The sequence below is a fragment of the Carcharodon carcharias genome, chromosome 20 (assembly GCF_017639515.1).
Source record: "Carcharodon carcharias isolate sCarCar2 chromosome 20, sCarCar2.pri, whole genome shotgun sequence".
NCBI lineage: Eukaryota > Metazoa > Chordata > Chondrichthyes > Lamniformes > Lamnidae > Carcharodon > Carcharodon carcharias.
The window spans coordinates 94,064,832-94,136,920 of NC_054486.1; positions in this window are offsets into that span (position 1 = coordinate 94,064,832).

Below are 72,089 nucleotides of genomic sequence, written 5' to 3' on the forward strand. Positions count from 1 at the left end.
TAATTTTCTTCTAAAGGACAATCAAAGTTCTTATATTCAAGAGATTGTTCACTACATGCTATATATGTGATGAATTAAGCTTCAAACAATGCCATGTTTCAAAGTGACTCAACTCAATGCATTCTAAACGCACACAGTTTGCCTTTCTTCTGTTCATTTTTATCTTGAAAACTTAAAAGCAATTGTATTAATATACAGAAAGTTCTGGAAGGATAGTAGCATTAATTAAGTTTAAAGGGAGCTTCTATTAAAAAGGGCTGAATTTAAAATATATTATCAAATTATTTTACTTAAGCATGCTGAGGGTCAAATTGTTATTTAGTGGTAGCACAGAATGGGGGAGAGTGAATAGCTGTCCATTTTATATCCCACCCTACTTTCTTTACAGTTGCTTTTAAGATGAAAATTCGCAGTAGAACAATTTCATCCCACTAATGCTTACTTAAAAAAAATGAAAATGCAAGTATGAAAAGATTAAAAATGTAGGTACTTCTTGGACATCATCATGAAAAGTGACAATTGAGAGATGCACAACAAATGTAATGTATTGATATTATAAACAAGATTTATTTGTTTAACCAAGTGTTGTTTGTGAGGGGAGAAGTTTTATTTACTCATTTCAGTTGTCATATTCATCTAGTTCATGACTCATATTAATATTTTGGAGGTAATTTTTAGTTTTGGGAAGATTAAATTTGCAAGGGTAAGGTGATTAAAACGCTGGCCTTTAGAAATTGCCAGAACACCTCAAATAATGGCAGTTCAAAGGGTTCCATGTGTGCTTACGAGGTCAGAGTTAGGAGAGTGGAAGCCATAAAAATGGCAGGTGGTCTTCATTTAGCTGGTGAAATGCAGACAGTAAGTCTGAGGAGAAGTGTCCTGACTTCATTAGAAATTTAAATTATTCATGCAGACCTCAGGGTCAAAAAGTTTGATTTTGAAGCTAAAAGTTAATTAATCTGAAAATCTGGCAGACATCTCAACTAACCTCTGTTGCCATAGAGATGAGTAATTCAGAGTGGAGTCTCAGTTGGAATTCTGGGAAGATGCCTGTGGGTTTTCTTTTTCCCCAGAAGTTATTTGGGTTTGGAGTTAAAAGCACCCAAGTGGGTGCAAGCCCTGAGTTCAGCAGGCAGAGAAAGAAAGACTGTGCTGTCAAGGACAAAATTTGTGTGTTTTATTGTTGTCCTTGATCAAAGTGTTTTAAAGTGTGCGGCTGGTGTGTTTTCTTACCCTCAGAGTGGTTTGTCCCAATTTAAATGATTCCAGCAGCAGGCTTTTGTGAATTTAAAAATAAAGAAGATTACTGATGATCATACGCTTGGCCTGGTGCTTTAAACATGACACTTCACACACACTATCACACACATAAAAATTAGATACAGATGAAAGAAAGAGCAATATGATTATAATCTGGAATTATTTTAGTCTCTTCCCTGGCAGGTCAGTAGTCTCTTAGATGAATTGATGCTTTAGCTGCAGTGAAGGTCTTCTAAAAGCAGAGGATTCTCAGTAGATTGCAAGGTTTCTTATAGTTGCTTTTTCTGGAGGTTGGCTCTCAGGTGAACTTGAAGTTGGAATAGGGGAGTGTCCTTTTCCTTTCAAGATATAGCTGTATATTGCCTTGCCTGTGTCATTGTCTTGTGATGGCTTAGATGGTGTTTCTGATGAATCTGTACCAGAAGAGCTTCTGCTGTTATTTTTAAAAGCAGGTAGCAAACTTGGCTGCCTTGCCCATATGACCTGTTTCAAGTCTAAAAGCCCTTTTCCAAATTAAGTGGTGTGTTAGATGGGTAAACATCCTGTGTTTTAGCTTTTCACATCCTGAGAGTTTCAGACAGCCAAGGTCTTTGTGCTTGGCATGAGGAGCCATCACAATACACTGAAAGATCAATGTGATCCATTCATGTGTCTAACACCCACAGAGTTTCAATGTCTCCATTGTCCATTGGGAGCCAGAAAGACATGTTGGCTGGTATGTTATTACATTTTCTGTTGATGGTACATCCTTAATAAAAGGATGCGTGAATTTCACAGATGGCTGTGGTTTTAATTTAGTATTTGCCTGAGTTTCAGGACTGTCTGAAGCTGAATACTGCTAAGTCACATGAAATGCTGCAGCCATCTTAAACTTCTGTCGGTGTCCACTTTTTAAAATATAACTTTAAAATTTGTAATATCTTCATGCCTGTACTAAGAATGACAGTGCTAAGAGCTGAAAAGCAGCAGTAGACCAGAAGCAAAAGTATTTCTGAGGTGCAGGCACTAAGCAAGAATGAAGTGAAGTGCACTCTTAAGCTGAGAAGTCCACAGTCATGAGGTTTTGAAGAAATTTTGGAAGATCACTTTGCCTGTAAAATTTTAAACCTCAGAATGTAGCTGGAACACTGAAGAGTAATCCAAGTGAATTCCTGAGAGCCGTGGCATTTTGGTTTGGTCCCAGGAAGTGGAGGAACATTCAAGAGCCTGATAAGTAGCCAAAAGTATTCTGGGGGGAATTCATAAGGGAAACGGGAGGTCCAGTTTAGAATTTTAGACTAAGCTATATGTGATTGTGTTTTATTATGCTTTTCGATGTAAAGTATAAATATTCACCTAAGGTGGTGTTTATTTAATAGTGTTTGCTTTATTTGATTCTTGTATAGTAAAATTAATTTCCTCTAAACCATGGAATCTTGTGGCGCAATTTCTTTCAGTTAATCACTGGGTGTTTGAATTTTAAACGTTAATGGTCCCTATCACGATTTTAACAGCTGGTAGGGAAAACACTATTTATGTATTTTTTCAGGAACCAATTGTGAAATACCTACTTTGCTATCACAAATCTTTTCACCAGAGTTGTGTATCCCTGTCCTACAATCACACCTCAGTAACATGTCCAACCCCACCCCAAACAGAACCATGGGAGAGCCACTGATATAAACAAATGTCTTGCACCCATTGTATGTCAAACACCCAACTTCAGGTGTGACTTGTCAAAGTGCCATGCTGTTAAGTTACAAGCACTTGCAGTTCTTCATTCCCCAATATCCTCTAATTAATGCGAGATCAATGAATGGTAGAATCATAGAATGATTACTGCACAGGAGGAGGCCATTTGGCCTGCCATGTGTGTGCTGGCTCTCTGCAAGAGCAACACATCTAGTTCCAATCCCCCACCTTTTCCCCATAGCCCTCGATTATTTTGAAGAAACATCAAACAGAAATAAACAAACTTCTACAATATTGCCTGACTTCACCCCTGTCTCATCTCCTGCTGAAACCCTCATTCATGCTTTTGTTACCTCTATCTTGCCCACTCCAACATATTCCTGGCTGGTCTCCACATTCTACCTTCTAGAAAATTCAGGAAATCGAAAACTCTGCTGCCCATGTCTTAACTCCCACCATGTCCTGTTCACCTCTCACCCCCCGTGCTCGCTGACTCACATTGGTTCCCAATCAAGCAAAGTCTTGATTTTAAAATTCTCTTTTTTTTTCCAAATGCATCTGCAGCTACATCCTATCTCTGTAGTCTCCTCCCACAACCCTCCGAGATATCTGCAGTCCTCTAATTTTGGCCTCTTGAGTATCTCCAATTGTAATTGTTCCATCTTTGGTGGCTGCACCTTCATTTGCCTAAGCCCTGTGCTCTGGGATACTCTCTCTATACCTCGCTGCCTCTCTACCTCACTTTCCTCCTTTAAAACACTCCTTAAAACTGAATCATTTGGCCAAGCTTTTGGGTGCCTGGCCTAATATTTCCTTTTGAGGCTCAGTGTCATATTTTGATTTATAATATTACCGTGAAGCACTGTGGGACATTTTATTACATTAAAAGTGCTATGTAAGTATATGTGCCTATTGACAACAAGTAGACCACGCAGCCTTAAAGGTGTGGGACAGTGCAAATACGTAAGCATCAGAATAATGCATTAGGATGATATACTAGAGTTTGGAATGAAGTAAGGCAAAACTGACTTGTCATGAGCAATACCAAGGCAGATTCATCAGTTGCTAGAAATTTAACTTGAGATACAAACTGCAAATAAGGAGTTAATATTTGTTCAGTTAAAGGTAATATTTAGAAAGGTTTATGCTATATACAGCCAGCTGGGCCTGAATGGATGGGTATAGACAACTGTTAACTGTGGTTTTCAGTGTTCTAACTAATTGAATAAGCATGTTTTTAAGAGATGCACATTTTATTGAAATCTGCTACATCTGTAACATTTGTTGATTTTTTTTTGCTTGTGTTGCCACCCATTACTCCCTTCAACTGATATGGTGAAAAAAGTATATTTGTCTGAGAAATTGTTGATCTGCAGTATGAGGCTCTTTATCTTTCACAGAATCATACACCTCATTTCCTACTTACTAAGCTGGATTCAAAATCTACAGTGCCAAAACCTTGCTGCAGGCTGCTTTCAATGGACCTTTAGATAATGCTCACAATTTTTAGTATTTTATCAAGTGCACAATAGTGATGATTCAAAGTAAAGTTTTGTACTGGGATGTGCTGCCTAATTGTGATCGTAACCAATTTCATAAGTACAGCTGGACTAATATTCTGATCATTCATTTCAAAATTCAAGTTACGATATATATATATTTTTAAAAAGCTCAATCGCATGGCAAGTGGTTGAAGTGAGCATTACAGTCTTTTGGCATTGCATTAGTCATGCTTGCATTTCACCAAGGATAGTGCTGTGAAAGCAGTGGCCTGGAACTTGCTTTTAATAGCACATAACAGTAGACTTTAATATCCCTAGAATGGAATGGATTGTACTGGAGAAAATTAAAGAGGTCTTTTATGTGCATAGGGATATCTGTATTATCAATCTGCATCCTACATCATAACACATTTCTCTATTGAAGAATTCATCGAAGTGTTGGTATAATGCATGTTTAATTTTGCAGAAGGTAGTGGATAGTTTTCTAAGTCATGGTCAGTTTGATATATGGTTTGATGTGAACATTGAAAGGAAATGTTGGTTGAGTTAATGTAATGTCAACGATCCTTGAACAATTTGAAAGCAAACGTTGATTTAGTTTTCTTAATGTCAACCATTGACTAGTCAAAACATTGGTCACACGATCGTGTTTTAAGCACCTGACAATCAGCCACACCCTAGTCTGAATGTTACAATTGACAGTATTAGTGGTTAAACACTCAGTGCATACATGTAAGAATCCTCCACCCACTATTATAACAAGGCATTTCTATTAAGTGGGTTGGGGATTAATACAGCAAACTAAAGCCACAGCATCAGGTTAAATCTTTGTCCACTAATATCTCCAAGAACAATGTTGAGGCTCATGTGCCAGTGAACAGATAAATATTTAAAGCATAGCTACCATGTTGAATTAAGGAATAAAGTACAATTGCAGTGTGACAAGATTTAAGAAGCAGAGCAAAATATATCTTTAAGGGAAGAATACGATATTGTAGATGATCTTTATCAAGCAATGCAATTGCGACGGTATTTATTGAAAAGCTTTCTTTATTAGGCTAATAAATTACTTTGATTAGTAAAGCCATTCCCCTTAATGCATCGTCCAGGATAGTGGGCACAATAGGGGCCTGACTGGCAGCCCATTCTAAACATTGCTTAACTTGTGGTCACCCACTGTCAAGAAATGTTATACAGAAAGCCTCAAAGCTAAACAGAACACAGAACAGAAGAATGGGAATGGTTAGAAAGTTGTGGTGAATATAAAGAACCAATGCCATTAAAAGCCTGGGATTGAGTATCGAGTCAGACTGTAGAGACAGAGGCTCTTTCATGTTGCTTTTACGAGCTTGGGGAAACTTGAATTGTGGATGGGATCGAGGTTTGCTCTCCGCTAAAATGGATGAATTGTTTGTTATGGACCAATGAATCCTCATAATAAATTGATTAAATAATCGCTAGATTGAAGTCTTGAACTAACATAGCAAGTGAGGTGGGGAAGGATCAGAATAACTAAAACATACTTACAGATTGGAGTCATTTCATTTCATTTCTGAGATTTGACCTTGTAACCTGTGTAGCTGAGCTTGACATTTTGATATAAAGTTTTTTTTTCTTCTTTCTATCCCTCTCTGAGCAGCTAATTATTTGAGCAAAAATGAAAAGTATCTATTTAAGCAATTAATTGATCGTTCTAATGCTACAAAAAGGTATAGAAATGCAAGGGGTGATAAAAAAAAGTTTGGTCCTTTGTGCACAGCAGAAGTCTCAGGGTCTTTGTGGATGGGAAACAATAGTGGAAGATGGCAGGGAATCAGAAGAAAAGACAAATCAAACAGGGACAATTATTCAAATAGGACTGATTGATTAACTGACTATAAATGTTTGGTCCTTTTTTTGTTGTGTAGCTGTACAGTGATGACTTGCTGAGATGAACCTTTGTAATATTCTGACCTTGAGTTCTCACAGCGAAACATTTGTGAGGGAAAAGGAATAATAAAATCTGCACAAACAGAGCTAACAATGAAAGGCAGCTGGATTGAATGTCAATGCACCAACCCTCAGAGGTGAGTGTAGGACCATGTAGATTAACCCCTTGGGACTGACTCTCAGACAATTCAAAGCACCTTTGTAAGGACGATATATATAATTTGGAGTAATACCAACAATAACAATTTTTTTCATTCATTTTTACAGGATGTAGGCTTCACTAGCTAGGCTAGCATTTATTGTCCATCCATAATTATCCTTGAGAAGGTGGTGGTGAGCTACATTCTTGAACCACTGCAGTCCCTGTTGTGTAGGTACACCCACAGTGCTGTTAGGAAGGGAGTTTCAGGATTTAGACCCAGCGACAGTGAAGGAATGGATATATATTTCCAAGTTGGGATGGTGAGTGGCTTGGAGGGAAATGTCCAGGTGGTGATGTTCCCATGTATCTGCTACCCTTGTCCTTCTAGATGACAGTGGTTGTGGGTTTGGAAGGTGCTGTCGAAGGAACCTTGGTAAGTTTCTGCAGTGCATCTTGTAGGTGGTACACATTGCTGCCACTGTGCATCGATGATGGAGGAAATGAATGTTTGTGGATGTGGTGCCAATCAAGTGGGCTGCTTTGTCCTGGATGGTGTCAAGCTTCTTGTGTGTTGTGGGAGCTGCATTCATCCAGGTAAGTGGATCACACTCCTGACTTGTGCCTTGTAGATGGCGGATAGGCTTTGGGAAGTCCGGAGATGAGTTTCTCGCCACAGGATTCCTAGCCTTTGAATTGCTCTTGTAGCCACAGTATTTATATGACTAGTCCAGTTCAGTTTCTGGTCATTGGTGACCACCAGGATGTTGATAGTGGGCGATACAGCGATGATAATGCCATTGAATGTCAAGGGGTAACGGTTAGATACTCTCTTGTTGGAAATGGTCATTGCCTGGCACTTGTGTGGCATGAATGTTACTTGCCATCTTGCTGTATTTGGACATGGACTACTTCAGTGCCTGAGGAATTGCGTATGGTGCTGAACATTGTTCAATCATCAGCGAATATCCCCACTTCTGACCTTCTGATCGAGGGAAGGTCATTGATGAAGCAGCTGAAGATGGCTCGGCCTAGGACACTACCCTGAGGAACTCCTGCAGTGATGTCCTGGAACTGAAATGATTGACCTCCAACAACCACAACCATCTTTGTGTTAGGTATGGCTCCAACCAGTGGAAAATTCTCCCCCTGATTCCCATTGACTCCAGTTTTGCTAGAGCTCCTGATGCCACACTCAGTCAAATGCTGCCTGGCACTCTCACCTCAGCTCGGGAGTTCAGCTCTTGTTTCCATATTTGAACGAAGGCTGCAATGAGGTCAGGAGCTGAGTGGCCCTGGCAGAACCCAAACTGAGCGTCAGTGAGCAGGTTATTGTTAAGCAAGTGCCACTTGATAGCACTGTCGATGACCCCTTCAACAGCAGAGTAACGTCTTGTCATTTCAAGTAATGGTAAGTGCTTAATTCAAAGGAAACTTTTTTTTTTAGAAGTACAGATAATGTAATCACTGTAAGTCATGAGTGATTCTACAAAATTATAATATAATCAGCAATTGCCACATAATAGGTGGTATTTAATGGAGGCAACAGGGGCTGGAGAGCCGGTGAGAGCCGCATGTCTCCTCTTTTAGGGAAGGTACACCATATTAAGGGTCACTCAGGTACTTAACAAACAGTGGTGGGCCTTCCCCAGAATCAAGGGCCCCAAGGGTGGAAGACCCACCCGCCGAGAGCTGCTGGGCAGTCAGGAGCCAGGGGATGCGATGGCTGCTGCCGGCCCTACGCCCACCCGAGGCCTCAGGTCATCACTAAATCCCAGGCTGCAGGTGAGTGATGATGGTGACAGGGGAAGGAGGGCCAGCAGCAAGGCAGGAGTAGCTCTCAACAGCGACCCCACCCACCCACCCACCCACTTCCTGACGCTGTGTCCCTCGTTCAGGCACTGAGTGCCTTTGAACGAGGGATCCCACCCTGGGAGCACACAAAAAACCTACACGCATGCTCCCTGTATGGCGAGGCCCCCTGCCCACCGCTGGGTTAACACCAGTGGCAGTGGGATGAGGCCCTTCAGTGGGTATTGATTGTCAACTTAAGGGACTCAATTGGCAACGGGGCAGGAAGGCCATTCATGGGTCTTCCAGAGAAGGACTTAGTTGGGGTGGAGGCAGAAATGCAGTGGGATCCTCACCTGCCACCATCCCACTTAATTAAATGACCCCTGCCACCAAACCCACAATGGGGGAGGGCAATAAATTGCACCCAATCGCTTATTATTGGTGATGGTAAAGATTATATACTGTATTCAAGTGGCTTAGGTAATCAGGTGGACTCTCACAAGGAAAGGTAATTACCATGGGGAAAGGACTGCTTCTGTCAATGTGTTTAGCACCACTGAAAAGGCATTAAAACAATTTATGAATGTAGCAACTATTGCCAACTTACCAGCAGGACCAACACTGCATGAAGGTCTCATGTTCCCCTTCAACACCAATTATTCCAAGGTTATGGCTCGAGCTGTGGTATGTGAAGCCCCCTAACCTGGCAGACTGCCTTGGTTACTGGGGGTATACGCTGAGATATCTAGAATGGCAGCATTCTGCACCAGGAAGTTACCCAATCCTTCTGCATGTGGATGCTGGTGTCATTCTGCTCCTTCTAGTCGGATAATCATGCCTAATCTCAAAGCCCTGAAATGTGATGAATTGCAGGAGGTAAAATGAGGGGGAAAATTAAAAACTTCTTTCACCTGGGGAAGCTGGATGGTGCAGTGCTTTAGACACTGGCCTCTGATTGATGGGAATTGGATTAAGTTCTCACCCGGGTGAATGGAATGAATATGAATATATTTTGTTGGCCAGCCAAAGTGATCTTGAACAACCTGAGCTACATTACTACAGTACATTAAATGCGTTTATGAGAAACTCTGGTCTTATTAGAGTGAGTCATAGCACACTGCACCATTCTATAACTGAAACAACTGTTTTCGGTTCCTTTACATGCACAGTTGAGATGCAGTTGCTACCATACAAAAACCAAGGGAGAGTTGACATCTTACATATCGGAGGAGCATTTAATATCCATGGGGAATGTGAAAATTCACTTCAATGATCAATAAGATTACAATTGATTGCAAACCCCAGACAGTAGTCAGTCATTCAGCTTTGCCTGATAGTACACATTAATTGCCTCCCCTCTCCTCTGCCCATGGTCCGGTTTCTGCAAATCACATGTGGACTTGACATTTTTTTACAGTTTGCAGTTGTAACAATTTTTCTTTCTGGAGCAAGAAAGGCTGGAAATGACTGTTGGTGGTAATGACAAATGAACACTTAAGTGTTTCATTCTATTGAAGAGTCTTACGGACTTGAAACATCAGCTGTGTTCCTCTCCGCAGATGCTGCCAGACCTGCTGAGTTTTCCCAGGTATTTTTATTTTTGTTTTGGATTTCCAGCATCCGCAGTTTTTTGCTTTTATCTAAGTGTTTCGTTCACTGCTTTAACAGAGACTATTATTTTAACTTGAAATGCTTTTAACCCAACACTCTCAAATTTCATTCTCAAAATATTCTGGGATAGAAATTTGTTCTTGTGGCACCATATCGAGCACCACTACAAAGGCCGACTGCCATTCCTTAGGGGTGAGATGCGCTGCTGGCCATTGCCAGCTTTCTGTGCAGCATAGGTGGCATCACCACAGGAGATGGGCACGCACAGGTCTATCATCCTGAAATCACACAGAGCAACTGGTCTATGTGGTGCCAGGATTTGGGCAATGCATGCATAGGCAGCCTCTTTGTTGTTCACTCATGAGCATCAAGCATACAGCTGCAAGGTAGGCCCTGAATTAGCATTATATAAAGAGCCAGGCACCCAATTTGCAGTGGAGGTAATTTTTTGGAATTTTTTCTACTGCAAAATATCTGGATGCACTCTTGAGTGTTTTTGGAGGTGGTGTGGTGAGTTCTTGGATTCGGCAGCGAGTGTTGCAGCACTCCCACAGGAAGGGCAGAGGATTTACTTACCTGTCCACACAGAAGCGGCAACAGCTATGGAGGTTGCAGTAGCAGTGCCTCTGGGTCTGTGGCACAATAGTGAAGATGGAGCAGAGGCTGTAGAGAGGGTAAACTCTGCACTTTGCCCTCTGCCAAGTTGGAGCTGGACTCCTCCTTGCTGCCCAGTGACAGGGGGCTGTCTGGCAGGCCCCCTGTTCAGACATCCAGCATATTGGTGTACATGTCCATTCACGATGCTGCCCTGTCAAAATCCTCATCTGTATTCTCTGTGGCAGAACTTGTTCTCAACCTCGCCCTCTGGTGAGCAGGAAACCATTTGTACCCTTGATATGACTGCAAGTCTCCCACGCTTGAATAACTCATCATGTGCAGATCCCAACTATGTACTGGCCTCCCAGGTAAGTGGAGTATCAGTGTCTGAGCTGATGGCTGCAAGTATCAGATCAAGTGAAGGGGCCTCTTCCTCAGTGCTGTGTTGTTGCTCCTTGTCCTCCTCCTCCTCCTCAGGTTGCTGTGGATGGGCAGACGGCAGTTTCTGGGGGAAAGCAGAAACTGAGAAGGGGAAGGTTGTGTGAAGGAAGGGGCGAGGGTGGGGTGGGAAGCAAGAGATCCATGATCATGCCATCAGCATCTTTCTCACCCTGCTAGATAACAGGATGAGGGAGACCTGAGAAGGGGCATTAGGCAGGAACCTACCATCATCCTCAATGTTCTCAGCATTGCCGGATGCCACAGACTCCATTGCTGCCTGCTCCATGATACTGAGCACCAATTCTTCCACAGGATGCAGGACATGCAGGTGTTATCATTCCCCCTGTTTCTGTCCTGCAGTCTTCTATTGTGTGATGCCTTGTCCTGGGAGAGAGAAAGAAAACAGTAGTGTATAATACTGTTTTTGGGTGCTGTGCCTGCCAAAGGTGAATAGCTGGAGGTATGTGGAGTACCAGGGAGTGGTGATGCGTTAGTATTGGGTAGGGTGAGTGACAGTCTGGTGGGTAGGAGATGACATGAGAAGATGCATACACCGACATTGAACTCCCATGAGGTCATTAGACATTTTGAGGCAGTGCTTCCAGATCCCCGGGTCCAGGCTCTGAGAGTTGACTTCCCTGGTCACCATCTCCAATTCCCTTCTGAAGGTGGTTCTTGCAGGCCTCCTGTTCTGCACCCCTGCCCCGCAGCACCCCCCCCCCCCCACCGCCCACCACCCCCCCCCGCCCCTCCCCCACCCACCCCCACCGTGGCACCATGGTGTCTCTCCTCTGGCCCACCTCCACCACAGATGCTTCCAGCGTCACATTCATCTCTCTTGGTGCCCTGCTGTTCAGTTTACGATATTTTAATTGCAACAGTAATGTTCAGTGCAGCTTTCCTTTAAGAAGGACTGCCTGTCTTTAAGAAGAGTAGGCTGGCTGCATCACATGGTCTCCAAACAATGCTGGAGGCCCCACCCATTGAGTGCAGAGGCCCCAGGCAGTGTGGAGGAATAGGGCCTGCTCAGCCATTCGCCACAACCATCCAGGTGAGGTGGGTTCATCAAATTATGCATGTTCCCCGCCTCGATTTTCATGGGCAAGTCATGAATCATGACCTCAGAACTCAAAAACTGGGGCTATCCCATTTCTAGCCCTCCTAACCCTGCCAGGTGAAATTGGGCTGGGTTTATGGTCGATAATAATGATGAGACTTTAATAATTAGGTAAGTTGGGCAGCAACTTCTGGCATGTACATATGTACAGTTAAAAGGTAGAAATCTGAAAGTTACATGCATACAAACATACGAACAAGGGGCAGGAGTAGGCCATTTGGCCCATCGAGCCTGCTCTACCATTTAATAAGATCATGGTTGATCTGATAGTAGCCTCAAATCTGCATTCCACTGACCCCAACAACCTACCACCCCCTTGCTTACCAAGAATCTATCCACCTCTGCCTTAAAAAGTCCAACGCCTTTTCAGCAAGAGAGTTCCAATGACTCACGACCCTCTTGGGAGAAAAAAAATTGCCTCATCTCCATTTGAAATGGGCGACCCCCTTATTTTTAAACAGTGACCCCTAGTTCTAGATTCTTCCACAAGTGGAAACATCCTCCCCCCCATCCACCCTGTCAAGTCCCCTTAGGATCTTACACGTTTCAATCAAGTTGCCTCTTATTCTTCTAAACTGCAGCAGATACAAGCCGAGTCTGTCCAATCCACCCATTCCAGGTATTAGCCTGGTAAACCTTCTCTGAATTCCTTACAATGCATTTACATCCTTGCTTAAATAAGGTGACCAATGCTGTACACAGTACTACAGATGTGGTCTTACTAGTGCTTTGTATAACTGAAGCATAACCTCCCTATTTTTGTATTCAATTCCCCTTGCAATAAATGATAACATACTTTTGCCTTTCCTAATTACCTGCTGTACCTGCATACTAGTCTTTTGTGATTCATGGCCGAAGACACCCAGATCCCTCTGCATTTCAGAGCTGTGCAATCTCTCATTATTTAGATAATATGCTTCTCTTTTATTCTTTTACACTTAACTATCCAAGTTGCGACAAGAGATACTGCGTTCCTCCACAGGCTGTCCTGTTACTGGCCTCATATATAGAACCGGCACTGAAATGAATGCCATAGTGGCACTAGCCCACTAGTTCCTCTAACAGATCGGTGAAAAAGTGGTGCATTCAGGAGTCAGTAAATTCTTAATGTTGTGATGAGTGATAATCGCTGCCAAACAATATCTCTGGCCCTGAAAATGTAATTCCATTAAAAGTCTGGAGTGTCATTCTCTCAGAAGTAAATTAGTGTTGAAGCTTTTTCAAGAAAATGTTTTTTACTTTTTCTGTCTGTCGCTTTTATCCCACTGTCGCTTAACCCCATCAGTCTTTCCCAAACTTTATTCCACTTTCTGTACAGGATTTAATTCTAACTTATACTTTCAGCTTTGTACTCCCTGGTTTAGACTCTGCAGTGAATGTCATTTCTTTAAACAGGATCCCTGCCTGAAGCCAGTCTGGTTGATAGTCAGCAGGGAGCAAGCTGCAGGAGCAGCTAAGCAGCAAGGTGGGATGTGGGTGATCGCTGGGCTCAGTGGGAGGAGCGTCTCCAATCCCTAACTGGTGTCCAAACCCTTACCCACTTGGGGATGGGGGTTGGTCTTTGAATGAGGGACTATGATGCTGGGAAAGCAGATAAGCTTGGAGGGGTAGGTGGGAGGATGCACTGTAATGCTATCCTTGCTCCCCTTGACTGCTGAGTTTCCCTTGACGTGAGAAACCAGGGTTCAACCAGTAAAAGCATCTTAAAAAGAAACACTCAGCCTCATTATAATACTTAACTGTCCAATCTGAGTCCTGAAAAGGCTGCCTGACCCCTGTCCCACCGCCATTAAACTTGGAAGTGGGCGGGAGGTGACTTGATGTCATGCTTGAGATTTTAAAATTTTTCTACATCTCCCCGAACCACAACCCTCCCAAATTTTTGGGCTCTAAAATTGCCCACTGCGCATCTCAGTGAGGATTCCTCAATCTGATTGGTTGAAGGACCTCGTTGTTTTTTTGCCCTGCTCAAGACACCACACATACCCTGTAGAGGGCACTATGCTGGATCAGGCACCAGATTAGAGAAAGTCTCCACTCAAAAGCCTGGCAGTTGTTTGCGAGGTGAACGGCAAGTGTTATCCCTTCACCACTGACCTTAAAATCCAGGCCTTTACTTACAGTTTGAAGGTCGAAATAAAGTGTCACTTCAGCACTCACAATCACCTTCAGTGATGTCTAAATCCACAATGGCTGCAAGTTGCAAGAAGGTTGGGTAAACCTACAGCATACATGATATCCTCATGTCCCACTGACCTTTGAGAACAGCCCCTCGTTGTTGCAAGATTTATTGAGGTAAATTAGACTTTGTTGTGCCCATTTTATGGGAACTTAATGGGAGCAATATGGGCCAATTTGGGAATCAACATCCTTAACCTAAATGAAACCTTAAAATTGTCCTGCCTAGTCTCAGTTTGGGCCATTTTTCAGGCATTTTTGGTGGCTGACTAAAAGAGGCTATGTAAATGAGATCCAAAGACATGTTTCAGGTGATTCTTTGTTTGAAAATAAAAAGGCATGTTTCACTGTTTAAAAATAAGGGGTCATCCATTTAAGACAGAGATGAGGAGAAATGTTTTCTCTCAGAGAGTGATGAGCCTTTGGAACCCTCTTGATGAAAAAACGGCAGAAGCAGAGTCTTTGAATATTCCTAAGGCAGAGCTAAATAGAATCTTGATAAGCAAGGGGGTAAAAGGTTATCGGAGTAGGTGGGAATGTGGAGTTGAGGTTACAATCAGATCAGCCATGGTCTTATTGAATGGTGGAGCAGGCTCGAGGGCTGAGTGGCCTACTCCTGCTCCTAATTTGCATGTCCGTACGTGGGTGCTGAAATTGTAGAGGGGCAGAAGCCAGGCCTGACCTGCTCTGAATCCTTCCGCAGCCACCACAAAAAAAATGTTTTTTAAAAAAACCTTAGATCCTGGGAAGGCTCGAGTTCTCCGTGGACGCTTGCTCCACCCCTTCGGGTCAATGCTAGCGGGGCAAGCAACTCAGTGTTCATCTTTTTTTAAAAATGGGAGAGCTGTCCATTGTGGCAAAGCAAGGCCAAAATAATTTTCAGGCAAGCCTCAATGCCCATTTCCACACCTATCGCCGGCTTAAAGAAATTCCCACCTCATATCAATGCTCCTTGTGTCAACTGTTATTTTTTGGAGGCTGTGCCAGTTTTAGCAAATCTTGGTGATATTTTGCTACTTTCTAAATTGACATTCATGCTGTAGGGGGCACCCTAATAGGGTTCAGATGAAACAGCCAGCCAAGCTCTTCATCCAAGGGTGTTTTTGCATTCCAGTACCTTTCTGAGTCACACTTCTATTTGATGAGTCCTCACTGTTTGTAATAACCTGCCCTCCACGAAGGCATTTGAATTTTGCTCTGAAACTCGGGAGTCCCATGACCCAGCTTTTGTACTGAGCTTTTGTGGCATCAACGCTGTAATGTGCTGCTTCGGGTCACATAAAATACAAGGTGAAAGTGGATCCAGGGGAATAAAAACACCAGAGTAAAGTAACCCAGAAAAGGATGCAAGGAAAAGAAAGCAAAAGCTTGTATTTTCACCAGATTCCCCAGATCTGTGGAGCACAGTTTTGCCATGTTTCCACCATTTAGCCAGTGCTGTGCATCTGTGCGCAGGTTTCCTGATGCTATTTGTCATCATGACATAGAATACCAAATGTGCAAGACAGTTCAGTACATTATAAGACCAGAAGCAGAAACAGGGATGTTTTTGTTAGCAATCAGTAGTGGGAGTACGGCACTCCAGCACGCAAGAGCATCCTAACTCCGATATATCTGGGAATACTCTCCGCAGCCACAAATGGAAGTGGACGGCTCTATTCCTTGGCAATAACAAACCTTACCTAGTGAACACAATATTCATGGAAAAGGGAGTTTGATATAGAACAGTTTTACTTGTATCGAAAAGTACCCTATTCCAGCTAAAGGCAAATATATGGACTGTGTACATGTAGAAGAGTCTACGACATGGGGCTGTCTCACTGCTGTGTTAAGGTCTTTAAGACCATGAGAGAATTTTCCCTAAGATTGAGGATTCAGTACAGCACAAGACAGCTCAACTGCTAAAGCATCTCAGTAAACGCAGGAAGTGTTCTTCCAATCTACCATTTTAAATCTTCAAAAACAAACAGTGTAGAACCAGTCTCCAGGGGGTGATAAATACACATTACCTAATTGCTCTCACTTAGGGTGGCTTTTAGAGTCCTGCTCTCGGGGCTGTGTACCATGGAGCGACTCCCTGTGGTGTAAATGGAAAAAAGCTACATCTTTACCAGCTTTTAAAGGCTTGCTGTGATTTTTTTAGTGAAAACAGCTGCTGGTGCCTGCTTCTTCGACAGTGTCATAACTGTTAAACAGTATGTAAGTGAATCCAGAGTCAGCACAATCAGCTTTGAGAAAACAAATGGCTTGCTCAATTTAGCAGAAAGGTGTGAAGATCTGTGTAAAAATATTTTGCAAGGAAGATAAAAAGTTTTGGCCATAGCGGTTAAGTGAGGAAGAGCGAAGTAATGTATTCAAATATCCTTCATTTCCCACAGGATTACAGTCAGATCTTTGGTTTCAACTTTTTAAATATTCAAATATTACATGCTCTGAACTGTTTGGTTTAACAAGAATGACAAGTTAAACTTTGTATTTATATAACACTTTTAAAATAGTAGTACATCTCAAGGTGTTTCACAAGTGCAATATCAAACAAAATTTGACAATAAGCCATATAAGGAGATATTAGGGCTGATGACCAAAAACGCGATCAAGGAGATAGATTTAAAGGAGGCTCTTAAAGGAGGAAAGTCAGCTGCAAAAGTTTAGGGAGGGAATTCCAGAGCTTAGTGCCTGGGCATCTGATGGCATGGCGGTCAATGATGGAATGATTAAAATCGGGAATACTCAAGAGACCAGAATTAGAGGAGCGCAGGGATCTCAGATGCTTGTAGGATTGGGGGAGAGATAGGGGGGATTGAGACCATGGAGGGATTTGAATACAAGAATGAGAGTTTTAAAAACTAAGCATTCTTTAACCAGGAGGTCACCGAGCACAGGGGTGATAGGTCAATGGGACATGGTACACTAAGGACACAGGCAGCAGAGTTCTGGATGACCTCAAGTGTACGGAATTGGATGCTCAACACACATTCACCTTGGTGGAAATAACTGTTTGAGATCACTGTGTTTAAGGAAAACCATGGTCAAAGGCTATGAACTTAAAAAGACCCAGGGCAGAATTTTACGTCCTGTGGGTGGACACGCGCCCAACCTGATCGGGCATAAAATAGCATGCGGTGATGTCATGCCCTGACATCATCGCATAGTCACGCAATATTTTGGCCGGTGGGCGCGCGCGAGAGTCTATTAAGGCCATTAAAGTATCAATTTACAAGGGTTTTTAGCTGCCATCCAATCTTACAGTTGGCGGCAGGTGAATCGGCCAGGCGGCCTTTGCATTTTTCAGGAAACCTCTTCCAAGAGCGGGGATGAGGTCTCAGTAATTAAATTTAAAAAAAGCTCTCTGCAGAGAATTTTTATAACGTCCACGCACAGCTGACTCATTCTGATGTGTGGACATTTTTTTCCGGATTTTAAATTCTGTCTTTATTGATTTTAAATCCGTTGGCTCCCTAAGGCAGCCCTCCAGGGACCTTTACTTCCACGCTCCCCTGTGCCCACACTGACTTCAGCGCTCACCCTCTTCCTGCCCCCACCCCGGCAGTGCTGAGCTTCTCAGCGCTCATTTGACGCTGGTGTGGCCTTTAATTGACCAGCCAGCGTGAAATCACAGTCGGGGGTTGATGGCAGACGATGGCCCTTTCCCCAGCCACTCCCGGGCTTGGCAACCTGAAAATTCTACCCCTACACTTCTCTAGTGTCTTTCATGACCTCAGCATGTCCTAAAGCACTTCACAGCCAATGAAGTTCTTCTTAAAATGCGAAAACTGTTGTAATTTGTAATTGTACCTTATAGTTGCAATTGATGAACTTTAATGCCTATAAATTTAAACAATAGCAGTGTGCTTTTTTTAATGATGATTATGAAAGGATTTTAGATTACCTGACTGTTCCAGTAACTCAGTAGCTGTTGGACTCCGACAGGGATTTTTTTGAATGTTCGTCTTTATACCACATTTTGATTGTTATGGAGGCTCTAAAATTAATTGCTCCTCTGCTAGATCAGGCCCATCTGGAACTCTATCTCCTAAAAGGCTGTGGATGCTGGATCAATTAAAATTCTCAAGACAAAGGTCAGTAAATACTTGTTAGGTAAGAGTCCCGCGAGATCTTGAGCAAAGTTTAGTAAATGGAGTTGAGGTGCAGATCAGCCATAATCCAAGTAAATGGCAGAACAAGCCAGATGGGCTAAATGGCCTACGCTATTCCAATATTCCAATCTAGCCACCTCTTCCTATACATAGGAGTGGCTGTATTTAAGCGTCTGTAGACATGAGATTTTAAATGGATGGAAACTTTCAAGTGGCAATGGTAACATGGGCAGTTAGGATATGTTCATTGTGCATGATTCTTTGTACAGCAACATCTGGGTACCATGAGGTGCTGAGTGGAGCCAGAATGCATCATGATAATGTTCAAGGAATGCATTAGCAGAAACTCTAGACTATCAGTCTACCACCTCACTGCTCTTCACTGTGCATGGCAGTCTTAAAACAGACGACAGAGAGTAAAACATTGCAAGCCCATGTATTTAAAAATAGCACAATCTATAGTAACCAATGTAGTCTATTTCAGGTTGGTAATCTTTTGCCACACTTGGTTTCAAAATGCTGGGTGCCATCATAGATTAACAAAGTCCTGAGAATGACACTATCTTTCTGTGGCAGCCTTCTATCTCATAAGACGATGGTTTGCATCAGGAGCTCCACTCTGGCATGGCAGTCTCTGCGGCATTTGCTGCAGAGGAAAACAGTGGCTAAGAAGGCCTCTTGTTTTCTCCAGGCCCTCTCCTCGGCCAGCTGAGATTTTTGTTTCTGCTCACATCTTCCTACACCCCTCCAAACAGTCGGCCTCCAGAGGTCACGGCCGTCAATGACTGTCTCCCAGTTTGTCAGTGTCAATATCGGCCACCTTCATATCTCGCTTGCAGGTGTCCTTGTAGCAGAGGTGTGGATGCTAGAAGGTTGTGACCAAGTGGCCAATTCACCATACAGGGAGTCTTTGGGTACATGGCTGTCATCCATCCAATGAGGGGTAGCCAAGCCAGCGCAGACATAATTGGCTTAGAAATAAGAGTGTGCTGATGGACTTAGCATACTCCAGGACATCTGAGTTGTTGACTTTGTCCTGCCAACAGATGTCAATTATATGTCTGAGACAAAATCAGTGAAAGTGGAAACTGTTCAACCTTTTTTCCTGTCTAGCATATGTTGCTCAGGTGTCACCACTGAATGATACTATTTCCATCATCTTTATCCCAGCATCAGTTGCTGGATCTGAAACCATGTGTGAATTTGTTTAGTGTGGTATCTAGAGGCAACCAGTCTAATGGCACAATATATGTACAGTGTACCTGGCAGGGTTGTGTGGTCCGTAGAGCTGCTTGTGGCAGGCCCATGGACCAAAGTACATATGAGTGTGAAATTGTGTTCTTTATCAGTTCAAAATGTTTCTTGGCAATCTATTGAGATACTTGCCTCAGCTCTCAGGCTTGAATTCTACTACACAAATGGCTTGTGAATTTTTAAGAACTTAATACTGAAGAAAATCGAACCGAATTATCATCAGTTGCAGACAAAGTTGCGATGTGAAACCAGTAGCGAATACTGTAATACTGTCAACAGAAGTTTCTGACTTAGTGGCCAAAAATGTTTGCTCAGAACAATTCATTACATGATGACATTGCTACTGATAGTGCAGCTAGTCCAGTATTATTGAAGGCCACAGGGGATAGATCAAGACTGTCTTGATTCTTTTTTTTAGTATTTTGGTAGTATCAAGAGTCGGTTCTTCATACAAATCTGTTTATATAAGGAATCTGCTTCTGGGACTACCCAAAATATCTAAAATTGCAGCAGAGTCAACCTATCATATTTAATATCACTGATCCAGCTGCACTGGCAGTAACAACTTTATTGCCACATAACAAGTTGTTACAAACAGGAGTTGCTAGCTTTAAATGCCAAAAAATCACTGACAACATGTCTCTCTTAACTGCTATGCTGGAGGGTTGAGATCAAAACCCTTCCTTATTTTTTTTTAATTTAACATCTCATGTTGTTTGTTTTTCTTGAAGCATTTCATTTTTATTGATATTATTTCAAATTTGTTCCCCTATCACCCTCCCCTGTTTCATGCTATCTTTTCTATCCTTTTTCATATCCCTTCTCACACAGGATAAAAGAGCCAGAAGTCCCTGTTGGACTTTTGAAACTGACAGTGCGATTTTAAAGATGATACTAGGCATAATTGGAGCAGGACAGTGTGCCACCATGCTAATTTGAAAAGTATAACCCATATGCTCCACCGTTGCTCTATCTTGTGAGGGATAGCTTTAATAATTGCAGTTCAACTGCTTTCCTTACTCCATTTTCTATCATGTTAAATTTTCCAGCTATTAAATGTAGTTCCAGACAGCAAATAATATTACCAATTACTAATATGATGTGGTCAAATAGACAGTTTCCGTAAATCAAATGCACGGTTTAACATTACTGAAATCTAGCATTAAACATTTTTTATTATAGACAAGTATCATGAAGATAAATTTTGGTTCTGCACTCTTGCCATTTAATTGGTCTAAAATTGATTACACTAACTGATTTGTCATGGGAGATTGATCATGCAATCCAGCTGTTTTAAGCAGGGTGAAAAAAGTCAGTAATTCTGCAAATGATTACAGTAACTGAACAATCGCACTAAGTGGTGATCACACCCGGCTGCTTTCAATGGCATTAAAGGAAGTGGAACTCATTCCCAATCCAGCAATTCACCCTAGTCACTGTTTCACAATGGCAAACTGTTTTGGTCTCTGCAGGTCAAAGGTGAAGGGACATCATGAATGGAACCACTCTATTCCTGACACCTGCAACATTCCTTTACCTTTGACCCGCAGGGGCCAATTGTAACTTCCTGTCCTGATGGTTTGAATGGAGAAAGTTGAGTATAATTGAACAGGTTCCATACTGCACCCAGGAACACAAGGAGCTAATTAAAGATTGAGGTCAATAGCTAACGGCTTCCTCCTCTTTAATGACTGTTTCGTTCTCATTTGGCACTGTGGGATGATATGTTGTTCATTTGTTTCAGAAATTTATTATAAGAATTTATTTGTAACTATTCCCAACTTGGAACATTTATGATTAAAATAACATTTCCCAGAGCAAAAAATATCTAAAAATAGTAGCACTAGTCATTTTGGCAGTTTTCTATTTAATGAGACCGTGCCATTTTTGGTACCTAATCACTTTCAATACTTTTGAAATCACTTGATTCTGATAAACCTTTCTGAAGTCACAGTTCTTTATCTGTAACTATTTTTGATGATATCTCAGTGCTTATTATTTTTAAAGGAAAGTTTCACTATGAGCATTACATAAGTAGATCAGATACAACAAAGGTAACATTGCTTTTTATCAATGTCATCTGAACTTCGATTATTAGATGTTTGCAGTTTAAGACTGATAAGGATTTTAAAGAAAGATTCCGCTGAACAAAGCACTTACAAGAAAGATGATCCTTCAGGTGAAACATTTAGTAAAGGGGCAAAAAAATTAGTTTCTCATTAAATATTGCAATCTGTGAATTAAGGAGCTGCATGTTTAGACTTTGTCAGCACATATTTTTTACTTACATATACCAAATTTTACACAATACTTAAAAAGGCAATCTCTTTGTCCCACCTGTATCTAATCTGTGTAGCAGTTATTGCATTAATTAGTGTAGGAGGGTTAATGTGGGTAGTTAGATTTAATTTTAATTATATAGAATGAGAGATTTGGAGTGGATTAAGTAAAACTAATGGTTTTTCTTTTTATAAACATTGCAAATATTCGGCAGTAATGTGGCAAGAAAAGAGATGCGCCAGAATCAGGGTGCAGTCTTGCCAAGGCTGCCCATGTGAAGGTGCTACAAGAGGACATCCTCGATTCAAAGCTATCGAGGCCCATCCACAATGCTAGAAAATGCCTTGTGTTGGAAACTTTCGAAATGTCATTCCATTAATTAAGAAGAGGTAAGAAGAGGGGGACAAATCATACAATGACAGACCTGTCAGTTTAATTTCAATGGTAAGCAAGTTGCAGGGAGAGAGAGCAACTGAGCACATGGAGGCTTCAGCTGAACAAAGGCAGCCAGCATGAATTTGTGAAGGATGGATCATGTCTGACTGATCTGGCTGTTTTTTTTTTGAGGAGGTCACGAGTCTGACAAATGGAGAGTGTCTTGACATTGTCTATATGGACTTCCAGGAGACATCTGATAAGATTCTGCACAACGACGTGTTAGCTAAATTAAGACTTACAGAATTACATATGGAGACAAGAAATAGGAGCAGCAGTAGGCCTTTCAGCCACTCAAGCCGCTCCGCCATTCAATAAGGTTGTGGCTGATTTTCCACCTCAACTTGGCTTTCCCACTTTATTGCCGTATCCCTTGATTCCCTTAGCATCCAGGGATTCATCGACCTCTGGCTTGAATGCACTCAATGATGGCTGGGCATCCACAGCCCTCTGTGTTGGACAATTCCATAGATTCACAATCACTTGAGTGAAGAAATTTCTCCTCTTCTCAGTCCTAAATGCAGACTCTTCATTTTGAGACTGTGAAGCCTAGATTTAGATTCCCCAGCCAGAGGAAGCATCCTCCCAGCACCTTAACTCTGTTAAGCCCTTTAAGAATTTTATATGTTTCAGTGAAGCGACTCTCATTCTTCTAATCCCAGGGAATATATGGATAATCTACTCAATCTCTTCTCATCCCAGGAATCAGACTGGTGAAGCTTTGTTGTACCCTTCATCAATTTTCTTCTCTCTGCTCCTTATCGTCAGGAGGTATCAGGCTTTGTTGCTGGAGATGGCTCAGTGATAGTATTCTTGTTTATGATTGAGAAAGTCATGGGTTCCAGTGACTTGTGCTGACACACCCAGTACAGTACTGAGGGAATGCTACCACTGTCAGAGGTGCCATCTGCCAAATGAGATGTCAAAGCAAGGCCTTTGCTGCTGATAGGTTCACTGCTGAGCCTAACAGCAGCAAATGAAGGAGAGAAACACTCGCTGATGGGAGCAGTAGCGAACACCAGGCGGCAGTGCGTGTGCTGAGGGCTGCCAGGCTCAAGGGAAGCAAAGGTACAGGTGCGGCTGGAGCCTCTGGAGAGAAGGTGCGGAGGGGTTGGAACCAGGGAGCCAAGGTAAAGTGGGGCAGGAGCCCGGGAGTGTGGAGTTTTGGTTCGCTGGGGGAAAGTGAAGTTTTGGTGGGCCTAGGAAGGTGATGGTGGCAGGCTCTGGGATGGCAAAGTTGTGGTGGCCCCAGGCAGGAGATGGTGCCGTGGTGAGTGTATGGGAGTGAGAGAGTTTGTGTGAGCGTGAGTGTGGGAGTGAGAGACTGAGTGTGTGTGTGTGGGAGAGTATGTGGGTGTGGGAGAGTATGTCGGTGTGGGAGTGAGAGAGTGAGTGTGTGTGTGTGGGTGAGTACGTCGGTGTGGGAGTGAGAGAGTGGGTGCATGAGTGAGCATGTGGTAGTGAGAGAGTGAGCGTGTGGTAGTGACAGAGCGAGCGTGTGACAGTGAGAAAGTGAGAGTGTGGTAGTGAGAGTGAGTGTGTGGTAGTGAGAGAGTGAGCGTGTGGTAGTCAGAGAGTGAGCGTGTGGTAGTGAGAGATTGAGCGTGTGACAGTGAGAGAGTGAGTATGTGACAGTGAGAGATTGAGCGTGTGGTAGTGAGAGAGTGAGCATGTGACAGTGAGAGAGTGAGCGTGTGGTAATGAGAGTGAGAGTGTGACAGTGAGAGAGCGAGCGTTTGACAGTGAGAGAGTGAGCGTGTGGTAGTGACAGAGCGAGCGTGTGACAGTGAGAAAGTGAGAGTGTGGTAGTGAGAGTGAGTGTGTGGTAGTGAGAGAGTGAGCGTGTGGTAGTCAGAGAGTGAGCGTGTGGTAGTGAGAGATTGAGCGTGTGACAGTGAGAGAGTGAGTATGTGACAGTGAGAGATTGAGCGTGTGGTAGTGAGAGAGTGAGCATGTGACAGTGAGAGAGTGAGCGTGTGGTAATGAGAGTGAGAGTGTGACAGTGAGAGAGCGAGCGTTTGACAGTGAGAGAGTGAGCGTGTGGTAGTGAGAGAGCGAGTGTGTGACAGTGAGAGAGTGAGTGTGTGGCAGTGAGAGAGCAAGCGTGTGACAGTGAGAGAGCGAGCGTGTGGTAGTAAGAGAGCGAGCGTGTGACAGTGAGAGAGTGAGAGTGTGAAAGTGAGAGAGTGAGAATGTGGTAGTGAGAGAGTGAGCGTGTGACAGTGAGAGAGTGAGCGAGTGAGCGAGTGGTAGGGAGAGAGTGAGAGTGTGGTAGTGAGAGAGTGAGCAAGTGCAAGAGAGAGACTGAGTGTGTGGTAGTGAGTGGGCGTGTGGTAGTGAAGTGAGCGTGTGACAGTGAGAGAGTGAGCGTGTGGCAGTGAGAGAGTGAGCATGTGGTAGTGAGAGAGCAAGCGTGTGACAGTGAGAGAGTGAGCGTGTGACAGTGAGAGAGTGAGCGTGTGGTAGTAAGAGAGCGATCGTGTGGTAGTGAGAGAGTGAGCGTGTGACAGTGAGAGAGTGAGTATGTGGCAGTGAGAGAGTGAGTATGTGGCAGTGAGAGAGTGAGCGTGTGACAGTGAGAGAGTGAGCGTGTGGTAGTGAGAGTGAGCGTGTGACAGTGAGAGAGTGAGCGTGTGGCAGTGTGAGAGTGAGTGTGTGACAGTGAAAGAGTGTTCGTGTGGCAGTGTGAGAGTGAGTGTGTGACAGTGAGAGAGTGAGTATGTGGCAGTGAGAGAGTGAGCGTGTGGTAGTGAGAGAGTGAGTATGTGATAGTGAGAGAGTAAGCGTGTGGTAGTGAGTGAGTGAGAGTGTGACAGTGAGAGACTGAGTGTGTGGTGGTGAGAGAGTGCGTGTGTGGTAGTGAGAGAGTGAGTGTGTGGTAGTGAGAGTGAGCGTGTGACAGTGAGAGAGTGAGTGTGTGACAGTGAGCGACTGAGTGCGTGGTAGTGAGAGAGTGAGCGTGTGGTAGTGAGAGAGTGAGCGTGTGACAGTGAGAGAGTGAGTGTGTGACAGTGAGCGACTGAGTGCGTGGTAGTGAGAGACTGAGTGTGTGGTAGTGAGAGAGTGAGCGTGTGGTAGTGAGAGTGAGCGTGTGACAGTGAGAGAGTGAGCGTGTGACAGTGAGAGAGTGAGTGTGTGGCACTGAGAGAATGAGCGTGTGGTAGTGAGAGTGAGCGTGTGACAGTGAGAGACTGAGTGTGTGGTAGTGAGAGAGTGAGCGTGTGGTAGTGAGAGTGAGCGTGTGACAGTGAGAGAGTGAGCGTGTGACAGTGAGAGAGTGAGTGTGTGGCACTGAGAGAATGAGCGTGTGGTAGTGAGAGTGAGCGTGTGACAGTGAGAGACTGAGTGTGTGGTAGTGAGAGAGTGAGCGTGTGGTAGTGAGAGTGAGCGTGTGGCAGTGAGAGAGTGAGCGTGTGACAGTGAGAGACTGAGTGTGTGGTAGTGAGAGAGTGAGTGTGAGGTAGTGAGAGAGTGAGCGTGTGACAGTGAGAGAGTGAGTGTGTGACAGTGAGAGAGTGAGTATGTGGCAGTGAGAGAGTGAGCATGTGACAGTGAGAGAGTGAGCGTGTGGTAGTGAGAGAGTGAGCCTGTGACAGTGAGAGAGTGAGAGTGTGGCAGTGAGAGAGTGAGCGTGTGGTAGTGAGAGAGTGAGCCTATGACAGTGAGAGAGTGAGAGTGTGGCAGTGAGAGAGTGAGCGTGTGGTAGTGAGAGAGTGAGCATGTGACAATGAGAGAGTGAGTGTGTGGTAATGAGAGAGTGAGCATGTGACAGTGAGAGAGTGAGTATGTGGCAGTGAGAGAGTGAGTATGTGGCAGTGAGAGAGTGAGCGTGTGACAGTGAGAGAGTGAGTGTGTGGTAGTGAGAGAGTGAGCGTGTGACAGTGAGAGAGTGAGTATGTGGCAGTGAGAGAGTGAGTATGTGGCAGTGAGAGAGTGAGTATGTGGTAGTGAGAGAGCGAGCATGTGACAGTGAGAGTGTGAGCGTGTGACAGTGAGAGATTGAGCGTGTGGTAGTGAGAGTGAGCATGTGGTAGTGAGAGAGTGAGCGTGTGGTAGTGAGAGAGCGAGCGTGTGGCAGTGAGACAGTGAGCATGTGACAGTGAGAGAGTGAGTGTGTGACAGTGAAAGAGTGAGCGTGTGACAGTGAGAGAGTGAAAGTGTGGCAGTGAGAGAGTGAGCGTGTGGTAGTGAGAGTGAGCGTGTGACAAGGAGAGAGTGAGTGTGTGACAGTGAAAGAGTGAGCGTGTGACAGTGAGAGAGTGAAAATGTGGCAGTGAGAGAGTGAGCATGTGGTAGTGAGAGTGAGCGTGTGACAGTGAGAGTGAGCGTGTGGTAGTGAGAGAGTGAGTATGTGGCAGTGAGAGAGTGAGCATGTGATAGTGAGAGAGTGAGCGTGTGGTAGTGAGAGAGTGAGAGTGTGACAGTGAGAGACTGAGTGTGTGGTAGTGAGAGAGTGCACGTGTGGTAGTGAGAGAGTGAGCGTGTGGTAGTGAGAGTGAGCGTGAGACAGTGAGAGAGTGAGTGTGTGACAGTGAGAGACTGAGTGTGTGGTAGTGAGAGAGTGAGTGTGTGACAGTGAGAGAGTGAGCGTGTGACAGTGAGAGAGTGAGTGTGTGGCACTGAGAGAATGAGCGTGTGGTAGTGAGAGTGAGTGTGTGACAGTGAGAGACTGAGTGTGTGGTAATGAGAGAGTGAGTGTGTGGTAGTGAGAGAGTGAGCGTGTGACAGTGAGAGAGTGAGTATGTGGCAGTGAGAGAGTGAGTATGTGGCAGTGAGAGAGTGAGTATGTGGTAGTGAGAAAGCGAGCATGTGACAGTGAGAGTGTGAGCGTGTGACAGTGAGAGATTGAGCGTGTGGTAGTGAGAGTGAGCATGTGGTAGTGAGAGAGTGAGCGTGTGGTAGTGAGAGAGCGAGCGTGTGGCAGTGAGAAAGTGAGCATGTGACAGTGAGAGAGTGAGTGTGTGACAGTGAAAGAGTGAGCGTGTGACAGTGAGAGAGTGAAAGTGTGGCAGTGAGAGAGTGAGCGTGTGGTAGTGAGAGTGAGCGTGTGACAAGGAGAGAGTGAGTGTGTGACAGTGATAGAGTGAGCGTGTGACAGTGAGAGAGTGAAAATGTGGCAGTGAGAGAGTGAGCATGTGGTAGTGAGAGTGAGCGTGTGACAGTGAGAGTGAGCGTGTGGTAGTGAGAGAGTGAGTATGTGGCAGTGAGAGAGTGAGCATGTGATAGTGAGAGAGTGAGCGTGTGGTAGTGAGAGAGTGAGAGTGTGACAGTGAGAGACTGAGTGTGTGGTAGTGAGAGAGTGCACGTGTGGTAGTGAGAGAGTGAGCGTGTGGTAGTGAGAGTGAGCGTGAGACAGTGAGAGAGTGAGTGTGTGACAGTGAGAGACTGAGTGTGTGGTAGTGAGAGAGTGAGTGTGTGACAGTGAGAGAGTGAACGTGTGACAGTGAGAGAGTGAGTGTGTGGCACTGAGAGAATGAGCGTGTGGTAGTGAGAGTGAGTGTGTGACAGTGAGAGACTGAGTGTGTGGTAATGAGAGAGTGAGTGTGTGGTAGTGAGAGAGTGAGCCTGTGACAGTGAGAGAGTGAGAGTGTGGCAGTGAGAGAGTGAGTGTGTGGCAGTGAGAGAGTGAGCATGTGACAATGAGAGAGTGAGTGTGTGGTAATGAGAGAGTGAGCGTGTGGTAGTGAGAGAGTGAGAGTGTGACAGTGAGAGACTGAGTGTGTGGTAGTGAGAGAGTGCATGTGTGGTAGTGAGAGAGTGAGCGTGTGGTAGTGAGAGTGAGCGTGTGACAGTGAGAGAGTGAGTGTGTGACAGTGAGAGAGTGAGCGTGTGGTAGTGAGAGTGAGCGTGTGACAGTGAGAGAGTGAGCGTGTGACAGTGAGAGAGTGAGTGTGTGGCACGGAGAGAATGAGCGTGTGGTAGTGAGAGTGAGCGTGTGACAGTGAGAGACTGAGTGTGTGGTAGTGAGAGAGTGAGCGTGTGGTAGTGAGAGTGAGCGTGTGGCAGTGAGAGAGTGAGCGTGTGACAGTGAGAGACTGAGTGTGTGGTAGTGAGAGAGTGAGTGTGAGGTAGTGAGAGAGTGAGCGTGTGACAGTGAGAGAGTGAGTGTGTGACAGTGAGAGAGTGAGTATGTGGCAGTGAGAGAGTGAGCATGTGACAGTGAGAGAGTGAGCGTGTGGTAGTGAGAGAGTGAGCCTGTGACAGTGAGAGAGTGAGAGTGTGGCAGTGAGAGAGTGAGCGTGTGGTAGTGAGAGAGTGAGCCTATGACAGTGAGAGAGTGAGAGTGTGGCAGTGAGAGAGTGAGCGTGTGGTAGTGAGAGAGTGAGAGTGTGACAGTGAGAGAGTGAGAGTGTGGCAGTGAGAGAGTGAGTGTGTGGTAGTGAGAGAGTGAGAGTGTGACAGTGAGAGAGTGAGTATGTGGCAGTGAGAGAGTGAGCGTGTGACAATGAGAGAGTGAGTGTGTGGTAATGAGAGAGTGAGCATGTGACAGTGAGAGAGTGAGTATGTGGCAGTGAGAGAGTGAGTATGTGGCAGTGAGAGAGTGAGCGTGTGACAGTGAGAGAGTGAGTGTGTGGTAGTGAGAGAGTGAGCGTGTGACAGTGAGAGAGTGAGTATGTGGCAGTGAGAGAGTGAGTATGTGGCAGTGAGAGAGTGAGTATGTGGTAGTGAGAGAGCGAGCATGTGACAGTGAGAGTGTGAGCGTGTGACAGTGAGAGATTGAGCGTGTGGTAGTGAGAGTGAGCATGTGGTAGTGAGAGAGTGAGCGTGTGGTAGTGAGAGAGCGAGCGTGTGGCAGTGAGAAAGTGAGCATGTGACAGTGAGAGAGTGAGTGTGTGACAGTGAAAGAGTGAGCGTGTGACAGTGAGAGAGTGAAAGTGTGGCAGTGAGAGAGTGAGCATGTGGTAGTGAGAGTGAGCGTGTGACAAGGAGAGAGTGAGTGTGTGACAGTGAAAGAGTGAGCGTGTGACAGTGAGAGAGTGAAAATGTGGCAGTGAGAGAGTGAGCATGTGGTAGTGAGAGTGAGCGTGTGACAGTGAGAGTGAGCGTGTGACCGTGAGAGAGTGAGCGTGTGGCAGTGAGAGACTGAGCGTGTGGTAGTGAGAGTGAGCATGTGGTAGTGAGAGAGTGAGCGTGTGGTAGTGAGAGACTGAGCGTGTGGTAGTGAGAGTGAGCGTGTGGTAGTGAGAGAGTGAGCGTGTGGTAGTGAGAGACTGAGCGTGTGGTAGTGAGAGTGAGCGTGTGGCAGTGAGAGAGTGAGCGTGTGACAGTGAGAGACTGAGTGTGTGGTAGTGAGAGAGTGAGTGTGAGGTAGTGAGAGAGTGAGCGTGTGACAGTGAGAGAGTGAGTGTGTGACAGTGAGAGAGTGAGTATGTGACAGTGAGAGAGTGAGCGTGTGGTAGTGAGAGAGTGAGCCTGTGACAGTGAGAGAGTGAGAGTGTGGCAGTGAGAGAGTGAGCGTGTGGTAGTGAGAGAGTGAGCCTATGACAGTGAGAGAGTGAGAGTGTGGCAGTGAGAGAGTGAGCGTGTGGTAGTGAGAGAGTGAGCGTGTGACAATGAGAGAGTGAGTGTGTGGTAATGAGAGAGTGAGCATGTGACAGTGAGAGAGTGAGTATGTGGCAGTGAGAGAGTGAGTATGTGGCAGTGAGAGAGTGAGCGTGTGACAGTGAGAGAGTGAGTGTGTGGTAGTGAGAGAGTGAGCGTGTGACAGTGAGAGAGTGAGTATGTGGCAGTGAGAGAGTGAGTATGTGGCAGTGAGAGAGTGAGTATGTGGTAGTGAGAAAGCGAGCATGTGACAGTGAGAGTGTGAGCGTGTGACAGTGAGAGATTGAGCGTGTGGTAGTGAGAGTGAGCATGTGGTAGTGAGAGAGTGAGCGTGTGGTAGTGAGAGAGCGAGCGTGTGGCAGTGAGAAAGTGAGCATGTGACAGTGAGAGAGTGAGTGTGTGACAGTGAAAGAGTGAGCGTGTGACAGTGAGAGAGTGAAAGTGTGGCAGTGAGAGAGTGAGCGTGTGGTAGTGAGAGTGAGCGTGTGACAGTGAGAGACTGAGTGTGTGGTAGTGAGAGAGTGAGCGTGTGGTAGTGAGAGTGAGCGTGTGACAGTGAGAGAGTGAGCGTGTGACAGTGAGAGAGTGAGTGTGTGGCACTGAGAGAATGAGCGTGTGGTAGTGAGAGTGAGCGTGTGACAGTGAGAGACTGAGTGTGTGGTAGTGAGAGAGTGAGCGTGTGGTAGTGAGAGTGAGCGTGTGGCAGTGAGAGAGTGAGCGTGTGACAGTGAGAGACTGAGTGTGTGGTAGTGAGAGAGTGAGTGTGAGGTAGTGAGAGAGTGAGCGTGTGACAGTGAGAGAGTGAGTGTGTGACAGTGAGAGAGTGAGTATGTGGCAGTGAGAGAGTGAGCATGTGAGAGTGAGAGAGTGAGCGTGTGGTAGTGAGAGAGTGAGCCTGTGACAGTGAGAGAGTGAGAGTGTGGCAGTGAGAGAGTGAGCGTGTGGTAGTGAGAGAGTGAGCCTATGACAGTGAGAGAGTGAGAGTGTGGCAGTGAGAGAGTGAGCGTGTGGTAGTGAGAGAGTGAGCATGTGACAATGAGAGAGTGAGTGTGTGGTAATGAGAGAGTGAGCATGTGACAGTGAGAGAGTGAGTATGTGGCAGTGAGAGAGTGAGTATGTGGCAGTGAGAGAGTGAGCGTGTGACAGTGAGAGAGTGAGTGTGTGGTAGTGAGAGAGTGAGCGTGTGACAGTGAGAGAGTGAGTATGTGGCAGTGAGAGAGTGAGTATGTGGCAGTGAGAGAGTGAGTATGTGGTAGTGAGAGAGCGAGCATGCGACAGTGAGAGTGTGAGCGTGTGACAGTGAGAGATTGAGCGTGTGGTAGTGAGAGTGAGCATATGGTAGTGAGAGAGTGAGCGTGTGGTAGTGAGAGAGCGAGCGTGTGGCAGTGAGAAAGTGAGCATGTGACAGTGAGAGAGTGAGTGTGTGACAGTGAAAGAGTGAGCGTGTGACAGTGAGAGAGTGAAAGTGTGGCAGTGAGAGAGTGAGCGTGTGGTAGTGAGAGTGAGCGTGTGACAAGGAGAGAGTGAGTGTGTGACAGTGAAAGAGTGAGCGTGTGACAGTGAGAGAGTGAAAATGTGGCAGTGAGAGAGTGAGCATGTGGTAGTGAGAGTGAGCGTGTGACAGTGAGAGTGAGCGTGTGGTAGTGAGAGAGTGAGTATGTGGCAGTGAGAGAGTGAGCATGTGATAGTGAGAGAGTGAGCGTGTGGTAGTGAGAGAGTGAGAGTGTGACAGTGAGAGACTGAGTGTGTGGTAGTGAGAGAGTGCACGTGTGGTAGTGAGAGAGTGAGCGTGTGGTAGTGAGAGTGAGCGTGAGACAGTGAGAGAGTGAGTGTGTGACAGTGAGAGACTGAGTGTGTGGTAGTGAGAGAGTGAGTGTGTGACAGTGAGAGAGTGAGCGTGTGACAGTGAGAGAGTGAGTGTGTGGCACTGAGAGAATGAGCGTGTGGTAGTGAGAGTGAGTGTGTGACAGTGAGAGACTGAGTGTGTGGTAATGAGAGAGTGAGTGTGTGGTAGTGAGAGAGTGAGCCTGTGACAGTGAGAGAGTGAGAGTGTGGCAGTGAGAGAGTGAGTGTGTGGCAGTGAGAGAGTGAGCATTTGACAATGAGAGAGTGAGTGTGTGGTAATGAGAGAGTGAGCGTGTGGTAGTGAGAGAGTGAGAGTGTGACAGTGAGAGACTGAGTGTGTGGTAGTGAGAGAGTGCATGTGTGGTAGTGAGAGAGTGAGCGTGTGGTAGTGAGAGTGAGCGTGTGACAGTGAGAGAGTGAGTGTGTGACAGTGAGAGAGTGAGCGTGTGGTAGTGAGAGTGAGCGTGTGACAGTGAGAGAGTGAGCGTGTGACAGTGAGAGAGTGAGTGTGTGGCACGGAGAGATTGAGCGTGTGGTTGTGAGAGTGAGCGTGTGACAGTGAGAGACTGAGTGTGTGGTAGTGAGAGAGTGAGCGTGTGGTAGTGAGAGTGAGCGTGTGGCAGTGAGAGAGTGAGCGTGTGACAGTGAGAGACTGAGTGTGTGGTAGTGAGAGAGTGAGTGTGAGGTAGTGAGAGAGTGAGCGTGTGACAGTGAGAGAGTGAGTGTGTGACAGTGAGAGAGTGAGTATGTGGCAGTGAGAGAGTGAGCATGTGACAGTGAGAGAGTGAGCGTGTGGTAGTGAGAGAGTGAGCCTGTGACAGTGAGAGAGTGAGAGTGTGGCAGTGAGAGAGTGAGCGTGTGGTAGTGAGAGAGTGAGCCTATGACAGTGAGAGAGTGAGAGTGTGGCAGTGAGAGAGTGAGCGTGTGGTAGTGAGAGAGTGAGAGTGTGACAGTGAGAGAGTGAGAGTGTGGCAGTGAGAGAGTGAGTGTGTGGTAGTGAGAGAGTGAGAGTGTGACAGTGAGAGAGTGAGTATGTGGCAGTGAGAGAGTGAGCGTGTGACAATGAGAGAGTGAGTGTGTGGTAATGAGAGAGTGAGCATGTGACAGTGAGAGAGTGAGTATGTGGCAGTGAGAGAGTGAGTATGTGGCAGTGAGAGAGTGAGCGTGTGACAGTGAGAGAGTGAGTGTGTGGTAGTGAGAGAGTGAGCGTGTGACAGTGAGAGAGTGAGTATGTGGCAGTGAGAGAGTGAGTATGTGGCAGTGAGAGAGTGAGTATGTGGTAGTGAGAGAGCGAGCATGTGACAGTGAGAGTGTGAGCGTGTGACAGTAAGAGATTGAGCGTGTGGTAGTGAGAGTGAGCATGTGGTAGTGAGAGAGTGAGCGTGTGGTAGTGAGAGAGTGAGAGTGTGGCAGTGAGAAAGTGAGCATGTGACAGTGAGAGAGTGAGTGTGTGACAGTGAAAGAGTGAGCGTGTGACAGTGAGAGAGTGAAAGTGTGGCAGTGAGAGAGTGAGCATGTGGTAGTGAGAGTGAGCGTGTGACAAGGAGAGAGTGAGTGTGTGACAGTGAAAGAGTGAGCGTGTGACAGTGAGAGAGTGAAAATGTGGCAGTGAGAGAGTGAGCATGTGGTAGTGAGAGTGAGCGTGTGACAGTGAGAGTGAGCGTGTGACCGTGAGAGAGTGAGCGTGTGGCAGTGAGAGACTGAGCGTGTGGTAGTGAGAGTGAGCATGTGGTAGTGAGAGAGTGAGCGTGTGGTAGTGAGAGAGTGAGCGTGTGGTAGTGAGAGTGAGCGTGTGGCAGTGAGAGAGTGAGCGTGTGACAGTGAGAGACTGAGTGTGTGGTAGTGAGAGAGTGAGTGTGAGGTAGTGAGAGAGTGAGCGTGTGACAGTGAGAGAGTGAGTGTGTGACAGTGAGAGAGTGAGTATGTGGCAGTGAGAGAGTGAGCATGTGACAGTGAGAGAGTGAGCGTGTGGTAGTGAGAGAGTGAGCCTGTGACAGTGAGAGAGTGAGAGTGTGGCAGTGAGAGAGTGAGCGTGTGGTAGTGAGAGAGTGAGCCTATGACAGTGAGAGAGTGAGAGTGTGGCAGTGAGAGAGTGAGCGTGTGGTAGTGAGAGAGTGAGCGTGTGACAATGAGAGAGTGAGTGTGTGGTAATGAGAGAGTGAGCATGTGACAGTGAGAGAGTGAGTATGTGGCAGTGAGAGAGTGAGTATGTGGCAGTGAGAGAGTGAGCGTGTGACAGTGAGAGAGTGAGTGTGTGGTAGTGAGAGAGTGAGCGTGTGACATTGAGAGAGTGAGTATGTGGCAGTGAGAGAGTGAGTATGTGGCAGTGAGAGAGTGAGTATGTGGTAGTGAGAAAGCGAGCATGTGACAGTGAGAGTGTGAGCGTGTGACAGTGAGAGATTGAGCGTGTGGTAGTGAGAGTGAGCATGTGGTAGTGAGAGAGTGAGCGTGTGGTAGTGAGAGAGCGAGCGTGTGGCAGTGAGAAAGTGAGCATGTGACAGTGAGAGAGTGAGTGTGTGACAGTGAAAGAGTGAGCGTGTGACAGTGAGAGAGTGACAGTGTGGCAGTGAGAGAGTGAGCGTGTGGTAGTGAGAGTGAGCGTGTGACAAGGAGAGAGTGAGTGTGTGACAGTGAAAGAGTGAGCGTGTGACAGTGAGAGAGTGAAAATGTGGCAGTGAGAGAGTGAGCATGTGGTAGTGAGAGTGAGCGTGTGACAGTGAGAGTGAGCGTGTGGTAGTGAGAGAGTGAGTATGTGGCAGTGAGAGAGTGAGCATGTGATAGTGAGAGAGTGAGCGTGTGGTAGTGAGAGAGTGAGAGTGTGACAGTGAGAGACTGAGTGTGTGGTAGTGAGAGAGTGCACGTGTGGTAGTGAGAGAGTGAGCGTGTGGTAGTGAGAGTGAGCGTGAGACAGTGAGAGAGTGAGTGTGTGACAGTGAGAGACTGAGTGTGTGGTAGTGAGAGAGTGAGTGTGTGACAGTGAGAGAGTGAACGTGTGACAGTGAGAGAGTGAGTGTGTGGCACTGAGAGAATGAGCGTGTGGTAGTGAGAGTGAGTGTGTGACAGTGAGAGACTGAGTGTGTGGTAATGAGAGAGTGAGTGTGTGGTAGTGAGAGAGTGAGCCTGTGACAGTGAGAGAGTGAGAGTGTGGCAGTGAGAGAGTGAGTGTGTGGCAGTGAGAGAGTGAGCATGTGACAATGAGAGAGTGAGTGTGTGGTAATGAGAGAGTGAGCGTGTGGTAGTGAGAGAGTGAGAGTGTGACAGTGAGAGACTGAGTGTGTGGTAGTGAGAGAGTGCATGTGTGGTAGTGAGAGAGTGAGCGTGTGGTAGTGAGAGTGAGCGTGTGACAGTGAGAGAGTGAGTGTGTGACAGTGAGAGAGTGAGCGTGTGGTAGTGAGAGTGAGCGTGTGACAGTGAGAGAGTGAGCGTGTGACAGTGAGAGAGTGAGTGTGTGGCACTGAGAGAATGAGCGTGTGGTAGTGAGAGTGAGCGTGTGACAGTGAGAGACTGAGTGTGTGGTAGTGAGAGAGTGAGCGTGTGGTAGTGAGAGTGAGCGTGTGGCAGTGAGAGAGTGAGCGTGTGACAGTGAGAGACTGAGTGTGTGGTAGTGAGAGAGAGTGTGAGGTAGTGAGAGAGTGAGCGTGTGACAGTGAGAGAGTGAGTGTGTGACAGTGAGAGAGTGAGTATGTGGCAGTGAGAGAGTGAGCATGTGACAGTGAGAGAGTGAGCGTGTGGTAGTGAGAGAGTGAGCCTGTGACAGTGAGAGAGTGAGAGTGTGGCAGTGAGAGAGTGAGCGTGTGGTAGTGAGAGAGTGAGCCTATGACAGTGAGAGAGTGAGAGTGTGGCAGTGAGAGAGTGAGCGTGTGGTAGTGAGAGAGTGAGAGTGTGACAGTGAGAGAGTGAGAGTGTGGCAGTGAGAGAGTGAGTGTGTGGTAATGAGAGAGTGAGCGTGTGGTACTGAGAGAGTGAGCCTGTGACAGTGAGAGAGTGAGAGTGTGGCAGTGAGAGAGTGTGTGTGTGGTAGTGAGAGAGTGAGAGTGTGACAGTGAGAGAGTGAGTATGTGGCAGTGAGAGAGTGAGCGTGTGACAATGAGAGAGTGAGTGTGTAGTAATGAGAGAGTGAGCATGTGACAGTGAGAGAGTGAGTATGTGGCAGTGAGAGAGTGAGTATGTGGCAGTGAGAGAGTGAGCGTGTGACAGTGAGAGAGTGAGTGTGTGGTAGTGAGAGAGTGAGCGTGTGACAGTGAGAGAGTGAGTATGTGGCAGTGAGAGAGTGAGTATGTGGCAGTGAGAGAGTGAGTATGTGGTAGTGAGAGAGCGAACATGTGACAGTGGGAGTGTGAGCGTGTGACAGTGAGAGATTGAGCGTGTGGTAGTGAGAGTGAGCATGTGGTAGTGAGAGAGTGAGCGTGTGGTAGTGAGAGAGCGAGCGTGTGGCAGTGAGAAAGTGAGCATGTGACAGTGAGAGAGTGAGTGTGTGACAGTGAAAGAGTGAGCGTGTGACAGTGAGAGAGTGAAAGTGTGGCAGTGAGAGAGTGAGCGTGTGGTAGTGAGAGTGAGCGTGTGACAAGGAGAGAGTGAGTGTGTGACAGTGAAAGAGTGAGCGTGTGACAGTGAGAGAGTGAAAATGTGGCAGTGAGAGAGTGAGCATGTGGTAGTGAGAGTGAGCGTGTGACAGTGAGAGTGAGCGTGTGACCGTGAGAGAGTGAGCGTGTGGCAGTGAGAGACTGAGCGTGTGGTAGTGAGAGTGAGCATGTGGTAGTGAGAGAGTGAGCGTGTGGTAGTGAGAGAGTGAGAGTGTGACAGTGAGAGACTGAGTGTGTGGTAGTGAGAGAGTGCACGTGTGGTAGTGAGAGAGTGAGCGTGTGGTAGTGAGAGTGAGCGTGAGACAGTGAGAGAGTGAGTGTGTGACAGTGAGAGACTGAGTGTGTGGTAGTGAGAGAGTGAGTGTGTGACAGTGAGAGAGTGAGCGTGTGACAGTGAGAGAGTGAGTGTGTGGCACTGAGAGAATGAGCGTGTGGTAGTGAGAGTGAGTGTGTGACAGTGAGAGACTGAGTGTGTGGTAATGAGAGAGTGAGTGTGTGGTAGTGAGAGAGTGAGCCTGTGACAGTGAGAGAGTGAGAGTGTGGCAGTGAGAGAGTGAGTGTGTGGCAGTGAGAGAGTGAGCGTGTGGTAGTGAGAGAGTGAGAGTGTGACAGTAAGAGACTGAGTGTGTGGTAGTGAGAGAGTGCACGTGTGGTAGTGAGAGAGTGAGCGTGTGGTAGTGAGAGTGAGCGTGTGACAGTGAGAGAGTGAGTGTGTGACAGTGAGAGACTGAGTGTGTGGTAGTGAGAGATTGAGTGTGTGGTAGTGAGAGAGTGAGCGTGTGACAGTGAGAGAGTGAGTGTGTGGCACTGAGAGAATGAGCGTGTGGTAGTGAGAGAGAGTGTGTGACAGTGAGAGACTGAGTGTGTGGTAGTGAGAGAGTGAGTGTGTGGTAGTGAGAGTGAGCGTGTGGCAGTGAGAGAGTGAGCGTGTGACAGTGAGAGAGTGAGTGTGTGGCACTGAGAATATGAGCGTGTGGTTGTGAGAGTGAGCGTGTGACAGTGAGAGACTGAGTGTGTGGTAGTGAGAGAGTGAGCGTGTGGTAGTGAGAGTGAGCATGTGGCAGTGAGAGATTGAGCGTGTGGTAGTGAGAGTGAGCATATGGTAGTGAGAGAGCGAGCGTGTGACAGTGAGAGAGTGAGTGTGTGGCACTGAGAATATGAGCGTGTGGTTGTGAGAGTGAGCGTGTGACAGTGAGAGACTGAGTGTGTGGTAGTGAGAGAGTGAGCGTGTGGTAGTGAGAGTGAGCGTGTGGCAGTGAGAAATTGAGCGTGTGGTAGTGAGAGTGAGCATATGGTAGTGAGAGAGTGAGCATGTGGTAGTGAGAGAGCGAGCGTGTGGCAGTGAGAAAGTGAGCGTGTGACAGTGAGAGAGTGAGTATGTGGTAGTGAGAGAGTGAGCATATGTTAGTGAGAGTGAGCGTGTGACAGTGAGTGAGCGTGTGACCGTGAGAGAGTGAGCGTGTGGCAGTGAGAGAGTGAGCATGTGGTAGTGAGAGTGAGCGTGTGGTAGTGAGAGAGTGAGTATGTGGCAGTGAGAGAGTGAGCGTGTCGTAGTGAGAGAGTGAGTGTGTGGTAGTGTGAGAGTGAGTGTGTGACAGTGAGAGAGTGAGCGTGTGGCAGTGAGAGAGTGAGCGTGTGGTAGTGAGAGAGTGAGCATGTGACAGTGAGAGAGTGAGCGTGTGGCAGTGAGGGAGTGAGCGTGTGGTAGTGAGAGAGTGAGCGTGTGGTAGTGAGAGAGTGAGCGTGTGACAGTGAGAGAGTGAGAGTGTGGCAGTGAGAGAGCGAGTGTGTGGCAGTGAGAGAGTGAGCGTGTGGTAGTGAGAGAGTGAGTATGTGGCAGTGAGAGAGTGAGCGTGTGGTAGTGAGAGAGTGAGCGTGTGACAGTGAGAGAGTGAGCGTGTGGCAGTGAGAGAGTGAACGTGTGGTAGTGAGAGAGTGTTCGTGTGACAGTGAGAGAGTGAGCGTGTGGTAGTGAGTGAGCGTGTGACAGTGTGAGAGTGAGTATGTGGCAGTGAGAGAGTGAGCGTGTGACAGTGAGAGAGTGAGCGTATGGTATTGAGAGAGTGAGCGTGTGGTAGTGAGAGAGTGTGCGTGTGGTAGTGTGAGAGTGAGTGTGTGACAGTGAGAGAGTGAGTATGTGGCAGTGAGAAAGTGAGCGTGTGGTATTGAGAGAGTGAGCGTGTGGTAGTGAGAGAGTGAGTGTGTGGCAGTGAGAGAGTGAGCGTGTGACAGTGAGAGAGCGAGCATGTGACAGTGAGAGAGTGAGCATGTGGCAGTAAGAGAGTGAGCGTGTGGTAGTGAGAGAGTGAGCGTGTGACAGTGAGAGAGTGAGCATGTGATAGTGAGAGAGTGAGCGTGTGGCAGTGAGAGAGTGAGCATGTGGTAGTGAGAGAGTGAGAGTGTGACAGTGAGAGAGTGAGCATGTGGCAGTGAGAGAGTGAGCGTGTGACAGTGAGAGATTGAGCGTGTGGCAGTGAGAGAGTGAGCATGTGGCAGTGAGAGTGGGCGTGTGACAGTGAGAGAGTGAGTGTGTGACAGTGAGAGTGAGCGTGTGACAATGAGAGAGTGAGCGTGTGGCCGTGAGAGAGTGAGAGTGTTGCAGTGAGAGAGTGAGCGTGTGACAGCGAGAGAGTGAGAATGTGGCAGAGAGTGAGCATGTGGTAGTGAGAGAGTGAGCGTGTGACAGTGAGAGAGTGAGCATGTGGCAGTGAGAGAGTGAGTGTGTGGCAGTGAGAGAGTGAGAGTGTGACAGTGAGAGAGTGAGTATGTGGCAGTGAGAGAGTGAGCGTGTGGCAGTGAGAGAGTGAGAGTGTGACAGTGAGAGAGTGAGCGTGTGGCAGTGAGAGAGTTAGCGTGTGACAGTGAGAGAGTGAGCGTGTGGCAGTGAGAGAGTGAGTGTGTGACAGTGAAAGTGAGCGTGTGACAATGAGAGAGTGAGCGTGTGGTTGTGAGAGAGTGAGAATGTGGCAGTGAGAGAGTGAGTGTGTGGTAGTGAGAGATTGAGCGTGTGACAGTGAGAGAGTGAGCGTGTGACAGTGAGAGAGTGAGCATGTGGCAGTGAGAGAGTGAGCGTGTGGTAGTGAGAGAGTGAGTGTGTGACAGTGAGAGAGTGAGCGTGTGACAGTGAGAGAGTGAGCATGTGATAGTGAGAGAGTGAGCGTGTGACAGTGAGAGAGTGAGCATGTGATAGTGAGAGAGTGAGTGTGTGGCCGTGAGAGAGTGAGCGTGTGGTAGTGAGAGAGTGAGTGTGTGGTAGTGAGAGAGTGAGTGTGTGACAGTGAAAGTGAGCGTGTGGTTGTGAGAGAGTGAGAGTGTGGCAGTGAGAGAGTGAGCGTGTGACAGCGAGAGAGTGAGAATGTGGCAGTGAGAGAGTGAGTGTGTGGTAGTGAGAGATTGAGCGTGTGACAGTGAGAGAGTGAGCGTGTGACAGTGAGAGAGTGAGCATGTGGCAGTGAGAGAGTGAGCGTGTGGTAGTGAGAGAGTGAGTGTGTGACAGTGAGAGAGTGAGCGTGTGACAGTGAGAGAGTGAGCATGTGATAGTGAGAGAGTGAGCGTGTGACAGTGAGAGAGTGAGCATGTGATAGTGAGAGAGTGAGTGTGTGGCCGTGAGAGAGTGAGCGTGTGGTAGTGAGAGAGTGAGCGTGTGACAGTGAGAGAGTGAGCGTGTGGTAGTGAGAGAGCGAGCGTGTGACAGTGAGAGAGTGAGCGTGTGACAGTGTGAGAGCGAGCCTGTGGTAGTGAGAGAGTGAGAGTGTGACAGTGAGAGAGCGAGCCTGTGGTAGTGAGAGAGCGAGCGTGTGGTAGTGAGAGAGTGAGCGTGTGACAGTGAGAGAGTGAGCGTGCGGCAGTGAGAGAGTGAGCATGTGGTAGTGAGAGAGTGAGCATGTGGCAGTGAGAGAGCGAGCGTGTGACAGTGAGAGAGTGAGCGTGTGTCAGTGAGAGAGTGAGCATGTGACAGTGAGAGAGTGAGTGTGTGACAGTGAGAGAGCGAGCCTGTGGTAGTGAGAGACCGAGCGTGTGGTAGTGAGAGAGTGAGAGTGTGACAGTGAGAGAGCGAGCCTGTGGTAGTGAGAGAGCGAGCATGTGGTAGTGAGAGAGCGAGCATGTGGTAGTGAGACAGCGAGCGTGTGACAGTGAGAGAGTTAGCGTGTGTCAGTGAGAGAGTGAGAGTGTGACAGTGAGAGAGTGAGCGTGTGGCAGTGAGAGAGCGAGAGTGTGTCAGTGAGAGAGTGAGCGTGTGACAGTGAGAGAGTGAGCGTGTGGCAGTGAGAGAGTGAGAGTGTGACAGTGAGAGAGTCAGCATGTGATAGTGTGAGAGTGAGTGTGGGTATGTGGGAAAAAGTGTGTGAATGTGTGGGAGTGAGAGTGAGAAAATGAGATGCTGGGAGTGAGCGAGTGTGAATCTGTGGGAGTGAGTGAGTGTGTTGGAGAGAGTATATGGGAGAGAGGGTGAGAAGGAATGGGAGAGCAGAAGAGAGTGAATGCCTCACTCCCAGTCTCAGGTTTCTCACTCACTCTCACCAACACATATGCACACACCCACTCACAGTGGGTCAGGGTGAGTGCGTAAACACCCTGAGACTGGGAGTGAGACACTCTCACACTCTGGTCATTTCTATTCATTACTTTTTTTTAACTTAATAGTTGCTTTTCATGACATTGCTTTACTTTTGGTCAGGAATTGTTTCTTTTCTTAATACCTCAACTTTTTCTTTTGAAATTAAGTTTAATGCTGTGCCAAACCTTACTTCTCCGAAATTTGCTCATTGGTCCCTTGAGTGAGAAAAAAATGCACATATGGTGCCGCACCGCCCCCCCCCCCCCCCCCCCCCCCCCCCCAAGCGAAATGGTGGGACCCGCCTGGTTTAAACCATCAGAGGGCAGTGGATTAGGATGTGTTAGGCTCAGCCATGCAGCCACCTGATGATTGATTGAATCTCTAATTAAATACAATTGATCATATCAACAGTGATCAAATTAGACATGTAAACATAAAAATAAAAGTTGAAGACAGTTACAAAGTATTACATCATATTTACAAGTCATATTTTTTTTTAACATGGCAAAGCATCATTCTTCACCAATATGTTCCTTGAATCAAATATTGAACTCCTAAAATTTAGTTGGAAGCCCTGGAGTGAATTCCTTTATTCTTTCGGGATCCTATATCCAATGATAACAGTAGGGTGCAAGCGTACAAAAAAATGTATGGAAACACCAAATGACGATCAGCCTTTCCCACGCTAACATGGTGCAACTACATACCTAAATAGCCAAGTGGTTATGGTACTGGGTTTGTAACCCCAAGATCAAGAGTTCAAATCTCACAATTTCAAAACTATGAAACAATGTAACTTCATCTGGAAAAACAGATGGAAATGGGTTTGTACTCAAAACAGTTACATACACCGTCAAGGCTTGGCCTAAATAGCCAAGTGGTTATGGTACTGGGTTTGTAACCCCAAGATCAAGAGTTCAAATTTCAAAACTATGAAACAATGTAACTTCATCTGAAAAACAGATGGAAACAGGTTTGTACTCAAAACAGTTACATACACTGTCAAGGCTTGGCCTAAATAGCCAAGTGGTTATGGTACTGGGTTTGTAACCTCAAGATCAGGAGTTCAAATCTCACAATAGCAAACTATGAAACAATGTAACTTCATCTGAGTAGGAACAGATGGAAACGGGTTTGTATTTGAAAGAGTTACATACACTGTCAACCCCAACCAATCCCATCCCCCCCATCCTGAGGTCACACAAGCTGGCAGCTGGTAGCAAATAACAAAATCCTTAGATCAATCTCAGAAGAAACTGAGAAATCCCTCAATCAAACCATATCCAGGAGATCAAGGTGACCGGTATTAGTGCCCATTTACTCAGCTGCCTGTAATAAATTGAGATGTCCTTCAGGAACTTATGTTGCTCTTTTAATTCACACTCACTATACATGCTTGCAATCTTTTCCAGAGGTCAATGATTCGCCAGTGTATCCTAATGTTCAGATAAGGTCCTAACCGTCTTACATACCCTAGTGCAATCAGCATACTTCTGAACTGTTCCGTTGATGCCATCTGTCATGGGGAAGAGCATCAGACCTAATGTGAATCCCTGCAGCATCGATGACCAGCCATCCACATGGAGCTGTATTATTAACCTTCTCTACTCTACACAAAAACCAACTTAAACTTCTGCTCAGCAATCCCATAAGGTATTGTCTTATCTAACAATTGTGTGACGCTTTTAGACTTTAAAAGCATACCATATCGACCAAATTTCCAGCATTCGCCAACTTCGTCTCTTGATCGTTTTTAATCTGATCAAGCTTGTGAGACAGCACCTCCTTTTCTGGAAGGCTTGCAGACATTTTCTTTCTAAATGAGCGCACCTCTTTTCCCTCCATTAAGGCATTCCTCAATAACTACCTCTTTGACCAAGCTTTTGCCCTAATATCTCCAGATGTGGCCCGGTATCAGACTTTGTTTGGTAGTGCTCCTGTGGAGCGATTTGGGGTGTTTTCTGTGTTAAAAGTTCTATACAAATGCAAGTTGTTGTGAATTCATGTTTAATACAAGATCATTTGGATCAGAGCAATTGACAAATACATTGAAAAATGATAACAACACGTTCTTAACACAAATTTTACATCATTAAAAATTGATTGTGGGGAAGGAAAGATATAATTGACTTGATTCAGAACAAGCTACAGACTTGTCAAAGAAAATGATGAGTGGAATTGATATCTAGGGAGATTACATATATATAGTTTGTATTGTTTTAATGATCACATTTTCTTTGCTTTGGCTTTTGTGATTGTGGAGGAAGGCCCTTCAAAGACAAGATTAAATTCAGCAGTGTGTAATCTCAGAAAATGTCAATTCATAATAAAGAAATAAAGTTATTTATTGTTAAGCAATAAATGCATTTGCATGCTTTTTTTAATAAAATTTACTGAATGCCACCTGCATAACAAGTACTTCCACATAAAGCAGCTTCTAAAATTAGTCTCCTTACATTTGCATACACAAATATTAATAAACCCGCCACTTGAAATGTATTTGTCTCCAGAAAAATAATGAATATCTGTACTTGAACATGAACTTTGATCATCACAGTAACACTCACAGAATAATGAGATGGTGTCATTTTTTTTAAAAGGAAACAGAGCACCTTGAATTTGAGAAGTGGAGGGGAGGAGGATGAGACGATGGGCAGGGGTGGGGTGGAGACGTTACAAGCCCACAGAATTGCCAAAAGCAACCTTAAATGGGTACTGTTTAAATAACACTGTTAAACAACGTCAGTGAATACATAATTGAACTCTTATTTTAAACAGCTGGCTCATGGCAATTTGTGGAAAAAAATTGCAAATGATGTAAGTCTGGAATAAAAACGGAAAATGTTGAAACTTCACACTTCCTGTGAAGACAATAGATGGTGGGTGTGAAACGGGTCATATGCCAAAACATGCTCATAGCGAATCAGCAGTTAGTGTTTTCACCATGCCTGGTCTTTTCTTTCCCCCTGAAGTTCACAGAAAGATGGTTCAAACTCTTTTTTGGAATCATAGGGCTGCATTTTTAGGGCCCGATGGGGATAGGCACAGTGGCAGCAGGCACGTAAATTCAAGCTGCCACTGCTCGTGTGCCAGCTCCCCCCAGGTGACAAGCAGCTAATTGACCTTGCTAAAGGCCTATCAAGTTCCACCATCGAAGATTGCCTGGAGCTTTCCAGTGGGGCTCCCAGTCTCCGCAGGCATCAGGGAACGGTGTAGCTGCCTGGAAGTGGCCGCTGGATGGCAGACGAAGGGAAACCAGCATTCCAGGCAGGCCTAGAGGCCCTTTCTGCATACATGGCTTCAGCTGCAGCTGTAGGCTCACAGTGTTGAGGCGTCACTGCGCCCCCACCCCCCATCCTCAACCTCAACCTACCCTCCCCGGACGATGGTGGTTCGGCTGTTGAGACTATTTTCTTACTTAAAAGTCAAAAAGGTTGGGAGAGACGGTGCCTCCATCTCGGGGACAACCTCTCTCACTTACCCGAAAAGGCAGCCTGCTGCTTCTTCAGTACTGGAGGGCCTTCTATTAGCCCTGCAACGATGGGAGCCAATCCACTGTCCTTAACAAAAACAAAAAATTGCCAGAAAAACTCGGAAGGATACAATTAATGTTTCGAGTCCGTATGACTCTTCTTCAGCTAGCCCACAATCTGTCTATTAACTGGCCAATTCAGGGAAAATCACAGCCAGGTGACTGTTTCCCAAACAGTGCAGGCTCCTGATTCCCATTTGAACCTTACAGCAGGATTCCAAAGCCGGCAGGGAAAATCCTACCCCTAGTTTTCTAGTCTCATTGTCGGTTTTACTTGATGTGAAAAGAAAAATCTTGGCTACACTTTCTAAGTCAAAGGAAAATAAAAACTAGTGCGGCGAAAATTCGGACGCCAATTCATGACAACCCCATTTCGTGCTGCTGGCTTTAGACTAATTTCAACCCCCAGGATGCGAAATTTTGGGTGTAGATCTTTCTTCCGAATCAAAAGGTCTTCAAGCATTTTAGTAAGGTTGGTAAAATAAAGAGGAAAGACTGAAGGCCTGAAGAAAACTAGCAGATACGTCGATCAGTAAGAATGTAAGGAATGATCTACAAGCTGCCTAGTGGAAGGCTGTTAGATGTCATAAAAAGATAATGGAACCAATGCTCCGATGGGCATTTCCGTTGGGCTGGAGGCGGATTTGTGTTTTTGGAACAATTTGCCAAATTGGAGGGTGGGGAAAGCCCAGCTGCTGCACAGCCAAGCCCAATGGGTGTGGGTGGTTTGAAAAAGGGGAGACAACCCCAGGAGAGATTAGTGCTGCAGCTGTCCCTTTAAAGACCGATGATTAAGCTGGTCTAAATCGCGTAGCAAGGAACGAAGCTTGCACTGGGGTCCTATTGACATGATAAACTATATTCTGCATGTTTTCAGCAGGCATCTTGATCACCTATTTCAAGGCCTCCACCCGATGTTGACAGGAACTGGGCAGTAAATCGTGTGCCAATATTTTCAATGTGCCACCATTCCATTCTTTGTGGAAGACTCATTGATTTCCAAACTCAGTGGTGTTAAATCAAGACAATGGGATAAAGCAACTCCATTTTACCTGCTTGAACCGCCTATCCCTTTTCCGCCAATCGGAGGAGCTTAAAATCAGCCCTGATATATCAGGTTCTCTGTAGAGTTCATCAATTCTTTTAACTCTTTTATTGTTTATCCTGATTTATGTGTGTATAACACACTTCTTTAAGCTGTATACACAATCAGTTGCGTGGTCCTCTAATGCACAATAACACACTATTCATTTTTTTATTGGACTAAATTCATTTTAATGAAATAAATTAAATCTGATTATCGACTGGCTGATTTCCTTTCAAAATGGCTTGTTCCATGGGTTATTCAAAGTATCTTTTTTAATTTTTACAAAACTATTGGTAAGTAATGATGTCATTAAACTTGTATTAATTATAGAAGATGCTCTCAGGAACTCATTAATTGCAGCCTAATTTGCATAATGATGCATATTAATGAAGTCTTAATGAATCATGTTTTTCCCCAACTCTTTTTATTTGAGCTTTGAAATGAATTAAACAAATTAGTTAAAAGCATTTCTAAATTAACATTTTTCGCTACAACCAACTCAGCATAATCAGTTATGTGAAATAATGTATTTCTCAGTTGAAATATAGGACATGTATTCCTTTGTTAATTATGGTTAAATGCAAACATTTTATCTTGTTTTACAAAGTGGGGAACAATTAGCGGACTCAGTTTTTATAAAGCTCCTTTTATGTGTACATTTTAAGGCCATAGAATAGTGTATTCACACCATACCTTGTTTGGTCTCTGCAATCTTCAGGCAAGTATTGGGGCTCCCCATTGCTCCCTTAAGGCACATAAATACTGCAAGTATAGAGAGAAGCCCCAAAGGAAACCATGGTGCTGTATCGATAAAAATTTATTACGAATAATACAGTATTACGTTTTTCATTTTCTTTCAAAATTGAGAGGATTTTAAATGATTTGTGCAGAAGTTGCAAATTTTACAGAATGAGATTGAATCACCTTTAACAAGAAGTAAGGTGGGCAGATCCAAAGAAAGACACTGAATACGACTCTTAGTATGTGGCGGATGTGTTTGGTTTCAGTTATATTCGCAGTCTCATCATTGCTCAGTGTCAGCGTTCACATAAAGTCACATAATCGCAGTCAGTGGTAGAAAAACTGTGTGAAAATAAGCATTTCAGAAAGAAAAGAACAGAGGGTCAGATTCTGCACAAGCTTTCATAATGAACACAATGGGATGTGTTTATTATCTAGTTCCCAAACTTGGCAGCATTACTTCTACCACTACCCTTAGCTCTAACTAAAGGTAGCTCCTGATATGCTAATGCCCATCATAAACAGAATGCTTTCTTGCCTAACATCTTATGTATACAGGATGTGCTAAGCAGAGTAAACATATTATGGCTCCCAAGGTAATAGGTGGCTGTCAGTGAGTTACAAGGAGATGCTTCAATCTAGCAGTTTTGTTGACATCATAAATCACAAGCACAAAGTTCAGGTAGTTCATGAACATCTGCAAAAACCTAAGATTAAATTATAAACCTAGCGTCACCATTGGCCTTGTGTTTTACTTTATATACTTTATACATCTATTAGAATTTCTATATGCTTATGTAGGAGTATCTGGAAACGATAGAGGAGATTAATACAGACAAGTTCCATCATAAATGTCATAATAGCACCGGAACACAATGTCATGAAGAGTCTACTTTAGCAGCACGTGGCAGGATATGAACTACACTGCAAGCAAATATCTAGGCTACTGAACGGAACCTCTGGTAGGGAGAGTCAGACAGATTGGAGCTTGTAATGCTCACAGCTGAAGAATACTCTAAAAGGGAGCTGCCCTAAGAGATAGTTTATATAAAAAAAGACCTGTGTTTGTGTAGCCAAAGAACTTTACAGAACTTTTGAAGTGTAGTCACTGTTGCAATGTCAGGCATGCAGCAGCCAATTTGCTCATAAGGCTCGGAAACAGCATGGGGTAAATTGCCGTTTTTTAGTGCTGTTGGTTGAGGGATAGATATTGGTCAGGACATTTGGGAGACCTCCCCTGGTCTTCCTCGATGAAACCAATGGGAATCTTTTCGTCCACTAACTAAGAAGGCAGAAGCAGCCTTGGTTTAACATCTCATCTGGGAGACAGCACCTCAGACAGTGTAACAGTCCCTCACTAAAGTACTGGGAGTGTCAGCCTTGATTCTGTCTTTGGATTGGGGCTTGAACCTTGAACTTTCTGACTCAGCAGCAAGACTGCTGCATCTGAGCAGCATCATTGAGCTACCAGGTAAATTGGCTTATTAATTGAATGGTGAAAGCAACCAAATCCTGAAATGATAAGCTTGTAAACCGGGGCATTGGCATATTGCATGACTTCAGGAGATATATCCACCCAATATAATAATTACACATGAATATCATTGTGGTGCATTGAAAATTGCATTTTGCATTTGGTCCACTTGAGGCTACATGCACACATGTACCAGCAGAGGGAGTCTGCTAGGAAGAGATAGTAAAGGATCCATGTTTAACAGCTCATGTAGTTCTAATTCTAAATGTCCATGACTGAAAATGTAACTGTATCTGTCCCAAGAACTTCACAATCAGTAATATCATTAGCTTGAGCAGTATGTGTGGGCTTTCCGATGTTACAATAATTTTCCACAAATTTCTTGCAAGACCATTTACTGAATTTCATGGAGGAGATATTCATTCAATTTTTTTTGAATAATTGAAGTGCTACAATCCTCCTGAAATAGAGGCAAACTGGTCACTTTTAATGCCACCAACCCAATGGGCAGAGACATATTTTGTACATGTACGATGGGTTTTGATGATGTAATCGAGACCCAACTACAATTTTTACTAGGTGGCCTGAGTGGAAAATGGGATTGAGTTTCTAGCCAGACCAGCCCAACGAGGAAGTTAGATCAGGGCTGGAAGAGGTCAGTTATGCTTTCTTATCCCCCAGCTTCCCTTCTGGGGCCAGGAAGATTAGGAATGCCCATCCAGACCCCACAAGGAAAGCTTTGGACTCCCTGGCCGCAGTCCTCCCAACACAGACCCTCCACCACCCTCCCATGGGCAGGCAGCCTAAAGACCACATGGATTCTCTGCCACTTCCCACTGACTTTTCACCTGGATCAGGTAGATGGTTGGCCAGCAGCCTTTAAAAACCCACCAGATTACTCATTCACCCAAAACTGGGCAACAGTTAAAATCGGGGGCAAATGTAAAATCAAAAGAGGAGATGCAGATGATGTGAATCAGGAAGGAAAGTAGAAACTGCTGGAAATACACAGCATACATGAATGGGAAAGAGAAGCTGTTAGCTATAAAGGCAAAGACCCTCCTCAAACACTGACAATGGATCTCCCTCCAAAACACCAACATTTTCTTTTTTTCAGGTGTTAATGGTCTTGCCGCCTATTTCCTGCATTTCGTGTCTTTAATGTTTCAAAATATTTATGGTTTGGATTATTTTGCGCATGTGATGTTATTTGTAGATCTGTAGTTATTAGGAACAGCTGTAGGCCATTCAGCCCTTTGTGCCTGTTCTGTCATTTGATTAGGCAATGCCTATTTTGCACTTACTTTGCTGCAATCAGTCAAGTTACTCCTTTAATCTTATATCTTTTTAATCTCTTTAATCACTCTTCTACATGCTATGCTAGTTGAAAACATAGCAACTTAACTAAACAGACTCATAGATTGTCTCTCTCCAGCCTGCAATTTGTTCTCCTTGGTGATAAGCATCAAGAAAACCGTGGTCATGGGACAAGGTGTTACATCTCTGCCCTACACTAAGTAGCTACACTAAGTAACAACCTGCTTGAAGTGGTTAGCAAATTCTGCTACATTAAGTCCACAGTGACAGTCAATCTTCCTGTGATGCATATCTCGATACACACAATGGGAAAGCAGCTACCAACTTTGGGCAACTGGTGAAATGTGCATGGGATAATACCAAGCTGACCATTAGGGCCAAGGTGATGGTTTATAAGGCCTGTGCTCTCAACACCTTGTTGTACATCTGTGAAACGTGGGAAACTTACAGCTACCACAAAAAGAAACTCAAGAATTTCTATCTTCATTGTCTGTGACACATTATGGGTATACCCTGGCAGGGCAAAATCACAAATGCAGCAGTCCTCTCAAGGGCAGAGCTCCTAAATATGTTGGCACTAATCAAACAGAGGCAGCCTTGGTGGATCGGGCATGTCCACAGGATGGAAGATGGTTATTCCTAAGGACCTTCTATATGGTGAGGTAGCTGAGCCAGGTGCTCAAGGCTTCACTTCAAGGATGCTTGCAAGCATGACATGAAGCCTCTAAGCATTAACTATCACACCTGGGAGTCACTAGCTGGTGAAAAAGGAAAATGTTTCTTATGGGTTGACAGGCACTACCACAATGAGCAGTGGCTACAGCAGCTTGGCAACAGGTATCAATGCGGAAAACAGCAATCCACAACATGGCTTGGCAGCTTCACGTGTGGCACTTGTGACAGAATCTGCTTTTCAAGTATTGGCCTTCATAGCCAAGCGCAAAGGTTCAGCAAATGAGGACACCCCACCTAAATGGATTGTTTACTGCATGTCCATATTCTCTCAGAGATGGAAGGATGCCAACTACTCCTGCTGCAATCAGTCAGAAAGAAGGAGATCTTCATTTTGCAAAGGGCCACTTTGTATCCCCTTTTATTTCCACAATACAGCCTGATTCAGCTTTTATGGGATGTCAAAGTAAAAACTGAGCTTTCTGTAATGTAATTCCTTACCCATTCCATGCAGCAGCACAGTCTTCACTCTCTTGAAGCAACACTTACACAGCTAGATCTTCACTTTGCACGGGTTAACGGAAGTTCTTGATATCCTAAAACTAAAGAGTACTATGTCTAAAAAGCCATTATTATTTGATTGGAAAATTTTTAGGGTTCCTTTAGCCCATTGCAGGCCTTTATATCCAGCAGCACAAAGCAAGCATCTCCATCAAAACTCAAGTTTCTCAATGCCATCCATGACAAAACAACTGCATGATTGATACCCCATCCATTATTTTAAACATTTATTCCTTCCATCACTAGCACACAGTGCCGGTAGTGTGTACCATCTACAAGATGCACTGCAGCAACTCCTTCAACAGCACCTCTCAAACCTGCAAGGGTCAAGGGCAGCAGGTGTATGCGAACACCAACACCTGTAAGTTCCCCACCACGTCACACACCATCCTAATTTGCAAATATTGTGTGGTTCTTTCACTGTCAAATTCCAGGAGTTCCCTTGTTAACAGCACCTACACCACATGCACTGCAGCGGTTCAGCAAGGCAGCTCACTATCACCTTCCCAAGGGCAAGAAGAAATGGCTAATAAATGCTGACCTTGTCAGTGATACCCACATTCTTTTCCCTTTAAATAATACTCCCCCAATGAGGGGCAACCATCCTGTCACCAGCTCGCCACCATTATTCAAATTAGGGCGTTCTTGGAAACTAATCCTTCACAGCATCATCACAGATTTGTCCACATCATGAGTTTGCCAAAGTACCCTCAGTCTAAAGGAGAGGCTGAGAGAGGAGTACGTACTGTAAAAGACATACTAAGGAAAAACGATGCCTTTGTGCTCACTCTGCTCATTTATCGCTCTACACCATTGTGGAATGGTTTCGCCCCATGCAAGCTCCTGATAGGTCGTAGGCTGAGAACCCATTCCCTTCCTTCCCCACACATTGATACCAAAAGTCATGGCAGAAGACCATAGTCAGGCTAGAAAAAGGGAAGCAATTTACAGAGTAAGTCAGGCTCGTACTTTTACCCAAAGGAATGGGGCTCATGACCTTCCCACCCTCGAAAGAGCATGGATTAGGAAGCAGCAGGAAGAAGGTACTATAATAGAGAAGCTGCAACAACTAAGATCGTATTTGGTTCTGACACAGTCAAGCATCATTAGAAGAAACAGAGCTACCTTGATTTAAATGGACAGTAAACCATTGGCAGTATGGGCTGCACACCGTGATCTTCAGATAAACGTCATACCTACAGAACCGCAAATGAGGGAAACCAGGCTTGGCAGCCCCCAGGAACTGACTTTGGAGTGAAAGGATTCCCAGCTACCCCAGAAGGAACTCTGCACTCGTTCAGGAAAACTGGTGAAATCACCAAGAAAACTATCCCATTAGAAGCAGAGACTTTGAGAGGAGATGCATGTAATAATAGGAGGATTTGCATATAATATGGGGACAAAGACTCAGGGGGAGATGGAGAGTAAAGGGTTAACTCTAATAATAGCTGCTGAGCATGTGTATAAGGAGCTATGTCATAGAGATGTCACTCACTGAGAGAAGATGAGTGAGCAGTGCCTTAGAGAGGAGCTGTAGCTATTCCCTGATGTTCTATATAGCTTTGTAAATTGTTAGTGATGTAAATAAAGGCATTTTAAACGAAAGACCATTGCCCCCAACAAGATCTCTTCTAGAGTAATAAACCAAGGAATCCCAAGACAAACCCACAAAAACAGACCTTCTACCAGTTACAATAGTTATTTGTTTCCCATATACTGCAGTACATAAGAAATTACTCCAAAACCTGTAATACCCAGCATCAGCTTCTGATTCATCATTCATTTATGACTCACCACTTTAACATGCACTTAGGTACATTGCCAGCCAACAATTAATTGACAGGCTCAAAAGTATTGTTCCTGACTTGTTCTTATTAATAATGACAATTTTTCAAAGATCCAAATATGTTTTATGTTTTATAACATGTGACTGGGAGAGAGCTAAATGCTGTAATATATAGCTGAAGAGTTAAAAGCCTTATGCCAGTCTGTTTAGGAAGTCATAATAATCCCTTAGTTATGCTATGGGCTTCTGTTCCCTATCCAGGTATCTGTAATTCTGTGCACTACTTCAGTATTAAGAAATGAGAAGCTATGGGATGTAACATGTGGTGAGGCCAGGCCCTGCTGCATTGAAACCCTTGGAAAAACACTATGGAGGTGGTGATTACCATTTGAGGATAGAAACCCCACGTAGTTTTATGCATTTGTTAATTTGAAGTCTAGCATGTCTGCAACACTTTCAATTTTGCTTCTTCAGATGTCACAGGATGGGAATGATAGAAGGTGTCACACTGAAGGAAGTGGGAGATTATTGAGCATGAGGACCACAAGGATTCTGAGTCAATTTAATTTTGATCATTATTAATGACCTAATACTTATTAAATGTTAAACAATTTGAAATGTGCTTGATTTTAAGCAGTGACCCTGTGAACTCACTGAATATTCCAAGGACTATGGAGCCATTGTAAATCACAATGGGAGGGAGAAGGTCTGTACAATTATCAGGGATAAAAAATGTATAAAAGTATAGTTTAGTGTCAATGGCGCTTGGTCATTTATTTAAAGGCATACTCATGTCAGAAATGAAGCTTTGAGATGGGGGATATCTTCCCGGGGAGAGTCGGGAATTAGAAGTAATAGATTAGACAAGCTTGTTCTTTGTGTAAATGAAAATGGGAAACAGATGTTTGTTAATTAGGGTGAACGCAGATGATGACAGGACTACATTGCTATGATATAAGTGCTATTTGTCAAGAAGCAGCTGGTTACCAGTTCCATTGTTCGATTCATACATGAATCATGCTATAGAGTGACATCTGCCCCTCACGATGACCGCTATATCAAACCTTTGTCCTTTTTAGCATTGTGCTTATACACTGCCAGAGGGTACCCTACTTATCAAAAGACAAAACCGGGGGGGCGGTGTTGCAGAATTCCCTGCTTATTTCAATGGTGTGGTATAAAAACTTTGGAAAAACATGCAATATTTTCATAGCGCTAGATTGTTGGGAGGGGGAGATTTGGAAACACACATGGGGGGAGGTGTATAATGATAACTGATTCAATATAGTCCCTTTTACAATATCACCAAAGAATTAAAATGACCACCTGCCCACTACCCATTTGAGGAAGTAAGTAGAGTGTAATACTGAAACGATGAGATTAAATAGGCCAAAAAGTCTTCCTTAACCAGCAAGGTTAAGTGTTATAATTATCAGCATCACTTTGTTGGCAGCACACTGGCCTCTGAATCAGAAGCACATAGATTTGAAGGACTAAATTTTCCTTGTCTTGGGTGGAGGGCTCAAAGGTGGTGGAGTGGGAGGGGTGGGGGGTTGCAGGGGGTAGAGGATTACGGGGAAAATGGGGGGGGGTGGGGGGAGCTGTGTCAGGGAACTTTCTCAGGGGCAGGCAAGGAAGCAGATCAGCTGACTGTTCCATGGAGGCAATAACCAATTTGTATTGTTAAGGCCCCATTTGGGGTGATTTTGCAGCATTGCCAACATTTTGCCAGAAGTGGAGTAGCCTTTCCTGCTGTGTGTGGATGCAACCATCTTACTGGAGGCTGCCTCCCTGTGGCAGGATGGAGGGGGCCCATTGGAGCAAGGGCTCTTCAGGCATGTGGCAAAATGCAGCCCAAAGCGCCAGGATTGTTAATATGGAAATTCTCATTATAAATGTTTAAATAGCAATGTATCAAAATAATTTCAACAATCTCGAGAAAAATCACCAACAGAGGCCAGATGGGCTGACTGGCCTATTTCTGCTTTGTAATTTCAGTGTAGGTCTAGTGGTGGGCATAAAATTGTGGCAAAGGAAATAAGAATGAAATGGAGAAGTGGACAGTTGCTGGACTTTGTATAACATACAGATTGCACCATTTCCCCAGTAAATACAAAACAATTGCAAAGAAAACCAGTTATTTGTCCCTCCTCTTTTCTCCTCTTCATCCTTTACCTGAAACTATGTTGAATGTTTATTTCTATAAATATTTTTTCTCCTCTCTTAATAATTATTGGAGGTTGACCGGATGACAGAAGTTGGTCAGCAAATCAAGTTCTTCAATCTTTTGTCTATGACAAAAGTGAAAAAGGACAAGGAACGTCACTTGCTGTCTCAGTACAGTGGGTAGTTTTGCTGAAACAAGGCATCTCACCAAAAGGCACTCTGAAGGTTAATTGATTTATTTTTGCTCACCCCAGATGAGAGGGTTCTTCAAATGTTAATGTTTGCAGGGAGAAATTCATAAACCCAATCAAAAGCCCATTCACAAACAGTTTGGTTGTTCACCTGTTAGAGAGCAAGCCTTGCTATTAGTGCCTCTTTAAAAATCAATCAGTTGCAAAGAATTGTAATTGACACCCTTTTGATTTCTTCTCTATTTCGCTTGAATTAATTTGAATATTTTGTTCAAACAATGACTGATGATGATGAGTAGGAAGTATTAAGCCCTGTAGTGCGAAAGTGCTGGATCAACATGCACAGTTGAACTGTCAAGATTATTGAAGTCTCCTGTATACTATGGGCTAGAAAATCCAGGATCACACTTACCATGAAATTTATACTTGTTTTTGTGTCAATCTTGCTGCTGGAATTTGCTGAGAATCTTTCTAGCTTATAGCTCAGAATGTAAAAACTAGCATAAGCAGAGATAACTGTGGCCCAAGGAAATCATCTAACATGACACAGCTTTGTTTTTAAGGCCCTCTTTATCTTATTATGTTAGGAAACTTGAAGTTGGAAGCCATTGAAACACAACAACTGCAGTGGTTTAATAAGGTTGCTCAGAATCACCTTCATTAGGGATGGTAATAAATGCTGGCCTTGCCAATGATGTTCAAACCAATGAACAAATAGAAAAAAATCTCTAATGACGTGTAGTAGGTATGTGGGTATTAGGGAATGCGTCTGTCAGTTATCATGATATTCTAGAGCTTATTTGATCACCTCTGGGATGTCTGAGATGATTGTCTCAAGTTTTTCCTAAATTTATCTGAGGTTTCTTATACTTTTCGCAGGAACTAGCATAGCTCATGGGGTGAGGGGAAGCGGGGGAGGATGGCAGGGAAACAGACAGGTCTTATGGTTCAGGGTAGGGTGTGGTGGATCAGCTGATCTTTCTATGTCTTTTATCTTTCTATATCCATATAAGACTACAGGCAAAAATTGGATAAGTGGCACTTGGAGCATTTTTCTCCTACAGCCTAATATACAATTCACTCTCTAATGGTATCTGATCCATCTCTTTAACCTAATTAAAGATTGAGCAGGCCAGAGCCCTTTACTCTGGAAAAGTCATGAAGAGGACACCTGATAGAAGTCTGCAAATTATAAAGGAGCTTGAGAAGGTGAGTGTGGTAAAGTGGGTGCTCTGTACCTTTAAGAGAATGTAGTTAGTTGACCATGTGATTGTATTGACCAATCACTAAACAGCATGGGCTACTGGGTAACTAAGTCTGGAGCTGGAGGTGATTGAAGAAGCGTACATTGTGTTAGTGTCCTGTTCTTAGTTCCAATAAACCATCAGTGTTTGTTCAGTTTATCGGTCTTTCTGCCTATATTGTTTCAAGCACCAACTAATGTGTTACTATCAAGGGCGCAGCTCACATTCGCTGTACAAAGCAAACCTGATAACCAAAAGCATTAAAGTGGTCGTGGAGAAAACTGTTTCTACTTGTGGATGAGTTCAGAACAAGATAAAAGAATTTAGGATTCATTTAAACAGAGTGTGTGAGAATGTGAAACTTGCTACTACATGGAGTGATTGAAGCAGATAGCATTAATGCATTTAATAGAAGGATTGATGTATTCATGAGGGAAAATAAATAGAGGAACATGGGGCAGGGTAGACATTAGAGTGGGAGGAGGCTTGTGTGGATTATTAACTCTAGCATTGACCAGTTTACCCAAATACACAAATACTCCCTAATGGATATTTTATCCCACATCTTCACTATCCAATCTCGATGTGCTGTTTCTCCACAGGTAGCGCTTCCCCCTCTTCTCTAACCCTGTGCAGAACAGAAGACATTATTCTGCATGCTTTGAGCCATATGTCATTAACCTGACTCTCTAAAAGATATAAAATTGAACTCATTTTACAAGAATTTGTTGGTGGCTTTTAGATTTCTGTGATTATTGGATTATGATCTATGATGGTACAATAATAGGCAACTTGCACTGTGTCTTGCAAATTTTCTGATACAAGTGTAGTTCCCAAATTTCATGCACATGCACCTAACCAATGTACTTTTTCTAATTTACAAAATTAGAAAACACAGGCTACACTAAATAAATTATGTCCTGTGTAAAGGAATTAACTTTCTCGACATTTACCCCTTTTACAATGTTGCCTGTGGACCCCAATCTGTCAAGGCTAGCTTTATTCCAAATTATATTTGTATTTTAAACATTTAAACTGACAACACATATAAAGAAGAGACTTTAGTCATAGAGAAATAATCCGCCCCATGACAAATGGCAATCGTAGGCCAGATTTTATTGACTGCCTAAGTTTTAATATACAGAGTCCTATAAGATTTAATTTCACATTATTTTGCTCAAAACATCTTTCGATTGAATTGTAATGGCCTCATGTATATTGTAAATTGTCCTATCTCTTTGGTATGCACTGTTGAATGGGAGTAATGCACAGGCTGTAGCCTGAGGCCTTTACTTCATCGTTATCACTGTTTGAATATGTACTCAAAAGGACCTGCGTTGCTATGCTTACAGAAAAGTTCTCATTTTTAAATAGTCTAAGCTCCATTTGGAGTCCAATTTTTTTGTAACACTCAGTAATTGAGAACTGTTTAATTGAAAATTGTTTCTAGTTATGAACTTGGGGAAATATAATCTATTGCAACAATTTTATGTAAATACTGTATTATAAACCAACCATCACTCCAGGGAGTCTATCGCTCTCTGATGGTTTATTGCAATTCTGCACAGCCGGGGAACTTCTAATACGGTCTGGCAGATTTGTAAAGAGTATTGTCAGGTTTTCTCATTGGCTAGTAGTGATTTTATGGTGATCATCAAAGTCTGTTGCAATTTGCTATAGGAATAATGACTAACCAATTACAAAAAAGTGACATTGTAAATATTTATAATATCACGGGTAGAATCATTAGTTTTGCGAGCAACGGCCACTGTGATAGCGTGAAGCACCAACACAAAGTGCCGCCTGATGTGAGGATGTAGGTTCAATCCCTTTTGTTGTTGAGTTCCTCCATTTCAATAAATTGCTGTCAAGGAGGGATGCCAAGCAGAGGTACCTTCCATTCCATTGGGAAGTGAAGGATTATTTTAGATAAAGGTCTATCTGCCCTGCTGTCAAATGCACCTTGAGAGCTGATTCACAGCAGGTTGATCCTCAGCTCTTGTTGGCTCACAAATATTACATAACCTGCAGAGACGACAGAAAAAAAAGTCTTGTAGTTATATAGCACCAAAGCAAGTATGTAAGTGACTTACGGCCAATGGAGTACTTTTAAAAGCATAGTCATGGTTGTAATGCAGGAAATGTGGCAGCTAACTTGTGATCAGCAAGCCCTCACAAAGAGCAAAGTAATAGTGACCAGATACTCTGTGTTTGATTGAGGAATAAATATCAACCAGGACAATAGGGATAACTCTGCTACTCCTTTTACGTCCACCTAAGAGGGGAAGATGGAGCCTCGCTTTACCGTCTGATCCAATAGATAGCACCACCAGTACAGCACTGGAATGTCAATTGTAGGAGAGAATTTTCTCTTCGGCTGAACTTAACTGAACTTAATCTCCCAAGGCAGCTCTGTGCCTCAGGGAGATTTCTGCGCTCTTTTGTGCACATGTGCCTGCCTGACAGGGAGAAAATTCTCCCCGTGATTTTTGTTCTCAAATCTTGGAGCGAGACTTGAACCCAGAATCAATTCTGCCTCAGACATGAGAGTACTACCAACTGAGCCATGTCATCTTCCATTCGGTGGGTGTGCACTGGAGTCGGCTGCGTGCCCGCTGAACTGCTAAAGGCCTGTTAAGGCCATTAATAAAGCAATTAAACAAATTGACAGGGCTGCCCGTCCAACCTTAAGGCTGGCGGGCAGGCGAAGATCCCAAGCGGCCTTCGAGTTTTGCGTGAGACCTCATCCACGGGTGGGATGAGGTTTCGTGAAGGTTTCATTCATTAAATAAAAATTTTTATGAAAATTCATAAACATGTTCCAGCTCATGTGACATTGTCACACAAGGGGACATGCCTGAATAATTTTCTTTTTTCTTTTTGTCCAACTTTAAAACTGAACTTAATCTCCCGTGGCAGCTCTGTGCCTCAGGGAGATTTCTGCGCTTTTTGTTCACGTGCGCCCGCCAGACAGGGAGAAAATTCTCCCTGTGATTTTTGTTCGCAAATCTTGGAGTGAGACTTGAACCCAGAAGAAATTCTGCCTCAGACATGAGGGTACTACCAACTGAGCCACAAAGCAGAAAGCCAGGAGTAGCTCAGAGGGAAAATACTTGGTCGTCAACAAAACATCCTTAACATCAACAGTGTCAATGGGCGGAGTTTAATGTAGGCAACGGGGATCTTGATCGCTGGCTGGAGAGCGGGCAAGAGTCCGGTTTCATTTCGGGAAGGCCCAGTGCATCAGGTGCACTTAACTGGGCAGTGGCGGGCCTTACCGGGTACCAAGGGCCCCAGGGTTAGAATTCCCGCCCACCAAGAAGCTGCTGGCCAATCAGAGGCTGGCAGATCTTCATTGCTCGGCAGCGCCACTGGGGAGGCGGTGGCAACTACTGATAATGCACCCACCCAGGGTCATGGAATACCGATGGAGTCAGGGCACAGGTGAGTGATAGCAGGAGGGGGAATTGCGGGGTGGGGGAGTCGCAGGGGACGGTGTTAGAGGATATGGCAAGGGGATGGCTCTGAGCAGGTCCCCTTTGCTTCCTGATGCTGGCTGCCTCAATCAAGTACTTTGAATGAGGGACACCCCCTCAATTGATGTGTTCTTACTTTTCAGAAAAATTTGTCAAAGAATTGTTCAGTGAATACAAGGGAAAATGTGGGACATGTGACAGAAAACAATAGTGATATGGAATCAAATCCATTCCATCAAATCCATTATGCTTATGCATAAGCATAAAACTGCAGGTACTGAAAAGAACTGCTTTAGTTCTGGTCTTTCTAGAAAATTCCTGGTTCCACAAACACAATTTGGCACCAATATCCTGCTGTTGTGAAACCTTTAGCCATTGGAAAATCAGAAAATTTGTGGCAATTAACATGATGGCACATCATCAGTAATAGCTTATGAGCAGATCTTCCTACCCCTTCTTTCAATGACAGGATTAGAATCTGACAATGTTTTTTGTTAGCGGTGCCAAAATAAATTGCAAAATCTGCTCAGTCGTGTTGCTAATAGCAATTGGCGCATTTCCAGTGGGTGGGGTATGGTCTAGTCTCTATTTTAACAGTGAATGCATACATTACAGATGCCTCACCTGTGCCTACGGCCAACCTGCAGTCCCCATTCCATGAAATATATGCTCAGTTGCAGATTCTAGATCAACAAACGTGGTGGGAAAGATGGCCTTCAGCAGTGGCATGTAACGTGTAGCATAGGAACAACAACTGATGCTCATGTCAGTGGAAGTTCTATGCTACCAGGTAGACTTCTGCAAGTAGTAGTAGATGCCATCTCTAAATGCAGTGATTCTAGCAAATGATACTCCTGGCATGACTGCACGGCCATTCAGGTTTGCTGCTACTCCATGACTGGAAGAGTACATAGGGTGCAAGGACAACATGTATAGAGAAGTTCACAATGCACAAGAGTTAAGTATGTCAACAAGGCACATTAATTGCAAAACACCAATGCCGCTGCACAATTTAAGTAAATTCATTCACTTTCAATAATCTTGTGTTTCTATTCTTTAACGTATCAAAACAGAAAACATCAGTTATACAAAAAGCAAAGTGGTTACATTCTGAAATGTCTTGTTGGGTAGGGTCTTGGGGTATTAACTTCAGGGCAATGCTGATCCTCACCGTTACTGGTCATGTACTATATATGGTTTATAGCTTCATGGACTAAGTGACACACCTTAGTCACAGTCTCTCTCCACCATGCCTAGTAGACTAGATGCCTGTGGAAGCACCCTCTGTGAGGTTGTCTACAGCAGATTTAACTCTGATATAAAAAAAAACTCCTCTACATTATTCAATTCTGACACTGACTTTGCAAATTACTTGTTCATTCAGCTAACATCAAACCTGACCCACAGTTTGATGGCCGTCACCTTCATTACTCCACTGAAGCTTCTGGAGTTGAATTTTCTGGGGTGGGGGGCCATGGATCGAGGGTATATTGCTCATCCAGCGTCTCCCCCCGCCCCAGTAAAAAAAATTGGTCATGAGCTGACTGATTTTTTAAAAAGCTGCCCCAAAGCAATAATACACTCGGTGGGTGCCTTAACGAGGTAATTGTGTAACTTATGCCCCTCAGGGACAGGAAGGCCCACCCTCAAGAACTGTTGGCCAACCTGGCAACTGAGTAGTCCCAGCAACACCAGAACTCAGTTAGTGGCCTCTGCTGGGAATACAGGCAGTTCCAAGAAGCAAGGCAAAAAGGATGCTGGACTGAGGTTTTTGTTTGGGGAGGATCAAGGACCCTAGGGAGTTTGGGGAAGGTTCTGGAGGCTAGGGAGGGGAAACTAAGTGGGGTACAGAGCACTCCACGATGGAGGTACCCCCATCCCTTCCTGCCTTTTTCACCTGAGATGGTGAAATAGTGGGCTGACTTCCTTCATTCCACCTTCCCCAGCTATATGTATTATTATGATAGGCACAAAAGCAAGCACTTAACTGGCCATTAATTGGGGGTAGGTAAGAAAGCAGTGGACTTGCCAGCCATCCTATTTTATGTGCCCCTATGCCTGCAAACACAACAGCTGCAGAGCAGTAAAGCTCTGCCCCTGGACTCCACAAATATGCAAGAGCAACATGGAGATCCAAAAGTTGCTCTCAGTGATTCTACACTTTTCCAGAAGGTGTGCAGTTAAGCTCCCCCACCCCCCCAAACCCCCTTCTCCCAGACTGCAATCAATGGAAAAACCACTGAATGGACAATAACTTGCAGTCTTGTGCTGTTTGTCTTTTCTGTAAGAGCCCTTGAAAAAGTTACACCTTGTTGAATGAGGTGTAACTCGGTGCTAACAGCTGCACGCCAGAGCATTCCCTTGACTTGGCACCAGATTTAAACTGGCATCGGGAAAAGAGGAAATTGGCTTTCTTGGAGGTCAGAGGTGAGTGACCTTTTGCCACTCACTGCAAAATCCAGTCCATTCAGTTTTTCATTTAAGTGTGATGTTGCATAATGGCTTAAGAGTTCCTCGTTAATTATATACAAATATTGCCTTTTTCTCTTACTTGTTGCTAATATGTTAATCCATTTTTGGATCAGCAGGAGTGGTCAAAACAGTAGTAAAAGGAAAGACTCACATTAGCTCCTTCCATGACCTCAGGATGTCCCAGTGCACTTAACAACTGATAAAGTGTTTTTTTGAAGTGCAATTAGTGTTGCAATGTAGGAAAATGTGGAAGCCAGTCCGTGCACAACAAGGCCTCACAAACAGCAATGGGCTGATGACCAATTGTTTTAAGTTATTGAACAATAAATATTGCCTTGGATAGAGTCGAATAATCATTTGATGCAATTTGCTTCCACTTCACCAGATATTTTTTTAGGCGTCTCTAGTTTTTCTGCTAAAATGAATGATATGCCTGAAATTTTAGCTCTTAGGTACAGAAGAGCTTCCTATGTTTATCTCTATGTGTTCCCCATCACTGAGTGTGTGATTAAATGGTCTGTATTTACTTAAGACTGCTAATTACAATTTGAAAAATACACCATTACTTGTAATAAGTTGGACTATTAAGCTATTATTTTGCAGGGCATATTCTGAATGGATTTTTGAATAAAAGTGGTAAATTAATTTAGCTCAACATTGTAAATTGAAGATGACATCTCATTCAGGACATAATGGGTTGTTCTGAGAATTTTTTCAGCTTACACAGACAGACAAAATATGTTAATTTGGTCTAAATGAAATTATCATCCGTACTTTGAATGGTGATTTTGGGTTGCTGAGATCATGGTACGTTATCAGCCTAGAAAACATCATCACAAATACTAGAAAAGTCAACCCTTTTTGACAAGGATAGGAGTAACCACACAGCGCCTCCTAATGACACTGAATAGGGTTGCATCAATTTGAACAGGTGGCCAACATTTATGAACTGCGAGCACTGCCAAATATACACACTACTTAACTGGTGACCTCCATGTTCCTCTGGATACAACGGGTTTGAAAAATTACCCGGTGGCCTTTTTGCTAAACCACATTATGCTGATCATTGCCTGCAAACCTGTAATTTTCAATGACCCTGTAGCAATTTATTGCAAAACTTTTCATTCTGCCCCTTCCAAAGCTGGAGTTTCAGGAATTCCCGTTATTTCATGATGAGGCTCAGAGCCATTTTGGCACTTTGAATTGGAAAGGATATCTTTGTGGTTTGCTTCTGGAAAACACTTCTCATTTCTGTAACAGTTTTTCTCTTATAATTTGTGGTTTAATTAGTGACAATAAATAAGAACAGCTAAAAATGCCAAAGAGCACCATTCAAATCCAATGGATGCAAAAAGCCTGATCTTCTGAATCTAATGGTTAAACCATGGCAGGCTTCCACTGGACCACTGTAGCCTAATAATGACACTGGAGACCAAAGAATCAAATGAATGAAGCTTCTTTCAAAGCAGCTCTAAACACTGGGGATTAGGGCTCCCATCCAAGCTTATTAGTCAGATGATTGCCTCAAATAGACTAAGAGGGAACCAGATGGACAGAGCTGCTCCCTCTTTCACTTCATTTGCTGCATTAGTCATCTTGAGCCAGTTGTAAATTTAGTATCAATTTGGATATGAATTATGGATAGCTGGCATTATGAACTCATGCCCAATAGCAAATGGGTTGAGGGCTCATGCACTGTGAGAGAGGGCACTTTCATCATTTCAGCTTCAGTCAGATTCAAACCTGTTTCAGGATCAATGTAAAGCTTGGTCAAAATGATGTGATATTGGTAAACAATAGTAATGGCCTATTTGTGTTCATGTTCATCTGGAGAAACTTCTAACGTGGCTAACTGGAATACTGAACATTAATGCAAAATGCATGATAATTCAGAGTATTTTCCTTGTTAAGGCCTCGGTGAGGTAATTAATGATGAACAAGTACAGCAGTAACAGAATCTATCCGAAAAGTGAGGATTTTTACTTGGGTCAGACTTGGAATCAGTTCGATAAAGCAAAAGATTTTGAGATATCCCAGCAACTGCCTAACCCAATATGGTTGACAAAAAAACAAAATACTGCGGGATGCTGAAATATGAGATAATAACAAAAATGTAGGAAATAATCAGCAGGCCAGACATCATCTGTGGAGAGAGAAATTAAGATAATTAATGTTTTAGGTCGGTGACCATTCATTAGTTCTGAAATGTTAACTCTGTGCCTCTCCACAGATGATACCTGAGTATATACAGAATTTTCTGGTTTTATCCACTTTGATAAATGCTGTTTGAGGGTTTATAATTCCCCTTGAGCAATTTAACAGCAATTTTATGCATTTTGCATCAAAACTTATAGACTCTTTAACAACGATAAAAGTGAGGAATCTGGAAGTACTGGTGGAATGTATGGGACAACAGTGAAGAAGATAAACAAGATCTTGGGGTGTATAGACAATAAATAGGATAGAACTCACGGGGAACAGTGAGTTTGTGTGGAGCATGTATTGAAGAGAATAATCAAACTGATGCCAGGGACGAGGTACCCGAACTATGAAGAGAAACTAAAAAAAGCTGAGAATATTTACACTGGACAAAAAATGGTCTATGGGAGATCTTAACAAAGATTTCAAGGTGGTACTGGCGTAGAGAAGTTGAACCCTAATAACTTATCTAACATAACAGTAGTAAGATTTAACTATTTTGCATAGGCTGCTCTGAGGAAAATAAATGACGTTAATTGAGTCAGCAAATTTAAAAAGGGCCTGAGTTTTTTTTTTGGATGAAATAAGCTTTTTTAAAAAAAGAGACAGAGGGTGGATTTTGACTCTGCAACAGTGTCAACTGGCAGTAGCAAATTGGCAGCCTGTTTTACATCTCTTCCAATTTTTATTTGCTTTGAAGTCAAGAGATGTAAAACAGGCTGCTGATTCGCTAACACCCATTTTGCACTATCACACAAAGTTAAACTCTACCCCAGAGTGTGATATGATTGGGTTTTTGCATTTTGAACCAGCCAAATAGACTATAGTAGTCTTTTTTGATCCTGTATGTTTCTATGTTCCCATACTATTTAAATAGCTTGCTCACTGCTTCGGAAGTGATAAAGTATCATTGTTATGGATGTTTTGTCGTTGGTAGCTTTCTTTATAGCCCTGTCAACAAAATCACATGTTCTGAAAGTGTTTGTTTCAGAATGTTGTGTTCCTGAGAGTTCTCACTTGCTGTAAGTTACAAAAATAAATTATGGTTTCTCCCAGATTTTTTTTGTTTCCCAACTGGTGAAAATATAACCCAAAATGTATGACGTGTAATTTTTTACATGAAAATATTGCAAGACAGTTTCCTTCCAGTGTAATGACACCTATTAAGTGAATACCAAGAGGAAAATGGGCTAATTCAAGGACCTGTCGCAATGGAAATGCCCAGAAGATTGACGCAGTGGCATGGTGCTAGCACAGCGGTTAAACAAAGAATTCATTTTCTAAGCCCTTATTTCAAGTGAACTCTTCTAGATCCAAGGGAGCCCATCAGTGGTCGACACTTATGAAATCCCAAAGAGTCCTCAGCATCCGTAATTTCCGAGAGTGCACTCTGGTGAAAAATCACAACTCTCTTAAGAGTACAATAAAATTTTCAACACAGATAATTAGAATCTCTGCAAATGACAAATGGGAATGCAGATAATTACTTAGGATGTGATATTACACAAAAATCATGCATGATTTCAGGTGCGTACTTCAGAAGAATAACAGAAAATAAGCGTGAAGCACTAAAGCAGATTTGCCTCCAAAAATATTGTGCTGTATTTACATTACGAGAGTCAATGCACCTTGAAATAGATAGATGCCATCTACAATTTAGTTAGGAATTAAGGTAGCAAACTGACCCATTTAAAAATTGAGCTCGGTTAGATTGGGCCAACAAGTGTTCAAAGATTTCAGGACGTTAGGTGAAGAAGAATAATGTACAATATTGATGGTTATGTTCTGGATCAGTAATTCAGGCTGTGTGCGCAAAGCTGGTACCTCCTGTTTATACTGTGTGTCTGTTTATCTTGAAATTGGAGACATCAAAGAAACACCTAGAATGATTCCTGTCAATTGTCCATATTGTTTTGTCTCGAGCTTGGGGTCTAAATAGGATTTCTTTCGGGCTGGCCTGTTTCCCCAAGAAGGCTATTTTAGTCTGTAATTCGTAAAAAAAAAACATTCTTGTTTATTTACAGGTCTATATATATATATATATATATATATATATCAGCACTCAACACAAGGCTGTACTTCTGCTTCCCACCAGATCTCAGTTAATTAATCATGTGACATTGCATTATAGTTATATCAGTCATTACACCAGTAATAGGTGCTCCTGATGTTAAACCTTTACATGTCCCTCCAAGTCTTTATCCTAATTGTATACATTCTCCTACACATATTTTCTCTTTCCCTCTGTCACTTTATCCCTAACAGATATTTCTGCCTGTCTGTCCCTTTATCTGCTTCTTTAGTGGATATCAAAAATTACCCTCACCCTCTCTTTTCTCTCCACTTTTGAAATAAATATTTTTTCCTCACCATTCCTAGCTCTTTCTCCTGTTCCCTGATACAAGGAAAGCTAAAACTAAATGAAGGAGGAACTTACTTGATTCAATATAAGTTAAAAAAAAAGGTAATTGAGAAAATGAGACTGACAAGTTCTCGGAGGAGTAACATGTGCTATGGATAAAGGGGAACCTATAGACATGCTGTACTTGGATTTCCAGAAGGCATTTGATAAGGTGCCACATCAAAGGTTATTGCAGAAAATAAGAGCTCATGGTGTTAAGAGTAACATATTAGTATGGATAGAAGATTGGTTGGCTGACAGAAAACAGAGAGTGGCCATAAATGGGTTATTTTCTGATTGGCAGGATGTGATGAGTGGAGTCCCGCAGGGGTCTGTGCTGAGGCCTCAACTTTTTACAATTTATATCATTGACTTGAATGAGGGGAGCGAAGGCATGGTAGCTAAATTTACAGATACTGCAATGATGCACAAAGATAGGAAGGAAAGTATGTTGTGAAGGTGGTTGCAGACGTGTATTTATAGGTTGAGTGAGTGGTCAAAAATATGGCAAATGGAGTATAATGTGGGAAAATGTGGAATTGTTCACTTTGGCAGGAAGAATAAAAATGCAGAGTATTACTTAAACAGAGAACAACAGCAGGATTCCGAGGTGCAGAAGGATCTAGGTGCTCGAGTGCATGAATCACAAAAAATTAGTATACAGGTACAGCAAGTAATTAAGAAGGTTAATGGAATGCTATCCTTTATTATGAGAAGAATTGAATATAAAGGTAAATATGTTATGCTTCAGTTATACAGGGCATTGGTGATACCACATCTCAAATACTGTGTGCAGTTTTGGTCTCCTTATTTAAGAAAGGATGTAAATGTATTGTAGGATGTTCAGAGGAGGTTTACTAGATTGATACTGAGAATGAGTGGGTTGTCTTATGAGGAAAGATTGCACAGACTGGGCTTGTTTCCACCGGAGTTTAGAAAAGCGAGGTGTGACTTGATTAAACTATATAAGATCCTGAATGGTCTCGACAAGATGGACGTGGAAAGGATGTTTCCCCTTGTGGATGAGTCCAGAGCTAGGGAACACTGTTTTAAAACAAGGGCTCACCTTCTTAGGGCAGAGACGAGGAGAATTTTTTTCTCTGAGGGTCATGTGGCTTTGGAACTCTGCCTTCGAAGTTGGTGGAAGCAGAGTCATTGAATATTTTTAAGGCAGAGATAGATAGATTCTTGTTACGTAAAAGAATCAAAGGTTATTGGGGTTGATGGGAATGTGGAAATCGAAACACAAACAGATCAGCCATGATTTTATTGAATGGCAGAGCAGGCTCAAGGGGCCGAATGGCCTACTTCTCCTATTTTGTATGTTTATATGTTCATATTGACAAGGATAATGAAATGTTGGCCTTTATTTTAAGGGATCTGGAATACAAAAGGGTGGAAGTTATGCTACGTTGAAGGCTGCATCAAAAAATTGTTGAGGCTATATGTATTAAAATTTCAAAACTGAGACTGATAAATTTGTGTTAGGTTTTATGTATTAAGGGATATGGATTAAGGGGGGTGGAACCAATGCAAGTGAATGGATTTGAAATGTAGTGATTATCTACTCACATGGTGGAAAAGATTTGAGAGGCTGATTCATGTGTTTCTGTCAGAAGTCAGAATATTCAGTTTTTCTCTTCCCTTGCCTGTGAATGGTGAACCAATTGTGAGATTAGTAAACTCAGCATTGACCAGTGTTCAAACTGAGGACCTCTATGATCTGTATGGTTCAATACCACACGGGTGGTGTAGTTAATCATTGAGCCATTAGAATGGGCTGCATCTACCGACTAACATCACATGGAGGATTCCGTACATATCTGTGTAGGTCAAGGGATGAGGTCTATGATATAAAAAAAGTTATACCCTGACAAGAATATTCATCAGGTGCACAACACAAATCCTTCACTCTTTTACCTTGATTTTTTATAAGGTGTGATTCAAGCATGTGGGCTGTCCAAAGGTTATAACACAGGGATCCTTTATTCCATTGGCATCAAATCTGGCTTAGGGTAAATAAAGTCAAGGAGTTAAATGCATGGCTCAAAGAGTGGTGTGGGGAGAAAGGGTTTCAGCTCATGGGGCACTGACATCAGTACTGGGTTAGAAGGGAGCTATTCCGGTGGGCGGGCTACACTTGAACCATGCTGGGACCAGTGTCCTGGTGAATCGAATAGCCAGGGTTGTAGAGAGGGCTTTAAACTAAATAGAGGGAGGGATGGTTCTGGAGAGGGGATACATAGGCTTACAAAGCAAAAGGATATGGCAGCATTGCAGGGCAGCTATTTAAGTGATGATGCCCAGCGTGTGACAGGAAGGGACAGAGTGTAGAAACATAAAGAAACAGCAGCTAACAGGGTGAAAGGGGGAAAAATGGTAAAAAGGCAAAATTAATAGCTCTTTACTTAAATGCACATAGTATTTAGAACAAAATAACAGCACAAATAGAGGTTAATGAGTATGATCTTATAGCCATTACGGAGACATGGTTACAAGGAGATCAAAGCTGGGAACTAAATATTCAGGGGTATGTGACTTTCCAAAAGGACAGACAGGAAGGAAAGGGTGGTGGGGTAGCTTTGGTAGTACGGGATGGAATAAGTATGATAGCAAGAAAGGATCTTGGATTGGAAGATGTAGAATCCAAATGGGTGGAGGTATGGAATAACAAGGGGAAGAAGACACTGGTGGGAGTAGTCTATAGACCCCCTAACAGTAGCTATACTGTGGAACAGATAATAAATCAGGAGATAATGAGGACATGTAAAATAGGCAGCACATTGATTGTGGTGACTTTAATTTTCATGTACATTGGGAAAATCAAATTGACAGAGGTAGCCACAAGCAAGAATTCATAGAATGTATTCGGGACAGTTTCCTAGAACAATATGTTGTAGATCCAACCAGGGATCAAGCTATTTTAGATCTGGTAATGTGTAATGAGACAGGCTTAATAAATGATCTCAGAGTAAAAGATTCCCCAGAAAACAGTGACCATAACATGGATGAATTTAGCATTCAGTTTGAGAATGAGAAACTTGGGTCGGAAAAAACTGTGCTAAACTTAAATAAGGATAATTACAAAGGAATGAGGGCAGAGATGGCTGAATTGAACTGGGAAAGGAGTTTAGCAAAAAAGATGGATGATGAACAATAGCAGATGTTTAAGAAAATAGTTCATGACTCACAGCAAAGATATATCCCAGTGAGGAAGAGGAATTCTAGGAAGGGAATAAACCAACCATGGTTAACCAAGGAAGTTAAGGATAGTATCAAATTGAAAGAAAAAACATACAATGTGGCAAAGATTAGTGGTAAGCCAGAGGATTGCAAAAGTTTTAAACACCAACAAAAGATGACCCCAAAAATGATAGAGGGAGAAAATAAACTTTGAGGGTAAACTAGCAAGTTATTTAGAAATGGACAGTAAGAACTTCTTTAGTATATGAAAAGGAAGAGAGAGGCCAAAGTGAACATAGGCCCCTTAGAGAACGAGGCTGGGGAAATAATAACGGGGAACCAGGAAATGGCAGAGGAGTTGAATAAATACTTTGCGTCAGTCTTCACGGTAGAAGACACTAATAGCATTCCAAAAATACCAAATAATCAAGGAGCAAAAGCGGGCGAGGAAATAAATACAATAACTATCACTAGAGAAAAAGTACTAGGGAAACTATGGGGCTAAAGGCTGATAAGTCCCCTGGGCCTGATGGGTTGCATCCTAGGATTTTAAAGGAAGCAGCTGAACAGATAGTGGATACACTGGTAGTAATTTTCCTTAGATTCTGGAAAAGTCCCAGAAGATTGGAAAATTGACAAGGTAACACCCTTATTTAAAAAGGGAGGGAGATAAAAAAAAACAGGTAACTGTAGGCAAGTTAGCTTAACGTTCATTATTGATATTAGAGTATTATAAAGGATGTAATAGCAGAAATCCTTCCACTCCCTGAATATGCAGGTGGTATGTGTCCACACCAAGAGCTCCCTACATGTTTGTGCCACAGCTCATTCTTCTTGAGGAATTCCCAGCTGTCTCAGCTTTTTCAAACACTGACACAGGTCCATGGTTAGCTTCCGGGGGACAAAGGGGGTGCCCTTAAAGAAGTAGCTGATTAGAAGTGGCTCTTTAACTGGCTGCAACTTGAATCCGAACAACATTATAACAACAGCCATGTGGTGAAATGGCCACCAACAGGTTGATAAAAAGGGAAAAAGTAGAATATGAGAGTCAACTAGCTAAGAATATAAAAAAAGGTTGCAAGAGCTTTAGTAAGTACGTAATAAAGATGGAGGGTAGCTAAAGTAAAAGTTGGTCCCTTAGAAGCAGAGGCAGGGAAATTATCATGAAGATTGAGGAAATCACAGAGCCATTGAACAAATATTTTGTATCTGTTTTCACAGTAGAAGACACAAGTTTCATACCGGAAATAGATGATAATCCAGGAGCTAGAAAGAGTGAGGAAATTAGGAAATTAATATCAGCAGAAATAAAGCATTGGAAAATCTTAAGGGACTAAAATGTGACTAATCCCTGGGACCTGATAGCCTACAACCTAGGGTTCTAAAAGAAATAGCTGCAGAGATAGTGGATGTGCTGGCTATGATTTTCCAAAGTCCTTAGATTCAGGAACGGTCCCGTTAGGTTGTAAGTTGACAAATGTTACATCGATTTTCAAGAAAGGAGGGAGAGAGAAAACAGTGAACTATAGGCTGGTTAGTTTAACATCAGTTGTTGGGGAAATGCAGGAGTTTGTTATTAAGGAAGTCATTTAGAAAAGCATAGTATGATTAGAACTAGTCAACATGGTTTTACTAAAGGGAAACCCTGTTTGGCAAATTTATTAGAGGGTTTTTGAGGATGTAGGATAGATTAAAGGGAACCAGTAGATGTAGTGTACCTGGGCCGGGTTTTTCCAGTCACGCCTGCCAGGGGTCTGGAAATTCCCACCCGAAGTCAATGGGTCTTTGAGTGGTCCATGAAATTTTCCATCCCACCCATGATGATTCCCATCATGGTCAGGTCCGGATAATCCCAGCTCTTTCCAAAAGGCATTCGATAAGGTGCTGCACAAAAGGTTAATAGGTAAGATAAGGGCTCATAGAGATGGGGTAATATATTAGCATGGGCAGAGGATTGGTGAGTGGATAGAAAACAGAGAGTGACATAAATGGGGTTTTTACAAGTTGGTAGGCAGGTGGAGTGCCACAAGAATCTGTGTTAGGGCCTCAGCCACTTACAATCTATATTAATGATTTAGATGAAGAGGTAGAGAGTAATGTTATCTAAGTTTGCTGACGATACCAAGCTAGGCGAAAAGGTAAGGTGCAGGAGGGGAGCTGAAAATTCAGTTTCTCGCTGGCGTGAAATGATGGCAGGAACATGCTCTCCCGCCAGAGGCCAGTGTGAAGCCATTTTTCACCCCATTATTGCGATACCAATGAAACCCCAACCCGGAATTGTCCCTCCCCTGTCCAATTATTTGTGCCACCGGCGAGATAACATGCTGGTCCGGAAAATGCATGGACCGACGTGGCGTGGACATGTTGGGACTCATCTGGAAGAGGGCCCGGAGCAACTTGTGGAGAGTGGAAGATGGAGACCCCCATGCACTCACAGGTCGGAACCACTTCATCAGCGAGAAGGCAGACCAACTCCTCTGCCTCATCTGCCACTCTGTTGAGGGCTTCCGTCACCTTTGCCAGGCATTCCCCCCCCTCCCACCCCCCGCAGCATCTCCGGCATCTCATGCAGAACCGATCTCAGAGACCCGTCATCCGACTTGGACATCGCAGATGCCTCTTCCCCAGCAGTCCTCTGGGTGCAGGTGAGCTTGGCTGACTCTGTGTCCTGCTGCTGCAGGCAAGCATCCGTATGATGACGACCAGATTTTGAGACCCTGCCTGAACTAAACCAAATAGCCACCGAGGTGTGTG